Source organism: Anser cygnoides, chromosome 3 (genome assembly GCF_040182565.1).
Source record: "Anser cygnoides isolate HZ-2024a breed goose chromosome 3, Taihu_goose_T2T_genome, whole genome shotgun sequence".
Classification (NCBI taxonomy): Eukaryota; Metazoa; Chordata; class Aves; order Anseriformes; family Anatidae; genus Anser; species Anser cygnoides.
Window position 1 is genome coordinate 97,731,187 of NC_089875.1, and position 71,101 is coordinate 97,802,287.

The 71,101-nt window shown below is 44.0% G+C and overlaps 1 protein-coding gene across 2 annotated transcripts; it reads left to right on the top strand.

Moving 5' to 3' along the window:
* The first annotated feature begins 20,269 nt into the window (after positions 1-20,269).
* On the top strand, positions 20,270-56,301 carry ELOVL5 (ELOVL fatty acid elongase 5). Of its 2 annotated transcripts, none has more exons than XM_066994799.1 (8): positions 20,270-20,355; positions 39,657-39,725; positions 41,629-41,816; positions 48,409-48,486; positions 49,133-49,304; positions 50,781-50,905; positions 52,794-52,928; positions 54,380-56,301. In XM_066994799.1, the coding sequence occupies exons 2-8, from the start codon at positions 39,668-39,670 to the stop codon at positions 54,509-54,511; spliced, it is 888 nt and encodes a 295-aa protein (XP_066850900.1). In that variant the 5' UTR covers positions 20,270-20,355; positions 39,657-39,667; the 3' UTR covers positions 54,512-56,301. The 2 variants fall into 2 exon arrangements, with proteins under 2 accessions (XP_066850900.1, XP_066850901.1); XM_066994800.1 differs by having other exon boundaries at positions 20,274-20,355; positions 39,660-39,725.
* The last annotated feature ends 14,800 nt before the right edge of the window (positions 56,302-71,101 follow it).

Here is a 71,101-nt window from a genome sequence, read left to right on the forward strand (position 1 = left end):
GGCCAGTCTTAACAGTAGAGACCAAGGTGAAGAAGGCTTTGAGTACATCAGCTTTTTCAGTCTGTCACCACATCCTTTGCCCCACTCAAAAGCAGGACCAAATAGTCTTCACATAGTCTTCCTTTTGCTGTTTGACTTGTTACCATTCTTGATGTTACCCATATTCAAATCCCGTGCAGTTCCTCTATATTCTTCCTGGGTCACCTGTCCTTGCTTCTACCTCTTCTACATTTTTTATTTATTTTTTTTAATGTTAGAACCTGTTTCTGAGCGTACTCAGGACCTATGCAAAAACCCAGAACCTTTGGAAAACTGCAGGTCTGTGAGCAGTTCATGCCTTTTGCCTCCAGGACCAACCTGAGGCCAGAGGCTGGCAGCAGAAAAACAGATCTTTATTCCTCTGAAGGCCTGAGATGGAAAGAATGGTGGAAAGGATGAACAAAGAGAGAGGGAGGAGTGCAGAAGGGAGGAGAAAAGACAGAAGATAAAGTGTCATTTTAATGGGAGTTCCTATATTTCCTCAAATTCAACATGCCTGACTGTATCTATGAATGCTTTGCAGGGCCTTTACCTGTGTCAGATGACACACAGGTAGTCACATCAGCAATTTGGTTTTAACTGCTTCAGAACAGATCATATCTCCTCATTTGTCCATCTCATGATGAATGATGTCCTCATATCATTCCTCCTGAATATTCCCACCGATGCTTGCTTTCCTCTTCCAACTCAGTGCCCGTTCTCTAGACCATTTGCTGTACCTGGAGAAACCTTCCTGCTCTTTCAAACACAAATGCCCATCCACATTTCCTTCAGGCTTTTATTGTTCATACAGATTTCCAGTGCAAGGCACGTTTCTAATGCCAAAGTTTCACCCCTCAACTTCTACCAGCTGCATGGCATTTATCTAAAAAAGATAGCACCTGAAAGCAGCTCATCTGTGAGGACCGTGCAGAGCCATGCAGATCTTTGATTCGTTGCCTGATGGTAACTGATGTCCAGAGCATTTTGTACCAAATGAGGCAGGCAGCCAAATTCCGATTCTCTCACCTGTGTTGCTATAAAAGCAGGGTTAGAGCTCCGAGGTTACCTCAGCGTTATGCCTACGCTAAGTGACAGCAGAATGTCATCCAGCAGGAGGGTTCTGCAATTGAAAGGGGTAAGCAGATTATCTTCTGTTGATCTTATCTGCTTACCCATTCATTGGCACTGTTATGTAAGCTACGCATGCAGTCAGGGTTTGTGTAAACATATAAAGGCAATGTCCTTAAAGTCCCTTGCAAATACACCGTATTTATCTCAGGGAAAATGTTGTTTAAGATTTTTACAAGGGGAAGGCAGACCAGGAGTACGGCACACTTGTCTGCTGCCACGTCCTTTCCACTACAGCAGATATTAGCACCAAATGGGTAGAGAGATAAAGCTGTTTCTAAGGAACATTTTCCCCTCTTGAATGTTCAGTATTGTGCAGAACCGTACACATGAATTGTGCGTTTTACAGGAACAGGGAAAGTAAAAGACTTTTTTGACAAAAGTCAAAAAGCTCAGTTTTGATAAAAGCTTGATCCTTCACAAAATTCAGAAGGTATGATATTTGACTTTGCTGAATTTAGACCTTGTCCTTAATTTCCCTTTCACAGCAGATGTAAGAAAATGCCATACAATTTCAAATCACTGCAACACAAGACAGTGGTTATTGCCCTACTGACACATGTGCTTACACACATCTTTCTGGCAAGGTAAAATAGCCTGCAGTGTATCTACATTTTAAAGCTTTTTCTCGCTGCCAGAGGACACAAAAGCATAATTAGGTCACAAAATGCTCCAAGTGGTTTCCCTTAAATTATTGTCATCTTTTGGTAGTTAAGATTAGCGAACAATTTAAGATTTTTAAGGTGAAAACTATTCATTTGTGCTGTTTTCATAGCAAACCCAAAATTACCTCTTGCTGCAAGCTAAATTTCTCATGGATCCTGGAAGAAAGAGTAAGAAATCAAGAAAAAGGAGTGTGCATACATTATAGTTTATTGTTCTGCCTTCAGGAAAACCCTCCGTGGACCACAAAAACACATTTGTAACTATCATATGTCTGGCTCCTTGCAGTTGCTGCCCGGCAAAAAAAATATTGAGCTGGCATATCCTTTGTAGTATTATAAAAATTTTGCCACAAGGTCAGCTTAGGAATATCTCTGTGTTAACAATACCTTGAGCTCACCTAACAGGCTTGCTCGGTGACCTCAGAGCAAACACTGAACTTGACAGCTGGAAGTGGAGAGGGGGAACACGGCTTTCTTTCGGGAGAAATACAAGGGTATTCAGGCAGCGCAGCCCAGGGGCCTGTCTGTTTGCCAAGGCTGAGGAACGTTTCATTGACAAAGACAGGAAGTGCTGATGCATTTTCCCCAAACAAGGCATTAAAACTGTTTTTCCCTGCTATCGACGCCACCATTTTCAAAAATACATTGAAAACAAAGGGCATTTGTTCTTACGGGTTTGAAAAAAAGAAAAAGGAAAAAAAAAAGAGTTTGTTTTGTATATAGCAGGAATAAATATTTTTTATACTTTTTTTCTTTGTCAGAAGTCATTCTTTTGGGGCTTACAGCTTGTCAGGTTCAAAACCCCATTGTTTCCCGTTGCATTCTCAGAGGTTTTTTTAGTAGCTGTTCCTCCCTAGCTAGACAGCAGCAGAAGTAAATGTGTTTCCATGTGTTTAGAAACCAAGGAACAATGAAACATTCAGCCAAGCTTGCCTGAACAGATTTATTTATTTATTTATTTTTAATTTCAGAGCAATTGGGAACAGGAGAACTGCCTGAGAACCTGGAGGATTCATGAGGAGGAGCTCCGTGTAGCAACTGGGACTGCTGGGAGATTAAGGGTCAGATACTCCTCTCGCTAAGCTCCCAAAAGTAGTGCAATTATCCAAAACGAGCCGAGAGAATTTGATCCCTTTTCTTGCAATGGTATTCTGAGGGTAAATTACCATGATTAATGAGTTAATGTTTGTCAACCGGAGCGCAGTAACTGGGTGTGCGACAGCCGGCTCAAGGCTTCTCAGCAGCGTGAGCAAAATTCAAGCTTGCAGCAGTGGCAGAGCAGATTTTGCTCGTGGGTCTGGGGAGGTGGAGGCGCGAGGTGTGATCAGGGTGGGCGGCAGGTGCCTGCCATTTGGAAGTGAGCGCAGCCTGCGGCTCCCAGCAGCTTGTTCCTGCAGGCAGCTTCCTGCTCCGCGTACAGCACCGGCGAGCTCTGCCTTGTCTTCTCAGCCCGTGGCAGTTGTGAAATAAGGCTCGGTTAGTTGAATCCCTGCAGCTAACAGGTTTTACATCATAATCCCGTGGGCTGACAGCAAACAGGTAGTGGAGGCCAACTGTCATCTGGGAACCTGCCTGATTGCCTGCGTGCACACTTCCTTAAGTACTAGATGGCACTTACAGCCTTCAAAGAAGGCATTTGCACTGGAAGACATCAGCCCTTAATAAGGCTGGGGCTGCATTTTGTACTTTGAGAGCAATTTCCAGCCATGTGGAAACCACCGCAAAAATATTAACCAACTTGCTTTACTAACACACGGGAAAAAAAAAAAAAAAGAAAAAAAAAAAACAACAGATAGAGGTACGAGGGCATTTCCTACCATCGAAGCACAACCGTCCCATGGGTCAGGAGTCTTGTCTGCCATCTGCCACGCAGCACAAGCACTTCCACCTAGCAGTTCAGGCTGGGAAATGAAAAAGATGTCAAATTCAGTTTAAACTGCTGAAAGTAATTTCAGCAGGCAGAATGTAATCACGCAGGCTGGAAAATAGCCAAGGTGCTGATTAGCACCCTACAAAAAGCCACAGGGGATCGCTAATGATCAGGGCTATTTGATTTGCTGCTGCTGTGTTCTGCATGCAGAGCACTGTGTTCTCCATCGTGCTCGGTGGCTCTCCTGGTGCTTACCCTCGTGTGCCCTCTCCGTGGCATGCAGAGGGCTTTGAGGCATGTTAATACACCCTCTGTTTCCCAGGAAAGTAAAGCACTGCTGGTGCATAAAGGATTGCCCTTTGTACCATGGCCTGGCCTGAGTGCTGGCTGGAAGCAGTTACGGTCCTTGGTATTTTTTGTTTCTTCTCTTCTGTCTTTCTTTGGGAGCAGTGAAGTCTGAACTCATTGCCTTCAGTAGGCTATGTTGCTAGCGCAAGGGAGTATTTGCAAGAAAGCTGAGCTTATAGCTTCTATTGCTGGTTCAAAGTAAGATATTTGTGGTCTTATTTTTCACTGCTGGTATTTCAAAAAGAGAATATTAAAACAGATTTTATATGATTGCCTGTATCCTTATTGGTATTACAGTTCAGCCTGTTCAAAATTTCGTCCTCTTCTTCAGCCAGCATTTCCTTGTTACAATTTCTTCAAACCTTATCTAATTTCTTTCTGCTGCACAGCTACTGTTCTTCAGGTGTCTTTCCTTTGTTTTCTTCACTGTTTTCCCTTTCCAGCATTCTGCATCATTTCCTTAGGTTTTCAATTTTGCTTTCAGAGCTTCTTTTTTGATCCTTTTTTTCCCAGCTAACTAAAATGAACTGCCAACACCATAAATACGTGTGATTGTGGTGTTACTTTATAACGTAAAAAGAATGGAGGCACAGGAAGGAAGAACATATTTTAGAAGAAAAAAAGGATGCTCTGAAAGTACCTGCAGAGAGAGGCTAACAATGGGGGTGCTGGAAGAATTGTGTGTGCAATTGATGCTTTTATGACTTGGATTTATCTGAGGGATGAATTCTGGCCTGATGGAGGAACTTATCTCCTGGCCCCAGGGATCAGTCTGTTCTTCAGTTAAGACGACAACATGACCACACAGTTTTAGTGTGAAGGAAGAGAAGTCTGTGTTGCTCTGGCGAACTAGTCCCACAGATCCCAATGCTGGGCTGTAAGGCTGCAGTCAACAGCCTTGGTCAGAAGAGCATGGACTCAACCTGGAAGACACATTAGTCAGTAGGACAGTCTGCAGGGGCAGAAAAACCCAAGCAGCTGCTCATGTTACTAACAAAAAATTGCCCTGCAAATGGGTGAGACCAACAGAATAGATATTAGAGAAGGACGGAGGACTTCGCCCCTCCTGTTCACTGCAATAAATATGCGCTCGTCCTGCTTCCACCTCGCACCTCAGGGAAACAGTTGGTATCACCTGCCCCGAGGCAGGGCAGGGCATGCTTGCACCTCAGGTAAGGCCAAAGCAGTGCAAAGAAGACAGGGCAGAAGCAATTAGTCCCTACAAATCTGCTGTAACATCTTGGTCCCCGCCGCGGATGTTATCGGCAGCTTGCGGTGCCCTTGGGCGCCTCAGAGCTGGGGAGAGGAGGCAAGCTTGAACCAGGCCGAACGGCTGCTTGTCTGTGGGTTTAACCCAAATCCCTCAGCCTCCCCAGGAAAACATGCCTCGCAGTACCTCAGGGAGCGGCCTGCCACTGCACATCCCGAGGCAGGAGGCCAAGAGGCAGCCCTGACTCACGGCCGGGAAAACAACCACGCGCTTCCTGGCCAGGGCCGGCCCGGCCCGCACCACAGGCACACCATCCCTGAGTGGAAACTGCAATGGAAACCCCACTCGTTTCATTCGTCTCCGGTGCCGTGCAAAGCCCGCCTGCCCTGGCAGGGGCTGCTTGCTTCAACGTTTCCTTCACACCCTCGGAAAAGGGGTATCACGTCCAGTCTCTTGGCGCGGAGCTCTGTGCAAACGGGAAGCGCTTCGGCTGGCACCAGTGGAGCAGTTTGCTCTTTATGTGTTTCTTCAAGTCCAGAAAGCAAAACAAAAATACCCAGGATTTCTCAGGGTAGGCAGCAGGGGACATTGTGACAACACTGAGCGTGCAGGGCACCAGAAACGGCGGTGGTCTGCTGAGATCTTCCCTTTGAGCCTCCGAGAAAAATACCCTAGGTCCAACACCTGGGACAAGATGGCTGCAGGGTAGCAAGGCCCCAAACCACCCTAAATCACCACATTAAGGGGAATTTAATGGCTCTCCTTCCTTTCCCAAGGGATAATGCACTTGAATAAGCCTGCCGCCTCAAGCTCAGAGTTTATATACCGCCAACCACCAAGTAGCTTTTGCAAGGGAAGAGCCACGTGTCTTTATCATGCTCAGGGGCAGGAACTTGACAAGTGTCTTTCACAGTATTAAAGGTCTGTTTAAATTTTGTTGTCGAAACTGTCAGTTTAGTAACAAGACAGCTAAGAAACAAAAATGCTTGATTTAGAGGAGAGTGGTAAGGCAGTAATGGAAAGCAAAGGAAAGGGCAGCTGGGAAAGCCTAGATCTGAACCTAGGTGAGGCTATGAATATATCCAAAAAGGCATCAAAACGTATCCCCTGGCTTTAGTGGAATTTCTCTAGATTTAAAGCAGTCTGAACAAAATCAGAAGGACTGGTGGGTTGGCACCTGGTGTTTTACAACAGGGATTGCAAACAGCTAGGTGACTAGAGTTTGGCAAGTCACCATTTGTCATCTGAATTTAAAGAAGTGCCTGAGGCAACGTTCCCAGCCTTGTCTTTGAAGGAGTTTTAAAATGATGTGTTTTATTTGCACATTGGCATGTTCTGTGATTCAGCTGGTGAGCGCTGACTTCTTATAAAGGCAGGCTGACTGCTCTCCGATCATCGTCCGTGGTATCTGTAATTTCACTTCTCTATTTCTGTACAGAATGCAGAATTATTGTCCAGTAATTACAACTGAACTGAAGAACGAATTTGTGTTTTTGTTTTGTTTTTCTCCTTCATGAGAGATTATTTCAGATAAAATGGTATTTAAAAGAGGAACATACATAGCTTTTACCCAAAGTGATACAATTTGTCATGATCTAAGAAGAGTTTGCCAGATGAAATCTAATTTTTAGTTTTGTCTAAATCAATGTGAGGCTCATGCCTTCTGTTGTTAAAATCAATGGCAATTTAAGAAGAAGTTGGGACCTGTTTCTGTGAAAACCTAAACCACATCATTCTCTCTTAGGTCTGTTCTTTTTTAAAAAAGAAAGTCAGCAAATCTACACCACGTTAAGTTTCACTCTGTTCGAAATAAAAGTTTCTAAAGATAATTCCAAAAACATTTTGCTCTTTTGACTCAAATATTTCCTTTATATCATATTACCCATATAGCTGGATCTGTGGATTTTCAACAATTCTATGTGAATTTTCCAAAGTACACAGGACTGGACAGCTTTAGGGTACGTGACTGTTTTTTGTAGCTGTGTGACTTTGGGGGTCTTACCCTGCACATCCTAACAAGCTTCAGAGACATTCCTGAGACCCTGCAAAGCACAGCCATTGCTCCTACCACCTGCGGACATGCTGCGATTCTCTGAGGCTAGTCACAGCATTCATTTGCTCTAAGGCTTCCCTGACAAATAGAAAACCTGATTGAACTGAGAGAGGTCCAGTCAATACACGCTATTTAGAGCTGCTTTCTTTCAGCTCTTGTTGTATGAGATCTGACAGCACGGTTTTCTTCCTCCTTGCAATTTCAGGCAATGAAAGAGGAGCTAGTGCAGGGGAATAAACCTTTCTGGGGAAGAAAAACAATAACAACAACAAAACATACTGAAGAACAAAATTAGAAAACGTATTAAGTGCCCGTTTTTGAGAGGCTGCAAGCAATTAAAGCAGAAAAAGAAGTCAATACCTGCATAAGTCTGCTTGAAACAAGAAGTGGAGATGAGAGGTCTAATCTTAGATACCTTCTAGAAAAGGAGACCACCATCAGGAGCACGGTGCAGTAAGCACCACAGCACCCACATCTGTCTGCAGTGACAACTGACGCTGTAGTTCCTTGGTCTGTTAGTTCTGAATAAGTGCTCACTGGAGCAGGAAGGGGTGCTTATGCCCTGCTCCCAGCTCTCATTCCCATCCTCTCCCTTGCACTCATATCAGTGTTCATGAAGCCTGCCAGAGCCCATTACTCTCTGAACACGTTCTTTTTAAACATTCCACATGAGCAGGGTGTCGTGTTTTAATATCAAAGTTACTTATTTGAAGATACTTGACATTACACGGGATTTTGAGTTACCAGAGTGATGCACCAATATACTGAACTCACAAGTACAATACAGCAATTGCAATATACAGTTGAATCACTATACAAACATGACTGCCAATACTGGTATCTACATGTACACAATCATGATGCCTTGCATTCCCAGTCGCCATGAAGGAAGAGGCGCATTGAAGCCAGCTGAAGTCTGTTCTCTTCAAAGCTCGTTTTGATGGTTATTCATTTTTTATAGCCCATGTTGTACTGAGCTACATATGCACTTCCCCCATGCTGGCCTGGCTGGCTCACGAAGATGATACTTTCTGTTGACCATTTTAGGGAATTTAGGCCATTTACATAACCAGTTGATCCACCCAACTGATAGAGCTGATTATCTGCAACAATGATCATCTTCCAGTCCACTTGGGTTGAGATAAGTTCGTTTTCCTTTACAGTTGTTGTGGTCACTTTCTACATTCCTTCCTGAGCTTCATAAGAACATCATCCTTGCCTACTTCCTCTGAGCCTTCCTTTGTCGTAGGAGTTCGCTGATCAGTCACACGGCCACATTAAGGACTACGCCTATTCATTTAATTAAGCTGTGCCAGAAACGGTAACCAGGCACAGGAGCTTGAGCATCTCTGCTTAAATAATAAAAGCGATGACTTCTGGCCATCTCCCAGACGAGTTCCTGGGCATGATCTGGAGTTTAGCACAAGGAGACACCACTCGCACCAGACGGGTTGCGTGTGGACACCCTGCTGTGGGTGGTGACCAGACGGTAGGTCTGACAGCATGGACATGGGCAGCCACCCGTTGGCTGGCCTCGGTGTCTGAGAACAACGCAGGAGGACGAGCTTAGCTCCCTAATTCTGGTGTAGCCTTTCTGCAACTCTTCCTTGCTTGCGCTAGGTTAGACTCCAGCTTGAGGTCAGCCCGAGATCAGGTGAATGGCAATGAGTCGTTTATTACAGCCTTTCTGTAGTCTTTCAGCTATCAGGATGTCTACACAAGTTGTTAGTTTTCAAGGGAAGGGACCTGTCCTACTGATCTGGGGCCTGCTTGATGTGTTCTGGAGTTTAAAAGGAACGAAAACTCCACACATACAGCCCACAAGGCAAAAAAAAAAGGGTTTAAATAGCTAGGTTTCATTTTCCCAGAAACTTTTATTCCATGTTTAAACTAAAACAGGTTCAGCACAACAGATGAACGCCTTGACTGAGTGCTGCCCAGCAGGTTGCTGGCACAGTTCTGCACGAGTGCTATCAGGTATGGGATGTTGTACTGCAAGAATGAACTGGGGATGCATACTTTACAAAGTTATGTTGTGTACATGAATTCATTTTGGGACCATATGTTTCCCCTGCTGATTCAAAATCCACACTGCACATAGAGTGTATTGGCGTATCGAGAAACACTGAGTAAAGTAAGCATTAAACACAGGAACTAAGCTGTGGTGCTAACGTACAGGCAGAGGACAAAGGCTTTCAGAGCCCGTGTGGCCCATCGTGTTGTCCCTGGGGACAGACGTCCTCCGAAGTGCTGGCGGTGGGAACGCTAAGCCTCCCTGTCAGAACCATCACCCCAGGTGGGAGCAAGTGACTGCGACTTTACAGTCGGTCAGACAGAGATTAGGGCTGAGGAAAGGGCAGAGGAAAGGCGAGTGCAGTATCTTGAAATAAATGCAAGATCTGAGTATAACAAAGCTATCTGCTGGAAGCAGCTGGGCGGTGAACAGCCCTGCCCTCAGGCCGTGGCCCAGGGGAGCTCCCCAGAGAGGGAGCAAGGCCTCAATCACTGCACCAAGCACGTTACAAACACAGCTGAAGAAGAGCCCTCTAACTCAGTGCTCAGGCACTCACAGGGCCACACACACTACTGCTCAAATGTCTGAAGCCAGCCCTACTATTATTAAACCAAAATGCACTTCCCTACTTTCCTTAAAGAAGACAAACCTCCATTATCAAAAGGGGTAGTTACGCTCAGTTAGCTTGTAATTCTGATCTTAATGGGTTTCGTGCTGTTGCCATTATTAGACAAGCCTTCACCATGTGGGCGGAAGCCGAAAACCTGCCAAGAGCTAAGAGACAAATAAGAAACTATTTGAGGAATGGGGATTTCTGATGTGAGCCCTTGATGATGAATTCACTGCAGTCATGAAAACTGGGCCAGAAGCTGAAACGCCGAGCTGCCTTTCCTGTAGGGTTGGTGCTCCAACAACAGAGCTGGAGCAAAAATGTGATGTTTATAGAGAGAGACACGATCAATGATCCATACAAGGGATGTAACAAGGCAGCTACCTTGTCAAGATGATACGAGGAGAAGCAGTTTATAGCAAAAAGCAAATAGGCTTTGGTGATGCTTTTTTTTTTTTTTCTCATAAAAGTAGGTTGAAGAAAGCAAGATATATTGAAGCTGACAGTGTATTGAACTTGCCAGCAGTTCAAAGCTAGAACCTCTTGTTCATGCTGTGCAGAACATGCACCTGCTATGTGCAAGAGGTAAAGGATGAGGAGCACAGAGTCCTCGCACAGAATAAAGGGATGAACTGATTATTCCTCCCATGTTTCAGAGGATGCTCTATGCAGTGCCCAGCACAGAAGATAAACATATTCAGTGAGAGTGTGCGTGTGAAACTGCTGCAATAATATAATAAAATCCTGACACTTAGGGCTGGTAGGTGCCTATACATAAAAGAATATATTTTTTTAAATACGCTCCATTGAGCTTGTAATGCTTCTCCTGGTATATAACAAAAAGATGACAAGAGCTGTTTACAGTGACCATTCATGCAGGTTAAGTCTGAACAAAAAGCTCCATTCAAGTGAAAGGTGACGAGGGTGTGAGGATACCATACCGCCTATGCTAAGCTAAAGCTTCAGAGTGGTTTTTCTCAGCAACAACTGCATCTGGAATTTAGCACACTTCACCAATACGTAGGAGTTCAGGCAATTTTTAACTTGTCTAATTATAGCATGTCGGTAGTGATACTATAATTACAAGTATGGAGGCACTCTCATATATATGCCTAGAGGAGCTTCTGGTGCCAAGAAGAGCTGTTAGCAACCATAAGTGTCCTTGGTATACACAGTGCTAATTTACTTGTAGTTCAAATGTATGTAAGTGCTCAGACACCTAATTGAGTCCCGGCAGCTGAGCAAGTTCCTGTGCACAAGCAGTAGCTAAAAGCTTGCGCCACAGCAAGAGCAATGCATGCCAGCTTCAACCTGTGGAGATTTATGCTATATACTTTATTTCTCATTTCCAACAGGAAGTGAGAGTACAAACAATTTATTTCCGTGGTTGAAGTGACGCCTGGTAACTCATTAAATGTCAGTAACATGGAGTTTCTGAGTTCCAGCTGTTTCCCTCTGACACAGAGAAGCCCTCCTGGAGATGAAGGAGTCTGGGGACATCCCAGAGCAGCAATTCCCATCCACACTGCAGTTGGAGCCACAGCGACTGCTCAGAAATGTTTGGTCCTTACCATGTTTTAATAAGTTAAATCAAGGCTGACTTAAGGCTGACAAGAGCTGAGGTCTCATAAAGTCCGGGATTGCAGAGCTGAAGAGAAGTAGACACAAAGATACTTACTTTCTTTCTTATTTTAATAAACAAAATGAAACTTGAGAAAAATAAACTCCAGCAAGCCTACAACCTTGTTATTCTGCAGGAGTTACTTACACTTAATACAAGTTATTTTCCTTGCACTACTGCTAAATTCAAATAGACCGCTGATTTCAATATATCTGGGCTTCTCTGGTCAATTTTTCAGAGCACTGAAAGCAACTTCTTGTTTCTGTTTCAAAACACAAACATAATCTGAGGTTGGATATATATCACTACAGCTTTCAATTTTAGAAAAAAAACAGTGCATAAAATTACTCCAATAATAATAATAAAAACAGATTAATAGAACAAACGTATTGAATCTCTTCCTTTTGAATGAGAAAAAGACAGTTACAGAAAAAAAGAATTGCTATTTAAAGTTAGCAAATAATAACAATACAGCTATTAGACATTGATAAAGGCAAACCAGAAAACGAGATCAAATTTAGAAACAGAATCTTTTACCACAGAAATCGCTGGAAACATTAGTGTCAAATGTAAGAGACAAAACTGTCTCAAAAAGAGGAACTTGACTCATTTAAATTGAAGTTATGCAAGAGAAATAAAGACAGACAAGAAAAAAAGATGGAAAGAAGGAAAGAAAGAAAACACAACAAGAACTGGGTCTCATAATCCCAATATTTTCTTAAAGCGGCTGCTCATATGTGTAGATCTACTAACCTTCCACTCTTGGAAGTGGTCAACAAAACCTACAGAATACACTCAGCACACTGGAGCTTGGTAGGACAGATATTGATGTTACAGGCTAGTACATAGTGTCTGATAATAGTGCAATCATGTCATTCCCCTACAGTTCTGCTCCTGCTGCCCTTTAAAAATATATATATATATGTCAAGAAACCCTAATAATTATGAGATTTGTGTCAAAGGACTGGAAATAAAATTTGAAGCAGACAAATAAACAGGTGTCAGCAGACAGCATCTTGGAAATTTTATAAATGCAAAAAAAAAAAAAAATGTAAGCAGGAAATGGGAATTAAGATTATAGGCTAAATTCTGCACCTGAGGCCCAATTCCCCCTAGAACAACAGCCTCTTTTTGAAGGGAAAACTTCTTCTTTCTGAGGACCCCACCATCACCTCGTGTTGACTTTAGCACAGGCAGGGCCTTGGCTGGCAGTCTCAGTCTCAACCTGTAAACCTGGGACGTGCTAACATCTGTGACGAGGGACGTTCATTTTGGCTGCTAACCTGGCACAGCAGGAATAGTTTAGTGTCTTCTGCTGTACTCAGGAAAATCTCACTGTGCTTAAGGGTGAGGGAATGGATTAGATCAGCTTGAAGACCTTTGCTTACTTACGACCTTGTGATGAGTCTGTGAGGCCTCTCTGGAGAGCCTCCAGGACTATTCCCTTAATGCTCCTTGGGTCGTTAACCAAATGACTCCAGTGGGGGTGCAACACCTTTATACCTTTCACCTATCTCCTGAAGAATCAGGGTCCTCTCTACGCACACATAGCAGGAGACCATCCCTACCCTGAGGAGTTTAGAGTCTAAAGCAGTCAAACAAGGCAAAGGGTGAGGGAGAAAGAGATGAATATCCACTCTTATTTATCTCAGTGGCTACTTATATCCATTATTGTTCACAGCTGGAAAAAAAAAATGCAGCACTGATTCCTAGGAGAGAAAAGCAAACCACCCTTGCTTCTGCCCCTGCCCATGGCAGGGGGTTTGGACTAGATGACCTTTAAATGTCCTTTACAATCTAAGCTATCATGCTATCACCCACAAGGAAAACCAAACTACGTTTCATTTAACAAGAAGAAAACTTAGGCTAAAGTATCCCCTATACAAAAGCTGACATGGATTTGTGGCCTTATCTCTTACCAAGGATTATTCCCGACTGCTGGTAATTTGCTGTCAGGGAACACACTCAGGGGCCTTCCACAGTTCTCCACTGTTTTGGGTGACTGAGTTTTCAGTGTTTCAGAGTGGACTCTCTGAAGCCCACAATGATCAATGAGAACAAGAAAAAGAAAATGTTATTTCATATGTTTAAGCTCTACCTTGGTGTTTTTTGGTAATTGCCTGTAAAATATATTCTCAGGCTTTCTCCTTCCCAGGCTGTGTGAGCGAAGGTCCCAAGAAGGCTGCAGAGACTGCAGGGCAAAGGCAGGTTCTGCTTCAGAACTGAAGCAATGCTTGGGAGTGGGAAAAGATACCTGAACACTTTATATTGGGGAAAACAGTTATCCTCGCCTTCATACGTAGGCTGAGCAAGCACCAGAGACAGCACATTGGATATGCAGTGAACTCAGCTCCTGGGGAGAAGATATGCAGGGGAGGGCTCAGCTTTGCGTACTGAAGCTTTACTATCCTGCAGGCAGGAAGGGAGGCTTCAAGCTGGGCTGTACAGACAGCGATCCTGGAATAAAGCAGACTATTAAAATCACATGCAGTAGGTTTCATTCGGGACAAACGTCCAGGTATAATGGTTTTCTTGAAAAGATCTTTTGTAAACAGAAAAAAAAAAGGAGAAGAAGGAGAGGAGTTACAGCAGGACCTGAGCGCTCTGTTGGGAAACATCCTCCTCAGTAATATGACTGCAGTGATGACTTCGTAACTACACCGACTGTTCAGGCAAGAGTTGGTGGCACAAAGTGAAGCCACAAGGCAATGTGAATGGATTTAATACTTGCACGATTCCAGCAAGGAGTGACAACCATTCAGATTTATGGACATGTTTTTAGATAAATCAGGGCATTTACAAAAATCCTTTCCCCTGTTGCTTTTGCATTAAGACAGGATGACTTACAGTTAGCTCTAAGCAGTGGGACAGCGCTCTCTCTCAACAACAAAACTATCTCAAAAGGTTTACGCTGGCTGTGATTAAAGAGTAGTAGACAGGGAACATGGCGCATGAAGAGGGATCGCACCTCCCCTGAGGAACAGCCGCCAGCGTTTTTCAGTTGAGGTTACGTGGGAGCACAGTGCTGAGAACCAGCACCACCGCTGACTGCCAGTGCTCTCTGTAAAGACAGTGTTCCAACTATCTTAATTAAATACCCAGTGGTTAAAGAGTGCATGTTTTAAACCTTTGGCAATCTCCCTTTTCCGAGGCAGGAAAAAATAAAATCCCCAGGGCTTGGGGTCAAATAGGTATATTGTCTAGTAAATGTATTGAAATCTGCACTAACTTTATTTCAGCAGTGAGGACAGCCTGGTTCTCCTCCTTGTTCTCTTATTTATTCTCTGTCCTTCACTCTTTCATTCCTTTATTCCTTATACAAAGCTACCTTAGCCTACAGCCATCTATAAGAAAACCTAACAAAAAGTTGCATTCACATTTTTTTCCCCCAAAACAAATGCTGCCTTTAACTGCTTTCCCAAACCAGAATATCTAATAGTCTTAATGGAAATACAGTGGTGTGCTCCTACCAGCTCTGCTCTACTGAGTGATGTAACAGCTCCAAATGCCATTCTGACTACTTTTGAGTTGGGACAGTAATAAAAGATAAAGCAGAAAATTGGTGACAGGCTGCAGTGGACAAGGATATGTCTATGATGTTGTTTTGGAAGAACGAATGTTGTCTGGAAGGATTAGATGTTGCAATCCCTACAGTAAGTCAACAAAAATGCACCATAAAAGGAATAGTCAGGGAGCAGGCATCCAATTACTAATGCAAAATAATGCAGTTTATACTTTGATTCCAGTTCTAATTACCCTGCTATGATTACCATTAGCTCTTGTAACATCACTCCTTGGCAGCTTTCTAGATGAAGTCACAATACACTTTCTCCCTTGAAGACCTTCTAATCTTAACCGCTGGTGTGCACAAATCGTGAGGGGAATACCCAGAAGAAGGCAGGACAGCAGGGCCAGGCTGCCAGGGCTTTCTGGGGCCAGACCGAAGCCAGCGGGACAGAGTACAGAGAGGTCCGGCCACGGCCCCTGCCTCGGGGCTGAAATGATCCTTACAGCCCGCTCCCTGCCTCAACCAGCCCCTTATGGGCTGAGCTAAGTGGCTGAGAGACTGGGTTTGCCCCAGAAAGAGGTACAGTCTGAGCAGGGTGTTGAAAATTAGATGCCCCTGACGGTCATTTGTAACACAGATGCTGACAAGGAGGAGCGATCAGTGCGGGACACGTGGGCACTACCTACCTGGGCTAGCTGTGTACCCCCTGGTTAAGTGAGTATTTTTCCCTCATCCCCCTTTTGAAACTACCTGCTCCGTTACTACTTGCTCACCAGAAACACCTTTTAATTCCCCCCGTGCGCCTCCTATTAGCAGCCCCGGCAGCTGCCGGAGCCAGCTATCTCGCAGTGCCACGGGGGCCAACCAGCTGGTGTACAGTGGCAAGATTCCCAGGGCTTGTTATTGTCGAAGCTCAGGGCAATCAAAGCTCAGCAGCCAATTAACGGCACCAAATGAAAACGAGCATAGCCCAAGCACCAAAGATAAGCTGCATTGACAGGGGTGGGTTTTCATCAAGTTTTCTCTCTGAGACGACAAGCGGCATCGTGGGATAGAAAAACACGCTAGCAACAACGGCAGAGAAAAGTTTGCAAGTATTTGACCTGTGTTCTATTTGGTTAGAAATAAAACATTTTGCTACCGCGGGACACCATCTGTTCTGCCTCTGGGGTAAACCTGGCTCTTCAAATACTCTGCAAGTTTGGTGAGTTGATGCGGTCTTAGAAAAAAAGTCATTTGCCTGCAGCACTGCACGCTGGAGGCAGATGTAAGGAGAGGAAGAGGAAATGCAGGAACGTAACTGTTGTTAATGGGAAACGTGTGAAATTGGATTACCAACACTGGGGCAAAATCCTGCCTCCAGTCCAGCGTGTGAGAGTTTTACCCGTGATGGCAGATAGCAGAAGTTCTCAGAAGTTAACGACAGTTTGCAACAGGATCATCCTCAGAATAGCGAGTGTGTTCACGACAGTTTTGTGCTGAAATATGAAAACAACAGCTTCACCCAGCCACTTGTTAACAATACCTGCCAAGTACGAAATTATCAAGAAAACCTTGGCCACAAGCCTTTTTCACAAGGACCATGTAATTAAAAGAGTTAGACAAAGTTTTACAAACAGCATAAAGCATTTGTGCTTCACACAGAAGAAGAAAATGCCATATTCTAAACAGAGAGATACTGAAATTTCAGGCCTGATACTTTAGTCCAGTGTTTGATTTAAAGGGAACAATAATCATATCCCACTTATCTCACTGATAAAGAACATGGGACTGCCACAGTCAGCCTGGACAGAAGCCAAGGCAAACCCAAGCAGAGTTGAGGATTTGCGTTGAGATGACTGCGTCGCAAACGATGGTTGTTTATACAAATCAATTTGTTCATTTCTAGAAAAACTGGATTAATTTGTTTCTAATCAAAGCAAAGAACTATTCATTACAGTGCGGATGACGAAGCACTACTAAATAGGCATAGCCAGGATTTCTAATTGATTTTTTTTAAAAAGAAAAGGTCAAGTTAATCACCTGCCCCTCCAAATAATGAAATTTAGGCTCATTTCCCTGCAATGCACACTTCCATCACTTTATCCATGCTAATTTCAAACATCACACCGATGGACCTTCTACTCCAAACTCTTTCTCCTGCGCCATAGCCCCCAATGACTCTCAATTCTACTTTCAGTTGTTCCAGCTCTTGTCCTCCTATCTGTACTCCCGAACACTAGCAGCTATTTAACCAGTTCCCTTTGCTAACCATTGCGTAAGGAGAAGTTGATTTAGTGAGGACAACCGTGTCTCCTGAGGCCTCGTCATCTCTGCTGCTGCTACCTAGGCTAGGCCACTCGTGCTCAGCACTCTGCCTCTTCTCTTCTCCCTCTTAAAAAGCAGGATTACGATAGTCATGAGACGCATGTAAATCCACTAGTCGGAGACCTCTGGAGGAATAATGTTATCAAAATGCAAGGCACAATTTATTTTAAACTTGTCCTGGCAATCTTTGGGTCTAAATCCCTGATAATGTTTAATTGGCCCCGTTGTGAACTCCAGCTTCATCGACCCCACTCTGATAGCGAGGTCTCTGAAGCCCATCCTGAGCAAACATTTCATGACAGCATTTCATCGGCACTCGGTGGTGAGGCCAACAGCAACGCTCGCTTGTGAAAAACTTGCAGATGCTCCAACAAAACACTTGGAACACCAAGACTCGGTAGATCTGCAGCCCAGAATGACATTGGCCTGCCCCTGCCCCTCATCAGGTGCCAAATGCTTGGTGCCAAAACTATTCAGCAAATTTTTAACTCTTTAAACAAGCATGAACAAACAACCCCTTTGTTTACTCAGAGTTCTCCTGACTGGGTAATTCTGAAACAAGATTTCCCATGGCGTGACCTCGCTCTCATTTTCTGACTGATAAGAACACGAGCACTTCAGAGAGGTCAGGAGAGGAAAAGAAACAGCAGCTCGGGGAGCCGGTACCGTGCCGGTAAAGCCAAAACTCCCCGGCGTTCCTCTCCCCCGGTCTGTAACTCTCTCTTCTCCAGTGCCCGCTGCTCGACTGAAGGAAAGCACCCGGGCTCCGCAGGTATACAGAGCACGTTGTAAGTCCAAGGGACAAGAGCACGCTCTGAGTCAGAGGGAGACGAAGCTGCCATGTGCCCTGCTGCTTGTCACCACACAGGCAGAAGCAGGTCACGTCGCAGGCACGAGGGAGGCAGCCAGCAGCACGTCCCTCTCCTGCGCGGGGAACCGCTCGCCTTCCAGCCGCTACCAGCCCTACACCCTGTTCCCTACACTCTGCTCCATCCCTTCTCGCATCTGAAGTTGCAGGGGCTGTTAGTTTTTATTTTTAAGCTACCCGATTGAGTCTTAATTATTTAGGCATCTTCCAGATTTAGAAAGCTGTTTTGGCTGTGAACGTAACAGCCGGTGCAATCATATCTCATCAATAAACCATGGGGAAAAAATGGGTACGCCTGTCAGGAAGCAACTTTATTTAAAGCACATTTCAAAGTCAAGTTCAGATTTATAGATGCGAAAAGACCTAACGTTGGTCACGTTTCAACAAGTGCATGATATTTTAGCTCGCTGATGTGAAAGTGAGAAAAAAGGGGATTTGTACTTTATTCCATTACCTTTGCTGCCAGCAAGATAGGAGGGATCACAGGATCTCCCCTCAAAGCAGAAGGAATGCTTCTGTAGCATCCAAAATACAGACTCGGGCAAGGGGTCTCTAGAAGGGTGTACTCATTTGAGAGTTACGTTAGCTTTCATGTTTTTTTCCAAAAGTGTTAAAACTTGTGACTGCTCACACCTTACTGAAAACCGCTACAGAGTCTCAAATCACACACAAAATAATCATACGGGGGGGCTGTTCCTTCAAAGAGCAAGGGAAATGGGAAACTTTTGGCTTTTAAAACCAAAATACATTCCTATTAACATCCTACTGTGGTCAAGAAGTAAGGTAACACTGTGGTGTGGCCCTGACGACCAATATGGAGAAAGATACTTGAAGAAAGATTTTTTTTTTCTTGTTCCAATATTAAAGAAAGGTTTTTATTTGTTTGGTTTTTGTTCGTTTTTCTGATCGCACAGGGCAAACAAGCTGTTACGACGTTGCCTGTTTACAACAGAGCATCACCCTTAGGAACTCTTGGTACTCTGAACTCAAACCAGGTCAGGTTGCAACACTCTGCTTAGGCCAGCTGGCCACGGACACAGGAACAGCGAATTATTACAGGATGAAAGGGATATTGTAGGATATCGGGCTGGCAAGGTTAGCCTCGGTGGCTTCACCTGCACGGCCTCGTTGTACACCCAGAGGAAAAGTTCAGCACCTCCTTGCTCCTGCAGCTTTCTAAAACTGCTAACCGTGCAGTTTGTTGCTGCCCGTTGAGCATGGACACTTGGACTACAGCTCGGGCAAATTGCTGCTCTGCTCCTCTCCTTCGTGGAGCAGGGCTGCTTTTTATTTCACAGCATGGCCGAGGTTGGCAGGGACCTCTGGAGACCACCCGGTCCAACCCCCTGCCGAGCAGGATCCCCTAGAGCACGTTACATAGGATGGCATCCAGGCGGGTTTGGGACACCTCCAGAGAAGGAGACTCCACAGCCTCTCTGGGCAGCCTGTCCCAGTGCTGTGTCACCTCACAGCTAAGAAGCACTCCCTCAGATTCAGACAGAAAACTCAGACAACATTTTCATTTATTTAGCAAAGAGACGGAACAAAGTCTTTAAAAGCTCGTCTTCTGGCACGAGGTGTGAGGGCCAGCCTGAGAGGGGCAGACGTGGGGGGCGAGGGCAAGAGGGGGGCTGCGGGCTCCATTTTGTCCCCGCAGCCCCCGGGGCCGCCCTCCCCGCCGCCACACGCGGGGGGCGCTTCGGGTCCGTTCGGGTCTGTTCGGATGGGTTCGGGTCGCTTCGGGTCACTTCGGGTCGGTTCGGGTCCGTCCGGGTCACTTCGGGTCCGTTCGGGTCGGTTCGGGTCGGTTCGGGTCCGTTCGGGTCCGTTCGGGTCCGTCCGTCTCGGCCCGGTCCGGCGCCAACCGCCGGGGGCGTGGCCGCGAGGTTCCCAAACCTCTCCCGAACCTTCCACCGCCGCCGGATTGGCCCCCGCCGCCCATGACGTCATAGCGCGCCCCCCTCCCGCCCCGCCCGCCCCCTCGCATCCCTCTCCCCACCCGCACCACCGTGACGTCACAGTCAGCCCACGGGCGGCCCGGGGGCGGGGCCTCCCCGCGCAAGCCCCGCCCCCGGCCCCGCCCCCCGGCCCCGCAGCGCGCCCAGTGCCGGCCGGTGCCGCCCGCGCCCCAGGTACGGCCCGGGGGGGGGGGGGGGGGGGGGGGGGGCAGCGGGGTTTGGGGGGATTTGGGGGGGTTTGGGGTGCGGGACGGGGATGGGGCGCGGGGGGGACAGCCGGGGGGGTCCCCCCATAGACAGCTTGGGGAGCATGATGCAATCCCGCATCGCCATGGCTACCGCATCTCCCAACTTGGGGCTGCGCCTTGCCCGGGCACGGGAAGTCCTTGGGGGGGGGGCATGAAAAAAAGGGGAAAATTTAAAAAAAAAAAAAAATTTAAAAAGAGACGCGCACGGGAAGGGGGGGGGGGGAGTTCCCCTTGTCCCCGTAACCCCGCCGCGCGTGTCTTCCCACGGGCCGGCCCGTGGGAAGGACACGGACAGACACACGGACACGGACAGACACACGGACACGGATGGACACATGGACAGACACACGGACACACACGGACACACGGACATGGACGGACGCACGGCCTCCAAGCTCCCCGTGTGGCTTGAGCGTGGCGGCTCCGAGCATCCCGTGCCGTGGGGAGCGGGGGAAGATCGCGAGTGGGGTGCTGGTGCTGGTGCTGGTGGTGGTGCTGGTGCTGGGGGGCAGGGGGCTAGGAAATGGTGGGGAAGGGAAGGAGCCCCCCAAAGCAGCGGGTGCAGCTGCATGGAGGATGCTTCCGGACAGGAAGCCTCGGCGAAGGGCGCTGTGCGGATGGCAGCACGCCCTGCGGCTGCAGACGGAGCGGGGTGAGCGCGCGGGGCTCCTCCTGCCAGGGCTCGGTGGCCAAGTTTGGGGTTGGGTCGCTCCCAGGGTGAGGGGGACGTGGTGGTGGTGGTGGTGGTGGTGGTGGTGGTGGTGGTGGTGCTCGCCGGGGCTCGTGCTCAGCACGCTGCTGGCTGCTGGCTGGGGACGGCCCCAGCGTGGTTCTGGCTGTTGGGGCGTTCGTGTTGGCGTGCACAGAGCGAGGATTTCCCTTCAAAACCTCCGGTGCCTGTAGCTGGCGGGGATCAGCTCGGTGGGAGTCCCCTTCCAGCTCCCCAGGAGCCGAGGGAGGTGCAAAAGAGACCGCCGAGGTCAGCGATGGGCTCGTCCTTGGTGACACCCACCGACGGGGCTCGTGGCCCCAAACCGGCGCCAGAATTGTGGGTTCCGGGCTGGGTGTCTTACAAACAGCACCAGCGATGCCTGCTGGAAGCGCATGTTCTTTGTAAAAAGCAATTGCACTTTGCGTAGTTTGGGGTATTTTACGTAGCAGCTGTAGATGAAGTATCTCGATGTATGTGTGTTTGTAGCCTAAACGCAGCATCCGTAGGGTTTTTTAGCTGGTGTGCTCTCTGACCGCCCTTTGGGTATGCTCAGCGCAGTATTTTTAGTAAGTTGTTGTTGCCTTCACGTCTCTCAGCAAGAATTCCTCCTGCTGCATTCCTCGCCCTTAGTGCAGTGGGAGCTGAAATAAAATATTTTGAATTCTCTCCTCTTATCTCTTCTTTTCCTGCTGACCTTCCTTTTGTGTTGCTTGCAAGAGGAATTAGCTTAGAGAAGGTGCCCTCAGCAGGACAACAAAACGTGTAAATGTGTCAGGTGGAAATAACAGGCTGCTGGGCGCTAACTTAAATTGCTCATTTTGCAGCTCGCTGGGAGCAGAGCTTGGGAAATGTGTTTGAAAAATCTTGATTTTTTTGGCTGCAGAACCGAACGTTTCAGGTTTCCAGACTGCTTGTGGTGTTCCCGTTCGGGTGGTGACAGGTGGGAAGCCCAGTGCTGAGGGTGAATCAGAGCTGCCCGGGTAGGAGCATGATCTTTGTAAGTTTTGTTCAGTTGATAGCTGGTTAAATGCTTTCACACAACAAGCAGACCCCGTTCCTTTACCTTCCTCATTTCTGGGCCGCAGGCATTGCAACACGAAACACTTGCGTTGCTGCAGAGCTCAAAAACCCACCCGTGTAGAGGCAGCGCTCGAGTAGAGGAGCTCTCGCCAGGTTAAAGCACTCGCTGCCTTTGCCTTCCCCTGCCTGGTGGTCTCCGTGGAGCCCCCCGATTAATGCCGTCCGTGCATCGCCTAAGGGAAATGTTTTGTGAGAGAAGACCTGAAAAGCCTTTAGGAGCAGACAGGGTCCTGGTGGGTTCCTTATTGCCCGCGGTGAGGGTTTGTCGCAGAGGCCGGGTGCTGCCTCGCTGCTGAGGAGCCAAGGCCACCCGGCTCCAGCCCCCTGCCGTGGCAGGGACACCTCCCACCAGGCCTGGTTGCCCAAAGCCCCATCCAGCCTGGCCTTGAGCACCTCCAGGGAAATACTTCTGCATCTCGTTTCTTGCTTATTTTGAGGCCGTGCACGAGCTGACCCTGTGCCTATTCTGAGGAACCCAAGTTCCTCTTGAGGTTTGCCAGCTCTTTGCGGAGGTCATGAAGGCGCGTATTTATTCCGGTGCTTTTTGCCATAACCTCTCCCCCGAGCAGCCAAACAACTTGCTTGTTTTGTCCTCTTAATCTTCGTCCTCTTTCATTGCAGTATCTGAAATCAGTCTCACAGCGAGATCCTTAAAGCTGTTTAAACATGCGAGTGCTTTGAGGCTGCTGGCCTAAACTTCGCAGCAGCATCCTCCTGTCTTTAAAGTGCGAGATTATATCCTTCCGGGATGCAACACGTGCTTTTAAGCTGTTCGACTTCGGAAATCGATGCTTACTGTATGCCTTTCAGGCTCCAAAACGCTGCGCAAAACTGACAACAAGCCTTGTAACCTGTAGCTGTCTTGTCATCTGCAGCGTACTCCCTGATTTGTGCTGTGATTCCCAAACGCGCTGTTCCCGCAGTCCACGGGGCTTCTGCATGCTAGCGTCAGAAACGCTTTTCCCCTTAAAGATCACACGCGTTCGTCCACGTGCAGGCAAATGAAGAGAATAATTAAGGAATTACGTCGAAGCCAGTCTGTTTGGAAACTGGCTTCCAGCTCAGCTGCTTCGCCGAGTGCTGCTCAGGTGCCACGCTCAGATCGCTGCCGCCGTCGTTTTTGCTACCAAGACGCCTCTCGGAGTTGCAGTGGACTCCGTGTGCAGTGACTCTGCTTAAATCAGTTTTACTTCCTAAAGTTCACTGCCTTGGTTTCTCTATTTGTGTGCTGGTGTTTAGGACACATTATCTGACGGGGTAAATAAGAGCACAAGAACAAACTTGTCCAAAGTATGCGCTTTGTGCACGCTTTCCCAGCGCGGTCTGTGCGGTGAAGAGTTATTTAATTTCCTCGATCAAATGGTTGACTCACGCCAAGCACAAAGCGTCGAGCGTTTGGAAAGCACAATGGCAGTCTAATAAATTCCCTCACCAGGTGTACAGTTTTTACGGATGCAGGCTGCTGGATGTAGTTGTCACTTCTCCAGGAACAAATGAATCACCCTGCTTCTGCTGAACTCACTAATGTAAACTGGGATCGGGTCTCAGCATCATCCCGTTGCATCTGATGTTTTGCCTGCCCTTATTAAAGCTTTGTTAGCTATATAGGTTGTGCTTCGGTAATGATAGCTTCATTAACGACCAATGGCATATCGAGGAGGTAGAAATACAAAAACCTTTCACGAACTTGTATTTAAACTACAGCTGTCTGGATTTAATTGACCTCTGTGTTAAGGCTCCGTGCTGAACGTTTGTCTGCCAAGCGGGATGTTTTCTGGGCGATGACTAAACGCGCTAAGTTGTAGTAATATTTTCGGGAAACAAGACTTGCTTGTGAAAAGCAATAGCAGACATGGAATAAACTTCTCTTTCCTGCAGTTTCAAGTTCTGCCGTGCTCTGTGATTCCTACACAATCGCATCCTTGAGGATCTGCGGTCAGTCGTTTAAACAAAGTGACTATTCCTCTTCTGCTATCGCTTCAAAGTGCTCCTCTCTCTCTCTCCTTCTCGTGACCTTGAGAAAACTGTTATTCTTCTTGCCAGCTGTATTTGCTGTGACTGGAGGATAAGGGCTTTCTTCCCATGCACAGGCTGAGGGCTCTGCTGTAAAGCGGAGATGGGCTTGAGTTCAAGTAACACGCAAGTTTTTGAGGAATGTGTGTGCTGATAGATGTTTGTGTTGGTGTCACAATTCTTAGGGATGCTACCCACAATAGGTCAAAACTAGCAGGTACGAAATTGCAGAATATTGCCTTAAGGCTTATTAGACCAAGTACACATTAGAGAATCCTGTAAGTTTAACTTAGTAATTCATAAACACGCGTATTTGCATTGCTGCCTGTTTTGCTCATAGGCTTTGTGGTTGTTTTTTTTTTGTTGTTGTTGTTGTTAATACTGTTACAAACCTGCTGGGGAGCACGGAAGATGAGGGCAGTCTTTGCCCCTCTGCCGAAGGGGTCCCTGGCTCGGGCTGGTGACGGGGAGATGCTGACATCCCTTGGGTGCCCTACAGACACCGGTGCGGGTTTGGCAGGCTTGGAGTAGACCACGGCGTGGTGGAAGAGCCCCTGCACCAACTCTGAGGCTATTCCAGCAAGAATAGCCTGCCACCAGATTGCGAAATAAACTTAAACCATGGAATTCCTACTTAGGTAGGGAGAAATTAGGCTTTGAAGCTCTTAGAAATGGGCAAAAATATCTGCTTGTAGGTTCGTGGCTACTTTGTCAACTGTCAGTAGACTTATCCGAGCGTAGGGGTGTGGGTCATGTGTTGGTCCTGTGTCCTCAGCTTTCGTTTCAGTCAAGATCTGGGAAACTGTAAATCTTTGTGCCTTGATCTTTGTAGGCTTCCCCTTAGGCATGCTATTTCCATGCACGCAATTTAATCAGAAAGCTTCTCTTAGCCTTTTCCTGAAGGATTATTTCTTGTTCCCAGCTGGCTTTTAGAAGTGCTGATCATCTCCATCTCCTCGCCAAACAGTAGGGAGAACCTCTGACTTAAATAACAATAATTAAACCATTAACCAGTTCGCAGGGTGACATTCTGCGATGCTTAACCCTGCCCTTTAGAAAAAGAAACTTGAGAAACCTTCCTGCCTGCTGAAGTTTAACTCGCGTGGCAGTTTTTGTGTGGCTCTTGCACTTAGCTAAATGCACGTACGTTCAGTTTATTCATTACATGGCAGTTGTAGGACAACTGCGGGTAGAGGGACGTGAAGCTGGATTTGGCTTTGGAGGCCACAACGTGAGTTACGCTTGCGTTTTTATGTACATGCTTACAATGCTGTGCCAGTTGCAGGGTAGTTGATGTTTATGATGAAATTCTGGGCAAGCATCCCCATCGCCTTCTTAAAAGGTAGCGTAAGGGCTATGGGAGACATAACCGTAAGGGAGCACTAGCGATATATGGGGTGGCAGACCCAGTACCTGGTGATGGAGGGAAAAGACACCAGGCAAGTCAGTAAGGACTTACTCCTACTCCTACTGCCTTTGGGAAGCCCTGCCTGTTGTCTTTCCAAACAGGGAGGGAAAAAAGGGAAAAAAAAATACAGTTGTCCCAGAAGGGTCACCGCGTTTCAGTCTAGATTATTGCCCTGGTAATGCAATAGCTGCTTATATGTAAAAATGTGGCAGAGAAATAAGCCATTTTTAGAGCCGATGGTGGTGTCGTACCCCTTGTTGTGAGACTTTACATGGCTCTAGCTCTGTCTTCTGGTTTTGCAACCTTTATCAAGTTCCCGAGTAGTCCCGAAACCTCCAGGGGTCTTTGAGGCAGTACTCAGTGCTTCGCTTCTACCTGGCGGGTTCCCGAAACCCTTAACTTCGTTATCCTTTCTTCTGCCCTTTCAAAGCCATCATCAGCTGCCTTTGAAGCAAGCAAAGGCAAGCTGTGAGCCTGACAATGCCTTGCAGAACAAAAATAACACGCTTTGATACTTTTTTATCTTTTATATTGATTTCTTGCTCCATCACCGCTGCTAAGTGGTTGTATTAAGATACAGGAAGGGATCACTAATGTCATTTCCAAAGGTTTTTCTATCATTTTTTTGAAGTCGACCACCTAATTGACTTGTTTCCTCTGCCTTCAGTGCAGAGCTCATTTAGATAACGTATTCAGGTATAAGCCCTAGTTGAGTAACTGCAAAGCTATCACGAATTTTCAGTTGTGCAGGCTAAATGCTTCTTGGTTTTACAAAACACACGTCAGGCTCAAATGATGCACAAACCTAGGCGTCAGTTGGATGTAGTACAGGTCAGGTCTCTACGTGTTTGTGTGGACTGGCTTTGCCTGTTAAAATAGATATTTAAGAAGCTGTTAAGATATAGATTTGAGTCCTCAGGGACACACTTGGTGAGAACATGGGGATTTCACCAGGCTTTAGCCACCACTTAGAGCGTGAAAAATGATCATTTTGGAGCAATGTGTATGCTTTGGTGCTGTGCTTCCTTTGAAGGAGACAGCTGTACCTGAACCTACAGTGCTGGGGACTGTAAGTGAATTGCCAGGCGTGTGCATGCAGCAGATCATCAGTAAAGTTAAGGGGGTTTCTACCCTGCTTCCCCTTTCATTTTTCCTTGCTGTGCCTTTTCTCTCTTCTCTATTTTTCTCTTTATCTATTTTTCCAGCGTTGCCTTGTAAAAGCTGATTCAGCAGGTGCTCGGGGAGGTTGCTCTGCAAAACAAACAAGCAGGGCTGGGGTCTGTGCTGAGCTGTTGGAGGAGTCCTGGGCTGGGATCGGCGGGTGAAAGACGTGGTTCCTCTCTGCCAAGAGCCTAACCAAATCCCCACCTTAAGCTATTCTCATTGTGAACATGTGAACAGGATGTTAAACAATTTTTTTTTTCTTTCTCTGTTCCTCCACCACGTAACAGTTGCTGTGTGAGGCTGTGAACTCGAGCATTTAGCTTCCCTCGTCTGGAATAGCAGGCCTACCTAAATGAAGAGTCCCTTTTCTGTCTTTTATTTTAGAGATGGCACACCTGTTTGTAGGACTTGTGTTTCGCGGTGATAAAAACATTGTGGAACAACAGCCTCCAGCCACCAGCATCGTCTTTTAATGTTTAAAAATTTGCTTCATGGAAGAGGTTATTTTGGACAAAAGCATGTTTTGCTTTTAATGTACATGAAAAATAGAGTCATGGTGGTGGCGAGAGATTGGTGGGGAACTTTCACAGAGCTGCCAACATTATTAATAAGCAGTTTTATTGTCTGAAACATTCAGTATCCTATACAGTCTGTACGAAACATATACAAAATAGGTGCACCGCAGAATGCAAAGGTTTGGTGTTGCTTCCTGAGCAACTTTTAATATATTACTATTCATGTCATAGGTGTGCACAAAGTTCTGCTATGGAGGCTAAAGAGCTTATCTTTCTCCTAGAGTTTGAAGAGTTGCTTTACAAGAGTGGCTAATGAAGCACAACTTAATTCTTGCCCATCTTCCACTCTTGGCAAAATATTAGTGCTTATAACATGTAGCGTAGGTTAGATTTTCACTTTGCTGTTAGCAGAAAGGAGAAAGCTTCATTTTCCCTTATAAATCACTTCCTAATTATCTAGCAATGTGTTTTTCTATATAATGAATTTAATTATAAGCTCTGGGCATGGAGTTAAACTGTTTGGAATTATCAGAAATGAAAGTCATTGAAATTCAGTCTTGGGCTGCTGTACTCAAGGCTTGTCTCAAATCGCTACTAAGGACTTAGATTATTCTTTCTTACAGTATAATGCGATTTAACACTGAGAGTTAGGATACTGATGAGTATCCCCTCTGTCTTCTAACGTCTTTAGTTGCAGACTGACTGTTGTGTAGTAGTTTTCGGTCACACTTACCCAAAGCCCTGTGTTTAGCTTTTTTATAATTTTCTGTTTATTTCTTTTCACTGTCTCTGTTTCTGTCAGAATATTTTTGCAGATAAAATGAAGCATTTAAGTAGCCTCGTCATAGAATCACAGAATGGTTTGGGTTGGAAGGGACCTTTAATGTCCTATGGTTCCACCCCCCCTGCCATGGGCAAGGACACCTCCCACCAGACCAGGTTGCCCAAAGCCCCATCCAGCCTGGCCTTGAGCACCTCCAGGGATGGGGCATCCACAGCTTCTCTGGGCAACCTGTGCCAGTGCCTCACCACCCGCTAAGTGAAGAGTTTCCTCCTTGTATCTAATCTAAATCTCCCCTCTTTTAGTTTAAAGCCATCATTCCTTGTCCTATCGCTACACCCCCTGACAAAGAGTCCCTCCCCAGCTTTCTGTAGGCCCCCTTTAGGTACTGGAGGCCGCTGTAAGGCCTCCCCAGAGCCTTCTCTTCTCCAGGCTGAACAACCCCAACTCCCTCAGCCTTTCCTTCGCAGGAGGGGCGCTCCAGCCACTTGATCGTCTTCATGGCCCTACCCTGGACTTATTCTAATACATCCATATCCTTCTTGTGCTGTGGGCCCCAGGTCTAAATGCACTATTCCTGGTGTGGTCTGAGGGGAGCAGAGCAGAGGGGGACAGTCACCTCCCTCACCCTGCTGGCCACGCTTCTTTTGATACAGCCCAGGGTATGGTTGGCTTTCTGGGCTGCAAATGCACATTGCTGGTTCATGTCGAGCTTCTTGTCAACTAACACCCACTAAAGAAGTCTATCTTTAGTCCCCAGCTGTGCATTCTCTTGATGGTTCACTTTGTCCTCCTTCACCTTAAGCCCTGCACTCTCACAGCTGGCTTGGATTGAGTCCATCCCCGGGCCCGCATTTTTCAAGACGGAAAGATAGTGATGCATCTTAAATTCTACTTCATTTTGTATTTTGAACATCTTATCTCTTTTTTGTTGCTGCTCTTTCAGTGCAATAATCTGTCAGTTCATGCTATAATAATTATATTTAAGGCATCTCTACAAGCTAGCTCTGCGTGACATGAGCATATTTGGTATGACCTTTTGTTATTTAAGTTTCGTTTTTCTTTTGCCTGCAGTTCTTGCACTTTCCCCCAGAACCTTTCTCACATGTAAAATGCAGTGTGTACAATGCATTTCATTTTGGCCTTATTTGAATAGTGTTCTATAATTTGGCTTTAAAAATAGGGGCATCCTTCTCTTTATAGGAAAGAAAATCACTGTGCTGGAATTCCCTGCTGGATTCTGCAGGTGCCTGAATTTTTTGTATTGTGGACTTGCAGAGAATGGCTTGGCAGCCGTTGGTGTTGCGGACAGTGTTTTTCCTTTGAGTAATCTTTGTAAAGTTCTTAGAAGGAATCAGTGATAAGATCACAGCAAGCTTTACCGTGACTGTCTTTCCCCTTGGTTGGCCTTTCTCACCCAAAAGCAAACAAGAAGACACGAGGGATTGCATCCTGGAGCAGGGTCTTCTGATGAAGCAGTGCTTATGAAAAGTGCTGCCAGCATCAAAGGAAATCTACAGGTAGAATTGCTTTCTTCCCTAGTTAATCCAGGATTCAGTCATCCTTCCAGCAGCCCTTGTTAGGCTGTTGACTTGGTGCCCCGTATCAAATGCTGGTTCTTGGCAGCAGAGCACAAAGCCAGTGTAGGGTCACGCACCAGGTACATCCTAAAGCTCTTCAGGCCCCCCCTGGCTCTCGGCTTCTGTAACAGAAATGCTGCCAGCTGGCTGCCCGCTGGGCTTATTAGCAAATCTGTAAATGAAGTGCTGCCAGGTGCTCGTGTTGTACAGGAAGGGAAAGGAGGGAGTGATGAGAATGAGGCGTCTGTAAGAAATCTCCTGCCCCCTCTTCCTCTGCTCCTCTACTAGGACATGTCATCTTCGCTTCTGACACTGCTTGTCATTGCTGGGCAGGAAAAAAAATCCATCTTGTCTTCCACCGATGAGTTTTAACTCCTTTGTCCCGTGGAAAAGACAGTAAGATCTGAATGCTTCAAAGGCAGTTGCTTTTCTGAGTGATGAGCACCATATTTTTGAGGGCAGGGGGGTTTAACAGGACTTAAGTCTGTGTTTCATGAGTCAATCATTTCATCAAGGAAATTTAAAAATTCTTCAACGCAGAGACCGCGCCAGGAAAGCATTTGCAGAATTTGTTAGCTGCAGGGTTTTGTTCTGAGTGGCACGCTGCCATTGCCTAACAGTGGTACCCTAAATATTTTTCCTTCTTCTCTTCTCCATGTTACTTTTCCCACCATTCTGAGAACTTCTTTGGCACCTTCTTCTATTTAAAGCCAGCAGTCATTCACGCTTGCCTGACTCTTTTTGATAGCACAACTGTGTGTAGCGAATGGTGCTGCTGGGCAGGATACTTAGCATCGTAAAGTGAAGGCACCAACTATCCGTGCAGCTGCAACCGTGATGATTAACTCGTGTCTTCCAGGGGTACAGCAGGAGAATGCAAAAGTTTCGGGAGTGACTTCTCATAGCGTGACTGGCTGTGTGAAGAAACGGCAGCAAGATAAGCTGTGGGCTGGGTTTACAGTGTCAATGTGCATCTTTTCTTCCTTTGGGTTAAAGTATAGAAACTCTTTTTGAGGACTGTAGCTAATGCAGTGTATTGCATGTATTTTTCTGCATCTTATATTCCACTGGGGAATTTCCCATCTCCCCTGGCAATCCATGCTCAGTGGAAACCAGAGAAGCACTCAAACAACGTGCAGTAACTTGCCTAACGCTGACTTGGTTGTGTAGGTGTTCTTTCAGTGGGATTTGGTTTCCCGAGCACAAGTGGTCCTCCAAAAGGTATTGTTTACCCATCTGAACATGGGTTGTGGCTACACAGCTTAGCAGGGCATCCTGGTTTTGGTTTTGTGTGCTCTGTTATGCCAGTACTCATCAGTATGGCATGGTGTAGTGTTATCTTGGTGACCATCACCCTCACTTTCACGATCTTCCCCAAGTTTCTCAGCTTTTAATTGGATTACTGCATCTAGTCACCGTGTGGACTCCAGATAACCTCTTTATAGCTAGCCCTGTTTACTGGATAACTGTGCATGGTGCTCTCTTGCTTAGCACGGTGTTTCAGGTCTTTATGGGGCAGATTGCAAGCTTTTGTACATCAAGCTAATAAATGCAAAGAAAATAATTAAGAGTTTGAGGCGTCCTCTACTTTCTGTTTCGCTCTTGAGATGTCCGCCAGGCTCAGAAGGAGTCAGTGACACTGCTGTGGGGTGCTGGAGGAAATGAAGGTTCGCCTGGCTCCACTTGCAACTCTTTTTATTGCTATTTTAATGCTTTTTTATGTTTATATATGCAATTACGTGATGGGGGTATTTAAAAAAAAGGCTGAAGCTCACTCTGCTGAAGCCGTGCAGTACCCTTGAACTCTGCCGCTGGTGCTGGGTGCTCATCGTGGTCATGCAAGACTGGGCTTCTCTGTCCTTTGGACTTTGTTGGCTCTGCTACTAGAAAATAACTTCCCTGTGTATTGCTGATAGAGCTCAGTGCCAGTGCATGTGAGTGGTGGGGCTGTGATGTTTTCGTCAAGAAGGCTCATTACAAACGGCTTCAGGGACCAGGCCTTTATCTTCTCCTGTGGGTGTAAAATGTTGGCTCGAGTGATAAGCACAGTCTGAAGTTAGAGAAGTTACTTTATTAACAGAGGAGTTTTGCAGTCCTTGCTGCAGGTGGCACTTGAATGGGAGGAAGGAGACCCAAAATGAAAGCTGTGGTCCTTATGGCCCTTTGGGCTTAGCTCGTGGCTCCTCCTTTCTGTCAGCTCTCTCTTTAGCTTCCCAGGCTGCTTGTTGCTGCCTTGCAACAAATAAACTACAGCTAGCAATATTTTTGCAATTGCATTAACAGCAAAGCTTTTGAAAAAGAGAGAATTTCCCATTAAACAGTAGCTGTTTACCAAGTACTTTCATACTGCTGGGTGAGGAGGGGTTTGGAGCAAAGCTCTATAGGAAATGCTGTGTGTCAGCTTCACTTCCAAAACAGTCAGCCTGCAACTCATCCGCTGTGTGCGTATATTTCCACCCAATGCAGTTTGCTACAGTTTTATCCTCTCTTCTGCCTGATTTCTTTCCCATTTAAAAAAAAAAAAAAAGTCAGTTCTGAACAGCCCAGAGGGAGTTGCTGGTGTCCTTGCACGTTTTGTAGTTCTGTGCTACTCCAAACAGGGCAGTTGAATAAACCTGCGTGCTTTGCCTTTTTTTTTTTTTTCCTCCTCCTTTGATTTCTGTAAATACTTTTGCAACGTGCACTTTACGACTCCAACACCACAACGTTATAAGCTGGCAGCTGTGATGAGCAGCCCTGTGGTTACTGGATAATAGGCGCAGCGGCCGGGCAAAGGATACCGCGTCGAACGCTCGATTCCTGGAAAATGCATGCTGCTGCAAAAAGCATTTTATCGTACCGCTGATGGGCACTAGCTTTTCTGCTGCTAATGGGGACTTTGCAGTACAGGGAGACTATTATTTCTAGCTGGATGCATCCTTCTGGGATTGAGAGGTGATGGCGTACCCCTTTTCCACCTATTCTCAGCACTTGCGTGCGTTTATTTGAGTGTTTCCAGTTTGTTTTTCCCACTTGGCCATCGTCCTCAGTGCTCTCCCTTAGGCTAAAGTTGTCCCGCAGCACAGCACAAACTGTTGACCACAAAGGGATGAAATGCATGTGAATGTCCTAATCTTAGGACGTTCGGATCCTAATTTGAGCTTGTTTAGATCTGCTGAAAATGTGAATTGTATTGCAAGGATCTATGATTTGTCTTTATCGTCTGTGTGATGATTAGATTCTAGTTTAATGAGGTATGAGTATCGAGCACAATTAATTCCATTTTGCAGAATTCTGAATTCTTTCTTGTATTTGTTCCTGTTCCGTAAAATGCTTCAATTACCACAGTTGTGCTTCAGCATGAAGGCAGTCACAGCTGAAGGATTTGGCAAGGAGTGGGAGGGATGACAGGAAAAGGTAGTGGCATGAAATCACACCCTAATTAACTGGGCAAAGCTTTCCCTTACTCCCTTTGTTTTCAAAGTTTTTGAAATACCATTGAGGTTAAACTGCTTGAGACTGGCTTCTCCCCTTTGTCCTGCCTTTTTTTTTTCCCCCACACTTCCCTGAGTTTTGTACACATAATTTATTTCTAAGCTTCTTTACGCTTGTGCTGATGGTGAGCATGAAAGCTCAGCACTGTTGAGTCCTGGTGAGTCAGCAGCAGCCGGGATGATTTGCCACTGCTGCAAGGTGGGCTGAAAATCTGCATTGCTTTGCTAGGGATACAGTTGCAAAATGAAGTTTAAAATTAGTTTATTTCATTTCACACACAAAAAAAAATGTATAAACTGCAAAATCTACAGCACTCGTACTTCATATGGTTTCAGATAAAATAAATGTACTTGCACTTTCAGGTCAGTATGGACCGTGGCTTCTTCTAAAATTCCTTTCACTGCTGACATCAAGCATGCTCGAGTCCTGTTCATAAAAGGCAGAAAAAGGAATCTGGGGCTGGTGGCAAGCTGGAAGACAAAATATGTGTGAAAGTGAAAGATCTGGGAATGTGAAGGAGAATCTGGATGGCTTTGGTAAAGGAGACAGTAATAGCTGGCAAGTCTGCTTCCTAGTGCTGCCTTCCCAGTGTCAAGCAGCTGAGCATTTGCAAACAGCGGTGTGATGGTGGTGTTTTTGGATGAGGGGCTGGTTGGACTTTCGGAGGAGGGAAAAGAGGAGTCACCTCCGCAGCGGTAAGGATTGGGAAACACCAGTTTAACTAGAAAATATCATTCACCATTTTCAAAATCAAGTACCTAAAATTAGGCTTCTAAGTCCTAATTTAAGAACTGAGAAAGTGGCTGATTTCCAAGAATGCCGAGCAACCAGGCCTGACTACGCGTTGCGCTCAGAAGTCAGGACAATTATTTAGTTGCCTATTTGGGGATTTTTTTGGAACTCGACTTCAGGCACTTACATTTGATAAATGGGATCTGTTATTTTGGGGAATTCTGGAGCAGCAGGATGAAAGCTGAAGCCTCTTGCTTAAAGGGAGCAGGCCCCTAACGTGTTGAGCATTCAGCCCAAAATGTTTTGTTGCTGCTGCTCGGTTTGTTTAAAAAAGGGTGGTGTGAGGCAGGGGGTGAAAACCTTCAGGCTTCCGTGACTGGTCTTTGGACCTGGAAACTGAAGTTACTCCAAGGAAAAAGTCAACATGAAGATGGACCAAGAATTCTTAGATCAGTTTTTGGCATAAACCTACCAGAATGTGTTTTCTGTTGAAAGCATAGGAGAGAATTTCCTTTGAAGGGCAGAAGCTGGTAAAATACTGCAGTATTCAGTAGCTTTTCAGTCAGGGAGTCGCGATGTGCGTAAAAGAGCAGATTCTCAGTATTTTTAAGCTGTACAAAAAACATTGATAAACAAATAAAATTAAACAAGAAAAATACAGCTGAGCGTAGCCTTTGGCCTGTATTTTCAGCTGCCAAGGGTCACTCATGTTCAGACTGAGCAGCTCAATATCATTCAGATTTTCCGCCTATTGAGGATATGCATGGACACGCTAGAAGGAGACTGCGCATGCAAAACATTCTGTAGATGTCCAAAACCCCTACTTAGATAAGTCCAGAGGATTTTAAAAAAAGATTGTATTTTTATGAGAGGCCTCAATCTGGTTGGAGCAAGATGAAACTTTGGCCTTTGTTGTGTTTGTGTTGGAGAATTGCAAGTCCAGTAATTAAAAGGACATGGGAATAGTTTTATGAAAGTCAGAGTTGCCTAGAGATGCCTAATAGCTTTAAAAATATGGAGAAGGTCAAAGATGTGATCTCTCAATGTGTTTGTTGCTTCTTTGGAACAGTACTTGGTACTACTTGATGCAAAGGCCAAGTTAGAGTCATCTCTGTTCTGCATTTCATGTTCATATCGACAGTCCTCCTAGGAACAGCTTTGTACTCCACCTCCTGTTCCAATTAAAAAAATGTAGGATTATTTTTCTCGTGAACTGTGTCAGCTGAGTAACTTGAATGTGTCCATGCTCCACGCCACCTAGTCAGCGTGAATTTTCCCTCATCGATACGATGAAGCATCAAACCTCAGGAGGTCAGGGACAAAGCAAACTGCTGGGAAAAAAAATATATATATATATAAATTTTTAGTATCTTCTGTCCAAACCTTTCTTCCCCCCAGAAGCTCCGCTTTGACATGCTCGACCCAGGCCTGTTGGTGCTGAATGCAGCTTGCCTCAGCTGTGGCGGGGGATGCCGTGCAGCTAGCTGCAGCAGCCGAGACCACAGCCTCTTGTCAGCCAGCTTTAAACTTCATCTCGTTTTGAGAAATCAGTGGTTGTCTGGGCTTCTGATAGCTTTATGAAGTATTCTTGTAATATATCATCTGTAACGGGTGCTTTACAGCCTAACAATACCGCATCTCTGCCTACAGCATGCACGTCATAGAAGAAGTTGTATATATACCAAGGAAACTGAGACTTGGTACTTTAAAATATCAACCTGAAGTAATGACACGTCTCTTCCTAGTGTGAACAAATTAGCAGTGTATGTGTTTTTTCTCTGGGTGTGGAAAGGTGTTTATTATTTTGACTGGGAGGGACTTTTTTCCTTCATCTTAGAACCACGCAGCTGCTTTCTTCAGGCTGATGAGGCCTTCACCCTTCCTTCTCTGCCAGCTTGTTCGTTAGCAGCTCCCTTTTTGGATTTCTGCCGGATTTTTGTGGCAAAACGCAAAGTGACGTCTCACAGCCTTCACATGTTCTAGCTGGTGGCTTCCATCCGATGCTTTTAACCTCAATTCAGGTTCCAAGCGATGAGGAGAAATAGCCTGAAATTGCACCAGGGGAGGTTTAGGTTGGATATTAGGAGAAATTTCTTTACTGAAAGGGTTGTGTGGCATTGGAACGGGCTGCCCAGGGAAGTGGCTGACTCACCATCCCTGGAGGTCTTCAAGAAACGTGTAGATGTAGAGCTTAGTGACATGGTTTACTGGTGGACTTGTCAGTACTAGGTTAAAGGTTGGACTTGATATCTTAGAGGTCTTTTCCAACCTGAATGATTCTGTGATTCTGTTTTCACAGTCCCCTGAACTATGACTTTTGGTGGGTTGGGTGGTCACCTGTGAATGGGTAGATGTCTGAGCCCCGAATTCTGACCAGTCCTTTGGTAATTTTACTTTTGACATTTAGTATATTTTAATACTTCTGAAGATTTTCATAGTAACTTCAAATTTCCTGTAGTACTATCCTGCAGGTTGGACTAAAGAAAAATGTTCACACATTTGGCTCGACTTCAGCACAGGAGCGGAGAGCAGAGATGCTGAGGGCGTTTGTGTTCTACACCTGAGCAGAAATGGATCTGGGCACATCACAGACTTCTTTTTCCTAGTAGCCTTAATGGGTTTTTTGATGAATTTTGAACTGCTCGCTTACAGTCATAAAAATGATAGGGCAAGAGAAAATAGGAGCTGGTTTCGTGCTACTGAACATAACTGATAAAGTCAGGTAATAAGGATGGAACCTTTCTTATCTTCATTTAGGATGACCTCGATGGGGCTTATTTAGGTGCACTACCATGGTCTTGGTGTGTACCAGGAGAGCATTAAAAGCGCAATGCATTCAGAGTGTAGTGGAGTGTCTGGGAGCAGAGAGGATGGTTCATTTCCTGGCCACTGTAGGTTAGGAAAAATAATGTATATAAAGGTACCTGCTTTAAAAAGCAATGTAACATAATTGGTTGTGTTTTTCTTCCTTTTTCTAACTTTAGGTACCAAATTGTGTGCCTTGCTGTGGGATGATTTCTGGATAAAGGAGCATTGCTAGTTGTCTGTTGGTGTATGTGACAAGCTGCAGGATTTGTTTATTTTCAGTGTTAGGAAATGTGCCGGTTACAGTGTTTCAAATAGCAACTGGTTCAATTTTTCTGGAAGTTGATGTTCCTCTGAATTGGGAAACTATTCCAGTTAAAAAAAAGAGCCCTTGTAGTTGCTGCAGTTGAAGCAGTGTTTAATGTTGTGCAGTTATTGGCAGGAGACTTGATGCATTTTCGCATGACCCCCTCTGGAACAAAAGCAGATTGTTTCACTCTGTTTGTGCATTATACAAATGAGTTCCTTTTGAAATAAATTCTTTTTCTGCAAATTCTGGAAATTGACACCAGGAGTAGTTCTTCCTTCGCTGCTCCTTTTACAATCCGCTGTATGCTAACAGCGCAGCAGAACGCTTCTTGGGGTAGCAGCTCTCCGAGGTGAGACCCCTGCAGAAAGCCTCCTGTTGGGGAATGAATGTTCCTTCCAGTTTTTTGAAAAAGGATGGCCATGGAGTTTCGCTTCTTGCCTTCTTTGCTATAGCGAGGTGTGCTTTGTTTCTGCTTTCTTAGTTGTTTCATTTTCATATCTGAATTTTTATACGGTCCAGCAAACAAGAATAAATAGCACGCCAGTAATGAACCGAGCTGAGTTTGTATAACAAATTGTTGTTTTTCAATCAAACTCTACCATCTGAAGTCTGTGTCTTCAAAGCTGAAGTTAGAAACAGGTTATGTTTTATTGGATGAATAAATATGTAAGTAAATTGTTACTGGATCAAAGGAACAAGTGACAAATTGAGTAAGTGAGGATTTCAAACAATAAAATAATTTATCAGCTGAGGAGTACTTTTCCTGGGGATATTTAATAGCTAACAGATTAAAAAAAAAAAAAAAAGAGAGAGAGAGAGAAAAAGAAAGAAACATGCTCTGGATAATTTTCTTTCTTTTCCTTGGAATTTAGATATTTACTTCTAAAAGTCTTCCTGATATTTGTGTTTGTGCTAGCATAGAATAGCCTTCTTAAACGCCACTATTCCTAGGATACCAGCATGCCAGGGGCATTCATAATTCATGTCATAATTGGTGCTGTAAGGCAATCCAAAAAATGTACATTCTTGTGAAGTGTGTAGTTATTTGGACCGGACTTCTTCAGGATTCTTAGTTGGAAAATACAGCTGCTATGAATCAGGATTACAAGAGTCTTTTAAGGCTTCTGATTATTTTAATCGAGCTCTTTTTTTTTTCTTTTTTTTTCTTTTTTTTTTCTTTTTTTTTTTCTTCTTTTTTTTTTCTTCTTTTTTTTTTCTGGTGACAAAATTTCAGGGAAGTTTCTGTGTGCTTGTGTAGTCCAAACCAGTAAAAAATACTTTGTGCACACAGATTAGAAAATCCTCTTCTGTGCGTGTCCCTGAGACTGCAGTGGGGAGAGATGGGCTTGGGTTGCAGCCAGAAATCCTCTAGGAGCATGGGAGCCTTGTGGTTGCAATGGGGTAGGAGGGACATGAGGCTTATATAGAACAACAAGTGAAGTAAATGCATCTTTTACCACCCCCCTCCCCCCCCCCCCCAAAAAAAAAAAAAAAAGATGAACTTCTTTGTTGTTGGCAGCAAGGCATAAACTTGCATAATCATTTCAGGTTTCACTGTGGGTATGCTGACAGCTTATGTGTTTCTTACGTTATTTCCATGTAACTAAAAATTGCTGTTAATATGAGTACTTAAGGGAAGAGAAACACCAAGAAGTGAAAATTATCCTAGTGAAAATGGGCAAAATTCTTTTAGTGAAAGCTCAGTGCATCTGTAATAATTAGAAGAAATCGGAAGGAATTCGGGATGGAAAAGAGGAAATTGGAAAGAGTTTTTTAATTTATTTTTTTAAATCAAAAATAAATTTTCTTCCCACTCTCACAAGAACAAGTTCGGAACAATTTCATGTATTTCTTTCCTGCTTTAACCGTAGGAAGGCACGGCAGACCTGCATACTGCAGTGTAGCAGGTTCTCCAGATAAATATTGGCCATGTAAGGAGATGACAGATGACTCAATCACTTTTCTGTACTGATATTTGATGAGTTTTATTTCACAATGTTTTGCCAGTAAGGAAGTTGTGGAACTGGAGATGTTCGTGCTGTGAATTGCAATATTTTCCTCCCTCGCCTCTGCAACCCTCTATGTCATTCATTCCAGAGTTGTTCATCTGTTAGTTTTATGGGCTGTTAATCATAGCTGTAATCAGTCACCTATTCATAAAAGTGATAGTAGAGCCAGTTTTTACATTTTTCTTTCCCTTCTTTCTCCTCAGCTAGTGTTGCCAGCTATTTGGGATTCTTTGTTAAAATAGCTTCATAGTATTTATATGGGAATTTCAGTGTTGCTGCTTTTTTAAGATCCAAGCCTCATCCTCCTCTTTGCAGAGGGATCTTGCAAGATGTCATCCTGTATTTGCACTCTTAAATAGAGAACTAGAGGGAACTTTGGGTTAATCTGAACTTAATGTTTTAAACCATTTTTTATTCTATATCCATAATTAAATAATTCAGCAGAAAATGCGGCTTTTTACACCAGTGGTTCTCTGACACTAGAGTAAGCTTTCCGCACTTGATACATGCTAGTAATGTCCAGTACCTGTCTGCACTTTTTGTATGTTAGTATTTTCTCTGTTGACCATAGCAGTTGGTACTCAGACAATTAAAGTGTTTCCATGAGCTGAAGAACTAACTTTCTCTGCATCTTTTCATTTCAGCAGATTATAGAATGGAACGTCTGGATAAAACAATCAATAGCTACCTTGACGTTTGGCTTGGACCCAGAGGTAAGCTTTTTCAAAAATAAAACAGTAAGACTGATATGAAAGCGTAGACACTAGAGCATAAGAAAGCACATTTCTAGCATCCTGACTTTGAAAGGTGACCACTTTTCTTAGTATTGGCAGAACATCAAAATGCGTGATCCTATAATAAATGGAAAATGTCTTCTCAATGCTGGCAATTTTCTGACCTGAAGAGCTGCTAGTTGTTCAGCAATGCTGTTCTTTTTATTACCAGTTAAGTGCCAATGTTGTTACCCTTTGTGACCTACTTATCTCACTCAGATCTTTGCACTTTTTTTCTTAGAAGTTAATAATAGATTGTGTTGGGGGAAAAAAATAAATCTTTTTTGAATTTGAATTTTGAAATAAAAATACTCTTGCCCTTATAATTAAAGCTGCTCACCAAGTTTTCACTTACAGAAAAAAAAAAAACTGTGATTTTTAGAAACCTGTGCTTCTTTGAAAACCTCTTTAAACAAACTGTGGGTTTGGTGGGTTTTTCACTTGGAAGAGGTTCACAGGTGGAGAGCAGAAATCCTGGTCAGTGTGAAGAAGGGAGAGGCAGTGGGACCAGAGCAGGCAATGCCCTTGTGGTGGGGACTTCCATCCAGGATTCAGATGATCCTGTAGGCGGTGTGCACAGCTGACCCCTGCAATGTTCCTCAGTGGCTTGTGCTTTCTTCTTCTGGCTGTTTCAGTAGCATCTTTCCTACTGCTTCTTACCCTCTTTCTCTGTCCAAGTGAAACTCCTGCAATGATGCCTCTTCCTTGGGGGCCGAAATCCACCAGGGAATTCCTGTTCTGCTGTGGAACAAGCCTCCGATCCTTCAAAGTGTGTCTTCTGTTTGCTTTGAGTTGCTCTGTGCCCTCTTTGCACTCATCTTCATGCTGAACCTGTTCAAATGATGCGATAAAACTTACAGTCTGTGCTTGCATGTGGTCTGTATTTGCCATGTCTTGAAACTGAAAGCAGCAAATGCAAACAATTCCCAGGCTTTCTTAACTATTTCCCAACCTACATTTTAAGGCCTCATTTCTTACAGTCAAGATCCACATTTGACTCCTTTAAAATGAAGATGTTGTTGGCTTATGGTTTGGTAAGCACGGTTTCTGTCCTTTGGGCAGGAATCAGGTGAAGGGAGTGAAATGCCGTGCTGTTACTGGGCTTGGACCATGCGCTTGTAGGTCAACAGTGACCGTGTAGAAAAGTGTCACGTGCTTGCCTCAAGCGTTCCTCTGGAGTGCACTTGTTCTGAGCAGCTTCCGTGCTTTTTCTGAAGAGTCGACATTTTGCCAGCTGGTCTGGTTGGTCAAACTGGACTGACTGTTCTGTGTTTCATTGCTAACACGAGGACTCCAAAATTTAAGTATCCTGAGCAGCACATATAGATATCTGTTGGGGTTAGTATTGGTACAACGTAGACTAGAAAGAAATGATCCGCTGATACCTGTAAAGGTGTGCACTTCACTCCTAGCTTTGCTTGTTCTGAGGAAATAAGAAGGGTACTGTTTGGAAAGGTTAATTTGAGAGAATAAGGGGAAAAAGGTCACTGAAGCCTTTTTTTTTTTATCATTTAAATTCATCTTTGGTATTCAGGATGAATGACATTTTGGAACAGTAGTATTTCACTCATAATAATTAGGTAATAATTTAGGAATATCTTTGTTTCGGGAAGAGGATTATTTCTGTTTTCTTTAACAACTGTATAACTAAAATCTTCTTGTTTGTGTAAGTTTTTCATAATTAGCAACCTGGCCCTTAATAGAAAGGACTTGCTGTTCTCCCTTCATCTTTCTCTGGTAATTCTGGCACTAGAAGCATTCTTGGGTAGAGCTTTTTCTGGACACATTAAATTCTTCCACTTGCAAAAATCTAAGTTTTTGTAATTTTGTTTGTTTGTTTCAGACCCCAGAGTAAAAGGATGGCTTCTTCTGGAGAATTATACACCTACCTTTATCTTCTCAGTCTTGTACTTACTAATCGTATGGCTAGGACCAAAGTACATGCGGAACAAACAACCATTTTCATGCAGGGGTATTCTAGTGGTCTACAACCTCGGACTCACGCTGCTTTCTCTGTATATGTTTTATGAGGTAGGAGAAAGGGTTTGGGCTGGGGTTATTTTGCATTGTCTGGCTTAATTATATTGGCATGTGTTGAAAATGATCTATGGGGATATTCCTCATAAATCCGGGGAAACATCTGAAAAATGTTGTTACTGTTCTTCAATGTCCCTTCTCAGAGGAGAAAACTACTGCTTGCCTAAAAGACAGGCTTAGCTTGATTGCTTTGGTGGATTGTGCAAAGTACTCGGTAGCAAAACTGTGTCTTGTTTTGGAGTACAAAACGTGTTTTATTTGAATGTGTTTAATCATGCACGCACTCTTTGCATCTATTTCTGTAAGCTTGGAATAGCTTCTCTTGTGTCATTTTTTGTTGAAACAATTACATCTGGGCAATTGTGATTCATCTGGTTTTGAAAGTTGAAATCTGAACACACAAATGTATTTCAAACTGAATTGGACTTTCTGTGGACTTAATTTCTTTCTTAACAGAGATTTAGGCGCTGTAAAGTTTTCCGCTTTCATAGAGCAGTTTAGCTGCTTTTGATCAGCATTGCATGTTTTTGATTAACGCAAAACCAAAAACCTATGGCAATGTAAATAAGAATGTAGTCAGTAGACGTTGGAGCATGTGGTTTTAATGTACGGAATACTCTGGCTCGCTTTTAACCAAAAGCGTTTCTCCTTTCTGCAAGGAGGCATTTTGTTTCCAACATGAGATTACAAACAAGAACTAAAACTACTAATTTCTTTTTGTGGAGGAGGGGGACATTTGCTTAGAAGTACATGAAAGCTATAATTCTTGAAGTTTGTAGTTTATAGTGTTTTACAAAGTGAGTTTAGATAGGAAGTGATTTAAATTTCAAGTTCTTTCTCTTGTGTAGTGAAGTGTTTATTCAGAAATCACTGTGTTCAGTTGGATTATTGAGAATTTTGACACTTGATTCTTTAGGATGAGCATTTTGGGATTCAGTAGGTACTTAGAACAACTTGAATTCTTGATTTGCTTACATTTCTAATCTTCCCGTCAGGATATTCTAAATACAAGTGTGTGAGGAGTGCATCCAGAATTTGCATATTGATCTCTTTAATTTGTTAAAATGTAGCGCTGCTGTGCACTTATATACTACATCTGCATTATTATTTTTATGATGAGATTATTTATAATTACACAATAACTTGAGATTAAAATAATACAAATTATTATATTGGAGGTTTACAAGTGCAAACTTTTCTTCAGTTGTACTAAGTACGGATAAAATTCTCATATTAGCCGATCTTTTTTTCTTGAATACTTGGAATAATACTCATAGTTTCCAAGTGGAAGTTATTGTAATATTCTGCTCTGTTAAAAAAAATGATAAATTTAAACAATAGAAAATATTTGAACTGACTTTTCTTGCTAACAGTGAATAAGTTACCAAGAAAAGATTGATTATTGTGTTAGAGAAGTCCTCATACTTCTAACCAGCTGAATAGCCTTTATATTACCTCATTCCTTCACAATTAAAATACAGTGAAATATTAAGGTTTCTGCTTTCTATAAAGTGAAACACTTTATATGAAAGTGAATGTTGCTCTTAACGTAATATTACGGGATTGTTCGTTGGTATTACTGGAAATATACTTTATAAATGGGAACACACGAAACTGCAGTGTTATGAAGACTATTAAACTCATGATAGTCACAACGAAAATGCTTTTGAGAACATCTTACAAGCAAGTTTGCTCTTCTGTAGCCGACGTTGTCTTAGAAGACCACTGGATGTCCTCTGCTGTACACATGCCGTGCTGCATCTCTGCTGATGCAGCAATATTGTGCTGGACTTGAGGGCAAGCAATGGTCTGCAGCAAGGCCTGATCCCATGAAAATGCTGCCGAGCAGACAGCCTTACTGACATAACACCGTGCAGCTTGATGTTGCAGGGTGAGAGCCGAAGGGCCAGGTGATAGGGAAAAAATCAGCTTCCTGAACCTCCAGGTATGTTTTCTAGCTGCAGTGCCGCTGTAATTACCCGTGTCAGTGCAAAGCAGGTGGTAGCCTCGCTCAGATCACATCAGGCACTGAAATTTCCCTTTGAAGGATTAGTGATTCATCAGTAGCAGCACTTCATGGTACATGCGCTCTCTTTCAAGCTAAAATGCTGAAGCATTCAAAAAGAGATGAGGGTGAGATAATACCTTACAGTGCTTATGTTACTCCCTGCTCCCTTCCTTGTCACTTTGTATTTCAATTGAATTAAACTGTTTTCAGTCCTAGTTTGAGGAAATACTGCATAAAACAACACCACGTATGAACTTGTTCAGTATCCTGTCCGAAAATAAGCTGTTTTAATAGCTTGTGTACAATATACCTCAAATCCTGCTTGGGAGTTTTTCCTGAGTTGCAGCTGTCAGGGTGTCAGCTCGTGAATCATAGCATCACAGCTCGGTTTAAATACTTTATGAACAAAGCATGGTGTTAAAGTGAGGCATGCTCCCAGCTAGGATGAGAAAGATGACCTACTTGGTTTTCTGACCTTTATGTCTGAATGTTTGTATGCAGTAACGTAGAAAAGAAACTGTGGGATTTGCATAATTCCAGCTACTGTGTTCTTGCCCCACGTGGTCTGCTGATGTAGTGTGGTATAATCTCATTTTAAAGTCACTAAAAGTCTTATACCTCTTATTTGGGATATCTAGGTAGTATTTCACGTACATCATTATTGTAAATTATTTGTTCAGGCATTTAATAACTAGACAAAGGTGGGGCGTGTTCTGGTACAAGTAAAAGAGAGTAGTGGGCTGCTTGTCCCAGATCATTTAAAAGGCAAGACAGGTCTGAGGGAGTGGGAGAGGTTCCCCTCGGCTGACCTGCCAGCGTAGCAGAGGGCAGCATCGTCATTCTGTACTGTAGGGGGAGGGCATGCTCATTAGGGGGAAATAACAGGGTATTTCATGTAAATTTACAGTGCCTAGTGATTGAGAGAGGCCATGTGGACTCATGTTAGTCCTCATTAACTGATATAACGTCAAGTTTGTAATCTGAGGCAGTCATTAACAGGTGCGTTGCTCGAACACCAAGGGTGAGAGCACAAAGGGTAAGGGGAGCAGGGGAGCCCGGGCCGTGCACGCCAAGGGACGCTGGCCCTGCACCCACCTCCATGGAGGGTGCTTGTGAGCTGTGCGTGCCCAAAGGACCCACAGGTGTGCCGTATGCCCCTGGCAGGGTCAGGCTGAGGTAGGGCTGGCTTTGGACTTCGGTGGGAGCAGCATTCCTCCCGTGGGCAGGGGCGGCGAGGGCTGGTGCCCTGTGAGGCAGCGAAGGTGAGGGGCAGGGCGTGGGCTCGCAGGAGAGGCCGCAGGTGGCTCGCAGCGGGTAATCACCGGGGCAGTTTTGCGTCTTGGCAAGCTTTTCCTTTCTTTGATCGGACACGTGAACCTCTGCTCCGATCTAGGTCTGTTCGGAAGCCCGTAAAGTAACTCGTCACGCTCTGACAGCGTGCTGCAGTGCTGGGTCCCTCGCCTGGCCCTCTGCAGCAAGTCTCAGACCTTGGCTGGTATCATGAGAACACCAAGCCCGTCCCAGTCAGCCCGCTGTGGCAGCCACTTCACACTGGTGTGAGCGTGCTGGTCTGTTTCGGTAGCAGATGTGATAAAAAGCGCATGCCGCAGCATTTTAAAGAATCCAGCAACAGAATTACAAAATGAAAGTAATACGAAAATGAAAGGCCGGAGAGAGGGAAGAGGCTCTGCTCAAGCAGAAAAGCAACCTTGAACTGCAGGGTTTGCCCTGCAACCGAAGAACTTTGCATTGAATTTGAGTACCATTTCAACTGGATTATGAGGGAGCTGTCTCTTTTGTGTGCCATTTAAAAATCGTGGACTCTGGTGAAAATGATTACAGTCAGCCTTTTCTGGACAGGCTAATTCCTCAAGAGGAGATGTGCCTGTGGTCAGGCATCAGTGGTGCCATTAGCAAGCCTGGGCTGCTGCCAACCTGAAGATGAAGGTACACAGCAGAGCCATTTGGGAACTGCTGTTGGTCAGGTATCAGAGTGACCAATTGTTTTTTTTTTTTCTTTTCTGAAGCCTTCCAGCACGTGCTGAAAGTATTGTGGACATAACAAATAGCGGCGCAGGGCAAAGGGGCAGCTGGCTCCCTCTGGAAAAGCACTGCCGATGTGTGTTGTGTGGTGCACAAAGCAAGGTCTGTGGGCAGTGGCACCAGCTCGTGGCAGTGGCAGCAGGTTTTGACCACTGAGTTTATTCTGGAAAGGGAGGGTTTAAATTATTTTTGCAACTATACTATTTATATGTTAAAAGTTACTGCCATTTACTGCAAATGTTGCTTTGCTTATATCATTTAAAACTCTCTGGCTGTGAGATACTACTACTGCTCCTAGGATGTTACAATATGCTCTTCTGGAAGCAAAGGTTTAGCTGAAGCTGCCTGTTATTCACACTGATGCTTTTACCCTTTTACCCTTCAAAGGGCTGGAATCAATCCAGACACCTGATGTCAAGCTGTAGGTGGGGAACTTATTTCCCTTACCGGGAAAGGTGTTTGGGGTTTCGCTGTTCTAGCCTTTGCTTTGGAGAAGTTCATGGAGCACAGGGATGCTACAGGACACTGAGCCTGGCTGTTTGGAGTAATCACAGGGTAAACGTGATTATTCCTCTATTTCTCACACTTCCTCAAGCTGTGAGAACTGTATGAAACCATCTGTAGGCTCTTAGCAACACTATTACAGCACAATGTGGGCTTCTGTCTGATATTCCAGCGGGCACCCAAGGAGCCGTACGGGCTTTCCCTCGATGCCGTCAGAGCAGCTTGGTGCAAGGCCTGCTCTGAGATGTAGCTGGTGCATCGCTTTAAAACTGGTGCCTTTAAACAGCAGTGGAAGGGAGAGGTCTCCATGGCTGCCTTCCCTTTGCGGCTTGGATAGAGGAATTGCTTGGGTCTGCTGCTGATACGCAAGGCTGCCCTGATGTCACTGTGGCGTGGCAATGTTGATTTTTGTCCATTACGTGAGGTAATTCCAGGTCTATCTGTTATGGTATAACTAGATGTCTTTTTTCTTCTTTTTTTTCCCCCTAAATAGCAGTGGTAATTCCATCTCAGAAGGTCAGAAATAATGACCTAGGCTGACTGGGTATTTTAAAAGCTAATTTAAGGAGAAAATGAGCCATGAAAGAACATTAGGAAAAGGTAGACCGTTTAAGTGATTATCTTTATTGTACCTTTTAGAATTAGTTTCCCACTCGCAGTTCTGAGCAGCGTTTAATAGCACCAGTTATTGTAGTCTTCTCATCAACTGATCATTTTAAATGGCTTATGGTACAGAGTTTTTCACTGTGGCTTTGCAAAGCTTTTCTTTTTTATTCTGCACGAGTGTAGATAAGGCCAAAAATGGACAAGTCTCTTGTGCAGGATATCTGCCTCTGCTTTTAAAATGTATTTTGGATACCTAAAGAAATAATTTTTCACTTGGGAGTAGTCTAAATTTGTTACTCCTCTTCTAATGCTATTCCCAAGAGGAAAAAAACATCTTTATAAACATCAAGCAAGCCCTTCCGTCTTGATTATTAATTTAATAGAAGCACTGATGGCAGCTTCAGAAAAGCCAGAGGCCAGAACCACTGAGGCATCATCCTTGGTTTTAAAAATAAATAAATTAAATAGCAAGCGGTGCCCTGGCCAAGGCACACTTGTTCTCATCTGCTCCTGTCTCCATAACTGTCCTTCTCCAGTCCCACCCTCAGCATCTCCTCCTCTGGGTGCTCCTCCATCTTCCCCCCTCCTCCAGCCTCCTTCAGAGCCCATTTCAGCCTCTCCTTTTGCAGTCTGCCTCCGCCCCACGGCCCCGTCGTATGCAGAGCTCGGGCACAGCAGCATGCTTCATCAGCCCTGGGAAAAAGGGTGGGACATGGGCACCCTCCTTGGCAGCTTGATCCAGATTTCATCTTGCTTCCCCAGAGGTTTCAGCCAGCTCCTAGGCAAAGGGTTCCCTGTCATCCTCTCGTGGCTAATAGCTGGTCATTGCTCTTAAAAGTAATTTTGTGGTGTTTGATGTGCCAGGAAGTCAGGCAGGCAACGGCAGATACTGTGGAGGAAATCACTTGGGCAATGAAGGATGTAATGTGCTTGGGATTAGTGAATTATTTAAAAAGATCCTGAAGAATCAAAATATGGCAGAGCATCAGTTGTTAGCTGTTAAGGGTAGCAAAGCTGAAGGGTTTGCTCTGTTACACAGCTGAAAAAATTGTAGTCAGATCCCTGTGTATAAAATTTATAATCGGAGGAGAAATATGTTTACTGTTTCTTTGGTTGTTCACTTTTCCATCAGTGACATCATCGGCTAAAAAGGAGAGATCTTTCTTAAAAATCTGTGTAGATTATGTCCATGCAAAACGCACGCCATGTGGGATAAGCCGGGATAAGATGTTGCCTCCTATTTTTATTCTGGTGTGCTGCAATTGGAAGAATTTGTGTTACTTCACCCTCCATTATGATTCAATAAGTGCCCGGAGCCTCGTGTCACAAAGAGAATGCCTTGGCACCAGGCGTCCCAACAAAGCTGTCAAGGTGCGAGGCGCGGTGTTGTCACCAAAATGACACTTCGTTCTTTTATCTTCCCAGCTGGTGACAGGAGTATGGGAAGGAGGATACAATTTCTTCTGTCAGGATACACACAGTGGAGGTGAAGCTGATATGAAGGTAATGTAATCGAGACTTAGAGCTAATTACATTTCAGATTGTCTCCCTGAGTCTAAGTAGAGAGCAGAAAGGCATTGATGATGTAGTTTTTGTTCAAATTATGTGTTCTTTTTTTCTCCTTCTGCAATAGGGAAGGGGAATGTGTAGTTAAACATAATAATTAATCCACAATATACTTGGTATTTACAGTTTCAGAGAGTAGCTGTATTTAAATTTTCACGCTTTCCCAGCTCAAAAAACAGGGAGTTGGTCTTCGGTCTGTATCCAGCCACTGTGTCATGACCCCCTTCACTGTCTGAGGGAAAACATAGTGATCATTTCTTCTGGTCCCCATTCAGGCGGTGCATTTACAGAGGGCACTACAGGAGCACCAGTGGTTAAGTGTTGTCTTGTTTCTGCCAGGACACCACAATGCACAGCAATAACCTCGTAAAACTCTCTGTCATCCTGTTTTCACCTGTAGTTATGGGTTTGCACCTGGGTCTCATATGGAAGAACTCAGTGCCAAGGTGTTACAGAAGATCTCAGCGGAGAGTCTTCAGTCCAGCTAGTGCAAGACGGAGTTTGAATTTTACCTACTTGGCAAAAGAGTTAAATAAGCCCCCACAACACGCAATACTTCTAAAACTTGTTTCCTCCTTTCTAGATCATACGTGTCCTCTGGTGGTACTATTTCTCCAAACTCATTGAGTTCATGGATACCTTCTTTTTCATTTTGCGGAAAAATAATCATCAGATCACCGTTCTGCATGTCTATCACCATGCAACGATGCTGAATATTTGGTGGTTTGTTATGAACTGGGTGCCTTGTGGTCACTGTAAGTACTGGGTTATGGTGGGGAATGTTTGCAGCAGAGGCCTTGTGTTGGTATTCTTTTGGTCAAATCCAACTTCTCTGGTACCTTCAGCTGCAGGATTTGTTCCTTCCGATACTAACCTGCTTTGCTGAATTGCAGCTACTGCTTGCAGATGTTAAGATGCCTGCAGAGCATATAGAAAATACATGGCTATGTGGTTTGAAGATTTTGTTTGGCAGTGTGATGTTTATCTGCTGCAGTAGTCCAGGTCTGACACTTGTCAACCTTGCTTTCTCATTTTTCTGGTGGTTGGAGACCCTCAGATGAAACAATACTTATTTTCCAAGTTAGGACCAGAAGTTTGTTTCAGCTACAAGATGTCTAATAGTGACCCTTGCCCTCGACTCTGTCAAGTTCACTTGAGATGTTACTTTCTTAAATTAATTTCATTATACCAGTAGCTATAAATTATTATTTCAATTAAAATCTTGTCCCCTGAGCACTAATGAACGTGATCAAATGCTTCCTAAATGGAAGATATCCATGTCTCTCTTCTCTAAATCTTGCTTTGATTCTTTAATGCATGAGAGTGGCTTAGTTGTGGTTCAGATGTGCAGCTTACGGGTACTGGCTTTGTCGAACACTCCTCCAAGAGAAACCTTTGCAAATCCATTGGATGTGAACTAGCAGCAGTGCAGACCAAGAAGCTGGATTGCTCAGGAGTCTGCTTTCCGAGCCAAACAACATAGAAACTCTTGCTTGTTTTGTGTTGTTAGCACAACAGTGAATACTGTTGAACCTATGAAAAATGTGGATGTGGAAACACATTTTCCTCTAAAGAAGTTGATCCCTGTTTATAGAACAGTCAAAAGTGCAAGTACTTAGCGTCTATCTTGAGTTTCTGTGGTCTTGAAAATACTTCTGTGCTATTTCTGGTGATTGTTTTTTTTTTTTCTTCTTCCTTTCCAAGCTCTATGTTGGGCTCAGTCATCTAGTACTACACAGTTTGGTGCTGAGCTAAAACAGAAATTTCTTTAATGACTAAAGATGCTGTAAACAAGGGCAAATAAAATGGTTAACTTGCACTACTTGCGCTTTCAGAAGATGCCTGTTGCTTTTGATTATAAGTGACAAAAAGGGCTCCCACCTAGAAGGAAGTGAAATCAGCCTAAAATTAGATCAGAGAAGCTATTGATTGCTGGGCATGTTTACTTGTCTCCTTTTTATCAGCTTCCTCAATACCCTTGAGAAACTAGAATGTAGAAAAATAATAAATAGAACAATTGGAAGGCTGATATAAAGTGTGCAGTTACAAAGCTTTTCAACCACTCGGTTGGGTCAACAGAAAAAGTTTAAGGGGAGTGGAGTTTTTCGCCTTTGTTCTAAGGGAAATCATATTTTAAATAGTAACATTTTGAACTCGTTATCTTTGTGGGCTCCCAGAAACACCATTTTCATGGTAACACAGTGTACTTTCTTTCTCATTTGCTCTTTTAGCTTACTTTGGTGCCACACTGAACAGCTTTATCCACGTCCTCATGTACTCCTACTATGGGTTGTCTGCTGTTCCAGCAATGCGTCCTTATCTGTGGTGGAAGAAGTACATCACTCAGGGGCAGCTGGTGAGTGACGAGCTCTTCAGTGCTTCAGCAGGTTCTTGTATTTCCAGTGGGAACTTCTTGTCTTTACTGAGTTAGAGAGTTTTGGCAGGATGTGAAAGGGGAAATGAAGGCTAATACCTTCTGTATCTTCAAGTTCCTAAATCACCTTAGAAATCCAGCTTCTGCACCTCTGTTTGTACTGCTTTCAGGGCAAAAGGGAGGCAGGGACTGATGGTGTACACAAATCAGTGCTGAGCAGCTTAGAAGGATCTTTCTCCACCTCCCCATGTTTTGTGGCGAGATGTATTTGGGAATCATGCTGCTGGGTTTTCAGGGACTCAGGAGCCAGAGAGGAGGAAGAAGCTTTTCTTCCAAGCCCACTTTGAGTCGTGTGCTCTTCTGGGTGCTTGTTGCTCAGGCTGATGTTGAGATGACAGACCAGAAATGGAGTGCAACACAGTCCGCAGCTAACAAGGCCCTTCATTCTACTCCTGCAGGACAATGGATTTTCTGTCCCGTTTTTGCATGCAGTTGCAAATGGTTTATTAAAAACTGTTCAATATTTCTGGTCTCCTTATGCACTTTAAATGGGCAGATTTTTTTCACTTGTAATTCTGTGTTGGACTCCTTGCATCCATTTGTATTGTTTCCTGTGTGTACAGTGATGAAGCCTGAATGCTGTGTACTGGAGATGAAAAGAGCCCTGAAATTAAGCAACGTGGCACATGCTGTAGTGATACTACGTGTTTCGATGTGTGTAACACGTCTGAACATCACAAGGAAATGTGCATGGGTCTTTCTTCTTCCTCATTTTATAGACAGGGAAGCTAAAGCCTAGAGATGATTTTTATCATCTTTTATCATCATTTTTTATGATTTTTTTATTATTTTTTTCTCCCCACTTAGGAAGTCCCTTCTCAGACCTGTGAATAGGTTTAATAACATTTGCTGGTGACGACCAGCAATTCAGAGTTTTGATTCTCAAAATCTGCTTTTCTTAGCCATCCTTCAGGAAGGAACAGTGCTAAGTAGTGGAGTTCTTTGTGGTTTTGCAGGTTGTTTTGTTTTGTTTCGTTTCCAGACTTAGGCCCTGTTCTTCATCCGTGTTGTCTGAGTGCTGCAGAGTGCAAGTGTCTCAGTGGTTTATCTGCTCCCCTGGCTATTGTCACAGCCACTTCCACTTCCCTGCCTGCTCTGCGTGCATAACTGTTAGGGCAGCAAAATAGCAGAACAGAGCTGTCTTATTTTAAATAAACATTCCCTAATGTGGTAGCCTTCATGTAAGGGTGAATTTTTGCCTAAGGGCCTGTGCAGTACTTAAGCCCAAACTTTTTTTTTTTTTTTTTCCCAAAAGAGAACACTGCAGATAGTTAAACAGGTCTAATGAACCTCAGTCCTTCTCCCTGACCACCCCCAGCTTCCCTGCTTCATATGTGCAGCTTTCAACCCCAAAACGTCTCCACTGGAGCCACATGTAGGGTAGTCCCAGTCTCTAGGAGAGGGTGGCAGGATCGAAATGTGAACCCAGATCTTCGCAACTGAAGCAGTGAGATGCAGAGTTACTCTGTTAGGCTGGTAGAGTCAAACCCTGGTGAGCTCTCACGAGGGAGGCGGTGGTCTTTGTTCCTCAGTATACGTATGTCAACTCTATGTGAGTTACACTAGTGCTCTAAAATGGAGCAATATTAAATAAAAGCACTTAATCAACAGAACACTGCCACCTGAAAGTCTTCCTAACTCACGTTTACTTTTAGAAAGGCAGAGAAGATAAATTTATCAAACACCCAGGATTACATATTTTGACTTGCTTTGTGTATAACTAATTAGGTTTTGGTCAGTAATGGCTATTTTCCATCTTGCATTAGCGTGCTCTGTTTTCTCTTGTTTATTTATTTTTTTCTTTCCCCAGACTCAGTTTGTCCTGACAATCTTCCAGACCAGCTGTGGTGTTGTTTGGCCATGTGCATTTCCTCAGGGGTGGCTGTATTTCCAGATTTCATATATGATTTCTTTGATTATCCTCTTCACAAATTTCTACATTCAGGTAAAAGTAATATTCATCAATTCTGTGTATCATTCTGCTGGTTTTATCTCTTTGAAAAACAGCTTTCCGGTGATATGCTTCAAGTATTCTTTTTCTATCTTCCTGTAATATGCATACATTCTTAGAGTACTGTACTTGCTGGTGTGCCCTCAAATTTGAGAGCTTCAGGTGTGTTCTCTGCATAATTCAGAATGATCAGAAATCACAATACAAAAACAAATTTTACTAATGCAATTTTAACTGCAGATGAGGGAGAGGAGGAGCTTTATGTAAGAAACGGCTTTTCATTCTGAAATAAAACAGCAGCCTGTGAACCTCTGAAGCAAACAAAGGAATTGTTCCCTACTGTTCTTACAAGGGTAAATGCTTATTCTATTTCCAGGGAAACTTCCCAAACTATCAACGTACAAAAATCTGGTTTTGATTCACCTTTATAAGCATTGGCTTGTATTTCTGTATGGAAAATTATCATTTGGAATCGTGTTTCTGTGAAACTTGTTTCATGTCTGAACAGATTTGGACTTTGATCTATGTTGTTCAGAGTAGGTAATAATCAGGCTCTGTGCAGAGATGTCCCCATCTTCAAAAAATCAAACCTGTGCAAGCTCCAGCCCCCGAACAACCAATTCTGAGACATATTTTAAATGTCTCTTGAAAGAGTCAAATATTTCAGGTCCAGAATATAGCAGGAAAACATAGCAGGCTTCACCTTTATGATCTGGTACTTCTTAAAATAAGTTCTGTGGTTCATATAAATTGCTTCTTAGGAACATGCAAATTAAACTTGATTGTATATTCCAAACATTGCTTTAATTTCTTCATCAGCTTTACTCAAATTTTAACTTTCCTTCACACACACACATGCTTTGGGCAATGCATTCTTACCAGGCAAGGTCTCTTAATCTTTCAAAAAGATTGTCACTTATATTCTTTCCACTGCCTGTAATTTTTGGTGCCCTGAATCTCCTGAGAGCTGTTAGTCTTCTTTCCTACTTCACGCGTCAGCTGCTGCAAATTTGTTTTGCATTTCTGTCTCTGAAACGTCCCTAACTGTTCTTGTTTATCCACTTCTTCTGGCATTGCTGGAGATAGTCACCTGTGTTGCATCAAACTCTTTCCTCACTTGTCATTTTGGGTATATTCTTAGGCTCTAGTCTGCTCATGAAATTGCTTCCCTGCTTCTAAGTGACTGTTAACGTAGTACTGCCAATGCTACCATCATACTACAATTCTTGTTCTTTCCCAGTGAACTAATTCTCTTATTGTGATGAATGAAACACATAGTATAGCCTTACACACAAAAAATGGTAAAGCTTATTAGACTCTGCCACCAGCACAAGGTCTTTAAAAATGATGGATGCAAGTTTGCTTTTGTGTGTCTTGATCTACTGTGAGGAAGTGGTCGTTTATACCTGTTTAAGCAAAACCATGTGCTTTTCCGTATATTCTAGACTTACAACAAGAAGGCATCCTCGAGGAGGAAAGAGTATCAGAATGGCTCTACAGCCACTGTGAACGGGTACACAAACAGCTTTTCTTCCCTTGAGAACAATGTGAAACAAAGAAAACAAAGGAAGGATTGAAGACCAAACTGAAAAACCATTTTGATAACCCCAACAACAAAATCATCTGATTGTAAGCACAATAAGAGTTGTGCACTAATACTCTAATGGCTACTGTAACTATTCCTGCCTAGAATAGTGTGATTTATGTAGGACTTAACCAGTGCAAACACCCTAGAAACTGTATACAGAACATAAAAGTAGGTTAAAGTTTAAAAATAATTCTGGGCTGTCACTGACCCCGCTATAGACTGTGGAAGGGAGTATTATTGTAGTATACGACACTGCTGTTGCCTTACTAGTCAATATGATAGGTGCTGAATTATGATTCACAATTTGAAAACACTGTAATCTAAACTCCATTTTTTTACTGTAGATCGTGCATGTGATTGTAGAGGTAATTTGTACGATGCTGGTTTCAGTAGATAAACACACATGCCTTAAATTAAAAAGCAGGGCCCAAAGCTTATTACTGGTTTAAAAATTAGGGTATGTTTCAACTTTTCAGTTGATTGACTTTTTATTAAAAAGTCATTTAGAAGAATCCATTGATCATTTTACTGTTCTGTATGTGATACACAGCGTTAAGTATCTCTTACATGATACAGTGAAATTGGAAATGGCACGTTTAGTTTTGTATATTTGGCTTTAACTGACTAAACAGTCACAAACCAGATGGAAAAGTTATTTTACCTTTTTAATAGATCTTATTTTTTTATTTGAAGTATGTCACTAATGTAAAATTAATTGGCGCTTACACAGTCCAGGAAGACTTAATTATTGTCTCTGAGGTTTAGGGTATATACAGGGTGGACCCATCTTTTATTTTCTCTTTCTTTTTCTTATTTCTGGGAATTCTTAAATGTTAAATGAAGAGTGGTTTTTAATATGGAAACTGGCAGAATTTCAAGTGTTGTTACCATAGCCATATCCACGCTTTAGAAGCTACTGTTTAAGCCTGTGACACATCCAAAAGCGTATTTAAAAACGAAGACAGAAAGATGCTTTTCTGACGGAATTGTCTGTATTTAAGTTGGTATCTGTACTGTTCTTCATGTAGCATATGTTCATTTTTAAAATGTGCCTAACAAACATTTTTTTCCCCAAACAAGCAAAATGAAACGGTCTAAGTCATATGTAATGTTTTTTAAATGTTACTGAAATGTGCTGGAGATGCCTGTTTCTGTAATGTGAGTTGTGTATATCACCAGTAATGTTTTGGCTTGCTATCTGAGGATTTGTTTAGAGTGCTTGTTAAAGTTGCTCCTTCCTGTAAAATCTTGCCTTGCACGTATGAGGAGCTAATTGCAAAGCCAATATCTATTGCTGGGATGTTATTCTGGTGTCTGCAGTGGTGGAGTTTGGCTTATGAATATCTTATTCATTAAGCTCTGAAAAATGAAATTGTGCAAGACGTTCAGTTGGTCATTGCTCAAGTTTAGCTATCTGTTTTTGATATTTATGTAAATGCCAGTTTTAACATGTTTAATTTTTCTTTTTTTTTTTTAAATTAAATTTTTTAAAAATTTTTGCACATCTTTTAGGGAATTAATAAGTTCTCCTGCTAACCTTGTGGGTTTTCATTCCTTGTTTTGAAGGAGACAGTGTCTGTTATGTTTACATTATCGAAGCTTGAGTGTGTGTCTTCATTTCTAGGTACTGGTTTGCAGAGTCTTTACATAGCTCAGTACAGCAGCTACAGTGTTCAAAATAGGCTGTCTAAATGTGCTAGAAATAAACCCTTGGCTCATCTGAATATACCTACATTGTTAATGTTTGACATAGTTTAATCATTAAAACACTTTTGATGATCTCTGCCTGAATTCTATAGTGGGTTTGTACAGATCTAACACATTGCTGCTTCCTGCGCAAGGCCAAGAAGGAATTGTCTTGGCCGAATGACAGCTGCAGATACTCAGAGAAATTTAGCGTACCAGAGATTTGGTATCAAATTCAATACAGAAACCTTTGGCTGTTACTGAACATGGCTCCATTGCCCGGCTGTAGAAATTATTATCTGTGTGATGGATTAAACCTCCCAGTGGAAATAGTGACTCGCTGAAAGCAGAGCGTCCCAAATGGCTCTGAGGCTGAGCGCCGGCAGAAAACTTAACAGGGGCCGAGAGGGACTTTCTGCCTCCTATACACTGTCTGTAAACTGGAAACGATACTTCTGTCCAGAATGTGAGCATTAAAGAACACTTTTGCAATTTCTCTACAATCTTTTGCCCTTGAGTGATCACTTCTGAGCTCTGTCTGATGTGAGTGCACTGCAACAAGCTCAGATGGCTTGGTGATGGACTTAGCAAAAGCAGAACTACTTACATAGCTGTCTGTCTTCGAGTTTGCAGGCTCTTAATACAAGAAACGTAGACCAAGGAAATGCATTTTGCATTTTGTTTGAAAGTCTCAGAGGTTTTGTGTTATTCTGGTCTCTCCTGGAAGGGAGCTCCAGATGCTTCAGATGATTGCTAAGATAGTTCCACAGTCGAATTTGCAAGTACACAAGAAAGAAACTGAGTTTTTTTCTGAACAGGGCTCAGGAGGGTTACCAAGAGCAATGCAGTTCTTCGGATGCTGAGCCAAATCGGCAGGTTGTACCTGCAAGGCAGAAGCCACAGCACCGACCTGGCCTTGCTCAGGGAGCCAGGGGAGACCGGGCAGCTGCGCTCCAAGCTCAGCCATGGACAGAAAGAGGTACAGCATCAGTAACGTGCACAGCTGCAGGCCAGAAGATTGTGGCTCCTTGGCACTCTTCTACAGTTACCTGACCTGGGGCCTTTGGGTTGCCTCAGCTTCCTGACTGCCTGCTCTTCTCTTAATAGATACAGCTGTGGTTGGGTGCTCGGGATTGTCAGAGTCCTCTGAACAGACCGTTCATGTTGTAAAGGCTGGAGAGGTAAAAAAGGGCCAACTGCTGCCAATGGCCTGGAGAAAAAGCAGGCTGGGGAGAACAAAACACTTCAGTAGCTATTTGCAAAGGGAGTGGCCAAGCTTCAGGCTGTTCATCAAGAGCTGACCGAGCTTCCAGTACTTGGACCCTACAGCTCCTCATGATGGAGAGGGAGGCAAATGCTTTTGTTGAACTGTGCTTGGGGTAGGTAACCTTGGATGTCCATCACGTAGCCTTTCCTAGAGCTGTTCTGATGCAAGTACCTTGAGTGCTGTGTTGCTGCAGTGTGAGCCACCTCTAGGGCTGGGGTCACCGGGTGCTGGGGTTGCTGGTGCTTGCAGAGGGTAGTGGAAAGCAGAGAACACCTCTGGAAATCTAGGAAGTCTTTTTCATTGTTAGTTTTACTTAACACAAAGCAGATATTAAACAAGTGCTGGAGCTTCTGATAGGACTTTTACAACCAAAATTGGGGCAGAGGCCCCTAAAGCCCTATGGAGAGTCTTCTAGGGGTTGCCTCTACCTCTGATGTTTGGTTGCTGTGATGAGGAACAAGCAGATACAAATGTGTGTGTTGTGTGTGACCGAAATGTTGTTACAAGGCATGCATTATTCAAAAAACAGATGTAGAAATAAGCTGGATGCTGAAGGAAAACGTAAATAAATCATAGGCCAAATTACTTTGACAGTGTGGGTTCTGCTGGGAATCTGCTGGAAACCGAGCAGGAGGTGATTAAATTATGGATAGAGATATCTCTCTCTTGCTAGATAAATGCTGCTGAGAATTGTGTTGGTACAGGAGATTAACTTTGTATTGTCACTGTCACCCTCCAGCCAAGAATTGTTTAGCCAACAAAGGTGAATAGTTGTAATTACCAAGGTATTGCAAGAACAGGGCTAAAAAAACCCATGAAACTACTTGAATCCAATTTTAAACTTTCAAACCATTTAATATAAGTTGAAGGATATACAAAACAGGGTCTGTGTGTGTCTTGATTTCAGTAGAATAAATCTGGATAAGCAGGAGAAGCTGAGTGCCCAGGGGCTTCAAAGACATGGCAATAGAAGAGGCATTATATCTTAAGTCGAAGGTGCTAAAATCATCTCAAAATGGGGAAAAAATAGTAACAAATGTCTAGTCTAAAAAAATTATTACTGCGTCAAGCTGGGATGGGGAGAAGGATAAAAAAAATACACGTCTTGTGTTTCAAGGATATATAATGTAGATGCTATATTTTCTGTAGGGAAAAAGTAAGTAGTGGTACCCATTAACTGGTAGGCTTCATAGCCTGATTTCAGTACGATGCAAGGCTTCAGAATAAATGGAGGGAGTGGTTGAGTCCATAGAGGTAAACAGAAAATGGGAAAAATGGTTTTCTGGAAGTGATTCGCGCATAACTTACCGATATTATTTAACAAAAATAATTGTCTAAAAGGAAATACGTATTTCATCCATCGGGAATAGGTAAAAATTTCGATCTCAGACCTGATTATCTAACTAAAGGGTAAGGTGACCCAGCAACAGGCTCTACACACCAGCCAGGGTCAAGCTGATGGGAAAATGGGTTGTCTTGATGATGCTTTCAGCCTGAAGGGAGCCTATCAATAATGTTTTTAGTAATGACTACACCAAGTAGGAATATTTGCAGCGTTGTTTGCAGATGGCAATGTTAGGAAGCAGCGCTGGTGCCAAGGGGGATTACATACAACAACAGATGTCCTCGGTGGCTGCAGTAAGAGAGATGGGATTAGTGTAAGTGTTAAGTCACACCCTCAGGGACCAGTACCAGAATTTCAACTGCTTCCCTGGGAGTTTTAGTTGGAAATGACTGAAGAGGAGAGAAAGAAAAAAAATTCAATAATCTTCTGCTCAACAACTTGCAGCTGCTGCTACAAAAAGAGAAGGAAAAACATCTCATTTGCTAACCAGTCTGTATTTAGTAGGAACAGGAATGTGCTACAGCAGAAGGGTGAGGCTCTGGTAGCTTTCCTTCTGAAGAATACACTTTCCCCAACCCTGACTGTGGCCACCCATTTTCAAGAAAACTGCATCTAAAAGATCAGCCGTACAGAAGAGCTGCTGGGATGGTATGAGGAACGGAGTCTTGCAAAGTGAGAGTGGAGCAAAACAAAGGCTGTGAAGGAATGCCATCGGCGCCTACACACACACCATGACAGCAGGCCGCATGAAGGAAGAAGAGCTATTTTAATTGTGTTGACACAACACAAATGGATATGAGCTTGCCAAGAGTAAACTTTGGCTCGAAATCGGAAGAATATTTTTGTTAGTGGAATACGGCTCTGGAGCAGTTTTCCAGTCAGAGTAGTGTGGAGGCCTAGGGGATTGCTTGAAGATGGGGCACTGGTCACATTTAACGTCGGTATCCGTCAGTTTCTGGATGGGGCTCTAACCACAGCTCGGTTTGTAGGACCAGGGGATGGGACTCCACGGCGTCCCCCACGCGTTTCGGCAAAAAGGAGATGGTGATGCCTCTGTGGAAGCATGTTCAAGGAGGAGCCAATCGCTGCCAAGCAGAAAGAGGAGTGTGGACGAAAGTGAGAGAAGCAGCCCTGCAGACACCAAGGTGAGAGGAGGAGGGGAAGGAGGTGCTCCAGGCGCTGGAGCAGAGATTTCCCCTGCAGCCCCCAGAAGACCACAGGGGAGCAGATCTCCACTCTGCAGCCCATGGTAGACCACCTAGGAGCAGATGGACAAGCTCTGAAGGAGCTGCGGCCCATGGAGAGCCCCCGTTGGAGCAGGTTTATCCCAAAGGAGCTGCGGCCCATGCCAGGGCAGGTGAGAAGCATGAGGAGGAAGGAGTGGCAGAGGAGCTGTCACGGACTGACCACAGCCCTCATTCCCCATCCCTCCTGCACTGCTCGAGGAGGAAGGAGGTAGGAGAGTCAGAACAAGGCAGTGAAACTGAGCCTGAGAAGAAGAGGGGTGGGGAGAAGGTGTTCTAGGTTTTGCCTTCGTTTCTCACCATCCAAATCTATTGTAATTGCTAATAAATTAAATATTTTTTCCCCAAGTTGAGTCTGTTTCGTCCATGAGGTTAAGAGGTAAGTGATCTCCCTGGCTTTATCTCAACCCACAAGCTTTTCATCTGATTTTCTCCCCTGCCCTGTTGAGGGAGTGAGAGAGTGGAGGCCTAAAGAGCATCATCAAGCACCACGGTACAGCTGGAGCTCTTGTAATTTGGGAAACTGTGCTCTCTGGAGTGAAGCAACTGGTTTTTGTTTTTTTTTTTTTTTTTACCTTGTTTCTTCCAAGTCTAATTCATGACAAGGCAACTTCTATTCCAGGAATCTGGCCTATAATTTTTGGAAAATTTTTAAAGGCAATGGTTGCACTTCCTGTTTGCTGAGGGCAGGTACCAAAGGGCACCATGTGCGGAGGAAGCCCATGGCCTGCAGAAACCTCCTAATTTCCCCAAGATAGGAATTGCCTCACACTGAGAAGAGGCAGCTGGAGCCCTGATTTTCAAACGGGCTGGGCAGCAGTGGGAAAGGAGAATCAGTCTCATTGCGTTTTGTTTGGGAACAGGTAAAGCTTGATGAGAAATGAATCTGTTCACATGAAAGTGCAATCCTGTATGAGGTGTATCCATCTGTGCATTTGCTTCTCCTGATTTGGTGTAAAGGGGAATGTACAGACGTTATTGCACAATTTTACTATTTCTGCCTTATTCGCAACTTTCTCTCTGGGATTAGCCAGCACAGAGTTAATGCTATGTGATGACAAATTGCATGGTCAAGGTGTTTAAAGTGAAAGCAAGTGAAATGTCTTCCATGCATACTGAAGCAAGGTTATCGCAGTATTTATGTAGCTGGTTAGACATACGGTGTCACATCCCACTGAGCAAGCAGGAAACTTGTCTTCGTGAGCTACTCTATCTGCCACTAGAAGCCAAATGTTTACTAAATGCTATTAGTTCTGTTTTCCAGCTGCTTTGGGAAATCGGCATCTCAGATCATATAGCATAAAAAGGAGCTTTTTGAAATAAATAAATTTTAAAAAGCTTTAGCCTGTGTACTTATTTAAGTATCTTGCTTCCATTAAAACCAATGGGACCTGAGTCCCATTGGCACTTCTAGGGCTGAGCTCCCAACGTGTTTGTGTACCTTTGGATAGGATTCCCTCTTTGAAAGATCACTTTATCGGTTTCCTTTGCTTCCCACAGCACTTGGCGTTGGGAGCAAGAGTGTGAGCTGCTCTTGGTGCACTGAGCTATTACAGGCTTCAGACATCTGATGCAAATGAGCTCCTGCTCACCAGAATAGTGATGAGTTTGCAGAACAGACCAGGGCATACTTGCTGTGCATACAGATGGCGTAACTATTACCGGCTTTGTTTCCTTTTTCATTTTTTTTTAAAGATTTTGGAAAGTCATCATGAAAAAGGCCCCTCTATCCTCAGAAGTTTAAATAAAGAGCTAAGAAGTCTTTTTAACATCTCACTCTGGTTTCTACAGTAAGTACAGCTCAGCAGGAAACGTTGGGGAAAACTGCTGCCCATTCCCCCTGTTACAAAGCCGTACAGGAAGATTTTGAAAGGAGTGGGAACTCCTGGAGCCAGACCGGGCAATTTGGTGATGAGTGGTCTGCCTGGTTCGTCAACATTTTTTCAATATGCAATATTTCATTTAAGTTCCTTTGTAACACAGGAAAATCAGAATTGGCTAACACCCATTTAGTTGGGTCGGAAAGGAAGCGAGGTTACAAGGTTTTCAGAAACCTCCAAAAGAAGTGCTGAGCCAACTGCCTGGCTCCAGCCAGCAAGAGCACTTAGAAAAAGTGATAGCCAACGTGAGATTTTATTTTATGATTTTATTTTAAAGGTAAAGAAAAAAAAAAAAAAAGCAAACACCTCTCGCAGCCAAAAATCCACCCTTTAACACCCCCTTTAAGGCGTAACCTCCTTTAACACCCTGCTGCCTGCTCGAGAAGGAGAAGCAGAGCAGGTCCTTGCGAAACCTGGTAAATTGGGTGAGCATCACGGTAAGTGGGTATAAAAAAGTGGTGTTAACTCGGTCTTTCTGAGATTTACTATAAAATGATGCCCTCTCCTGGCAGCACGTGTGAGGAGACAGGTGGGGACAGGCTGGTGCCTGCCTGCACGGTAGGACCAGGATTTAACAAAAACTGCAGCTGGCACAAGGGACAAATGTACCGGCATTTGGTACAAGCGAGAATGGCGTATAAATATGTACACTGTAACACAGACTTCACAGTCTTCCATCAGAGACTTTTTCCTGGCAATTGCGCTGTGCTATGTTCTTCCAAGGCCATGTCTAGACCCTTTTTAAAAGGAGGACTGAACAGAAAGGGAAGTTTTAGGTAAACGGGTCTCCTGTCCAATACTTGGAACACCCACACGGGAGTTCCTAGCAGTAAGAAAGATCAGAGTGTGGTTTTGCATAACGGAGACAAGAATAAAATGACATTGCCCTTTACTTCACTGCTGCAAAGTCTTTGCAATCAAGAGCTATTGCTTTTCCTTGTGTGAAAACAGGGGTTGTAAAGGAAGAGGAGGTTAAAAGCGAGCATATCTTAATGGCTTTTGTGCTGCGTCTGACTTGATTACACAAGTAAGCTCAGTAGTGGTGATTTGGGGAGAAACACGGGCACTGTTTTGATTAAAATGGTTAGACTGCAGATCTGTTTGTTCTGGTACCCAGGACAATTTCAAAGCATTTTACAAGTAGAGGTGAGGGAATATGTTCAGGCAGGGAAGAAAAAAAGAAAGAACTCATTAAACTCAGCCTAAATCTCAAATCAAACACATCTAAATGTTAATCTGCAATGATGATATAATACATCATCATCAATACATACAGATGGCTCGTAATTATTTAATAGCATTCAATATGGTGCTTTGTACTAGATGAAGATGGGTGAGCAAATCCCAAAAAAGTCTGACCTTGGAAGAGCACCAGGAAAGGTGGTGACAGAAGAGCAGCACCACTGTAGTGCAGAAGAAACTGTCCTCCCTGCTCTGGCACCTCAATGTGATCACAAGTTAAAATGTTCACAGATACAGGAGCATAAAAAGTGTGAGCTTCCAAAACAGCTTCACAAGGCATGGAAGGATTGGGATATGTTAATTAGAATCAATGGTAATTAAGATCTTGCAGTTCTCTAGAGATTTCATCTGTGAGGAAAGACCACTGTATGTTCTTTGTGCTGGGCAAAGCAGGAGACTATTTAGGGAAAAAACGAGAGAACATGGTTCAGTGGAAAACATTCAGGGGAAGGAGAAAATGCATAAACTGACAGAGAGAAAAAACAAGGCAGAGGGAGACTCTAGTGGGCAAGGAAGGAGATTGCTCCAGTGACTGTTTTGAGGAGAAGAGGGACAAGGAAAGAAACTGGAGAATATGAGCTGAATTGTTCTCATTTTCAGCAAGGCCAAGGAAGTTCTGCATAGATGGGAACACGACACCAGATCAGCACCCTGATCGGCTGCCTCAGCAGCAGGAGCTTAGAGCACACCCAGTAACAGCCCTGATACCTGCAGAGCAGGCTCCATGCAGGGATGGCTTTCCCTAGGGTAGCAGTAGGATGTGTTCTCCATCCTTTCTTCCTTTACACAGCCACATTCACCATCTGGGCACAGTTTTGCTTCTCGAGGTGTTGTTCTGAGTCCAAGGGCTGCCAGCCAGCCTGCCTCTTGTCCCCTCATCTGTACGGACTGTGGTGGTGGGCCTGGCCCACGTACTCTGATGTCGCTGTGTGCCGTACGGCCTTGTGGCGTAGGTTAGGAATGGAGCTCACTGAAACCTCTTCTGTCACAGGTCTCGATGGTTTTTGCTGAGTAAGGTCATTTAAAATATCAATAGAGAAATAATCAACATTCAGAGCAGCATGAAGAATATCCCAGTACTGATCCTGAAATGGCAGCTGAGGCTCTTGACAGTCACGTTAGCTCATGAAGTGTTTCAGGCCGAGCAGCTCAGATAGCTGGGGGCCGTGCAGGAACGCCTCCCTCCTGGCATCAGGCCTTCGCCCCAGGCCACGCTGCTGTCTCTTTCCTAACGCTCTTCATAGGCTTCACTTCAAAGTTTGCAGAGTTACTTCTCCATGCCTATCATGCCTACTCCTGCTTTCAAGGAAAGAGCAGAGCGGTAGCTACTGTTTTCCACAGTTTGGATTTGGCTAGCTTTCCACAGCCTGGGTTCACTAGGTTCAATTTCTATTTAGCTTTTTGCCCAGATTCAGCTACCTTTGGGTTCTTTATTTTTTTTTACCGCTTGCTATTCAGAAGAAAAGATAGGGATTTCAACTAAGAAATCCCTGAAATTAGGAAGGAAAAATCAGTGGTTTTTGTTTGTTTGTTCATTTGTTTGTTTTAAGTAACTTAAGTTTTTGTCTAAAATCTAACATCCCAGATCTTAGTTCCTACTCAGAGCTGTAGTTATATTACCTTAGCCTAGTTCAGTCTTCCTGGGCTTTCACTTTCCCACCTCCATGACGTTCTTGCATCGAAATACTGCCCCTTCACAGGCAATTACTGCAGTGGTCTGGCAAGTGCCTGAGAACCCTCCCTGAGAGAATGCTGTATCCATTACCACTGAGATCCTAAGCCAATATCTTCTTGCCATTTGTTTTATCTTTTGCTGAAATAAATGTTGTCATTCTTTTGTCCTTATACTTCCATTTCTGTCAAAATGTTTTATGGAGAAACGCAAAATAAAAACACTTTCCTATTAGCAGTACTAAAAGATAAATGGAAAGAGGAACAGTCCCGGGTGTCTGCGAGCCTGCCTGATGTTTGCTATACTAGAGCAACAACCTGTAAGGCAAGTCTTATCCTGTTGGCTGCTGAAAGATCAGATCACTTCAATGCAGCAACTTCCTATCAAAGTAATGATGAATGGATGAGAAGTGTGCTGGAGTTGCAGAACTGTAATAACTTTGCTGGCTGTTGAGATGCCAGCTCTTCCCGAGGGAAAGGTTATACGTTAATCATTCGTGTTATAATGGGAAGAAACCAGGTCACAAGGAGACTGAACACATTCTAAAAATAATGTAATCCAGTTAGGAAATGAAGAGGTCTGCAAGATGCAAACTTAGAGGACGCTCTGTCTTGACTCTTTTGTCCTTTGAAACTGAAGATCTCAGATCCAATCCTACATTAGCAGGGTAAGAATTGAACAAGTGAAGGCAGCATCCCGTGTTAACCTCTAATTGAGTGAGGTTGGATAGCCAGCCCACTAACAACAGGTGGCGGTAACTATTGTCACTGGCTCCACTCGACCTTTAGGCCACGTGAGATAATTTGATGTGGTTTGTTTGCACTTTTTTTAAGTTTAAAGTTTAAGAATGTTGAAGTCTTCCAATCGTCCTCACTTTTTGAGGGTGTCTTGACAAAGCATCTGTGTTTCCAGGTTCTTAGCCGACTAAAGAGGAGCACCAAGATTGCCAGGGAGATGCAGAGTAGAGGGGAGACACCTCTCCGCTGTCCTCAGCCGCCTGGCGGGTGGTACAGAGGAGGAAGAGCCAGGATCTTAGTGGAGGGTCACTGCAAGAGAACAAGGGGTGCAGTGGAAGGACAAAGGTGCAAGTTGCACCAAGAGAAATTCAGACAAGATATAAGGAAAAATTCCCTGTCAGGGAGCGGTCGAAAGTGGCAGAGGCTGCCCAGAGAAACCATGGGATCTCCATCCTTGGAGACATTCATATTCAGCCTTACCTTATTCTCCTCCAGAACCAGGCCTCCTCTTCCTGAATGTTTCATTTGAGGACAGCCCATGAGGGCTAAATTACAATTTTCAAACAACCTGAAACTTAGCTGGATATTTACTAGCCAAAGCAAATGTTCCTCAGTTTCTGGGGTTTCTGTACAGGATCTTTCCCACTGGCTGCAGCATAGCTTTTACCTTTGCTCTGGAGCTCAGGGAAGATGCACTCAAGAACATGTGATGGTCATCTCTCATGTTTGCACCCCTCTGTTTCAAGTCTTTGCAAACTTCTTCTGAGTTTTCTTTATGTCTTTTCTTTGTATCGGGTTCCACCCCTCAAACTTCCCCATTTCTTGCACAATAGATGCTAAACTAACATGCTTTTCTCCTGTCTTTTTAAGCTGTAGCTAAATAAACAAATAAAACTTAACATCTTGGACAAACATCCCCACCTTCATTTTGATGTGTTCCATGTTTGTTAATACTTACTATCAGAAAAATTTACCCTCGCTTCCTAAACCCTTTGCTATTTGTCCTGTCCCTGCTTTGCTACCTTAACATTTTACCAAAAAGTCAGGTTGTACTTGATCTGTTCGCTCCCTTGATGAGCTCTTGCCTTTATTCTGCATTCCGCTTCCTACAGGTAAGGACAAACTTCCCCATCAAAAGCCACTTTACCTCCCAAGAACCTCATCAAAGCTTGCCTGTGCTATAATGCATGGAAGAAAAAGTGTTAATAGCCTGGTTTGTAATCAGTGCTACTGAATTACCCTATTACTAACAGAGTGCTGTTTACTTGCATCTATGTTCTGCAGGGATTAAGTCAAATAGAAACTGAGCTTTAAAGAAAAACAAGCAATAGTGATGAACTAAAGAAAAAAAAGTTGGAGGAGAAATGTCTTGTAGAGTTGGAAGTAAGGAGAGATGTTAATGAGGGCTTGCAGGCAATGTTTTAGGCTAATGTTTCACAAGGGGAACTGCCTACTAACTCCTACCAGGAGGAATAAGGGCATCTGTCAAAGATAACGTTTGTCTGCTTCCTCCATGCCGTTTGTTGGATTGCGGCTCAGAGATGCCGCTGCGCTCTGTGCTGGAGTCACGCCTCCGGGTGCCAACTATTCCTTCTGCTACTGATCACACGGCGTGCCACACCACGTGTGTCACCTGGGCCTAAACCAGTAAGCCTTTCAGCGTCCTGACTGTCAACACTTGCTGTCTCCAAGCCTTGTGGTGTGCAGAAGACAGCTTTGTTCCTGACCCGGGACAGCTTGTCCTTCTGCACTGCCAGGGACCTGTGGGAACACCGCTAACTGCTTAGTGCCTACAAGTGGCAAAGCCAAGGCGGGGAATCTGAATCATGGTTGGTAGGTTTTTGCCTTTTTTTTTTTTTTTTGTCTTTATTCTTATTCTATCCACAGACTAAAAAAAAAAAATACACAGATCTGTATCAGTTTAATGCTCCTAGGAAAGTGAAAAAACACTAAGCAAGACAAAGGAAATAAAGTGCTGGGGGCAGGCTGGGTGGGGTGCATTCTCACCCGTGAAAGCAGGGATTAACGTGACTCACTGATGTATGGACACCGAGGAGCCGGGAGCCTTTCCAACATTTCCAGCTAGCGAGATCATTTATTGTATAAAAATGACTCACTGACCTTAAGAAGCAGCCAGAGGCTCTCTCTGGAGACTGCTGTAAGGGCAGAATAGTCTAATAGATGTGAAACTGCACCGAATAAAGCTCCTCTTGGGCTTGTTACTGATCGCCGAATGCACAACTCTTTTCAACTCTCTGAAAGTATTTGGCAACTTCTCCTTGAGATTTTCAAATAATTTTAAGGTTTGTGCTCAGTTGCCACCAAAAAATGTAAAATATACCTTAGCTGTGTAGTGTTGAACTTTCAATGCAATTTTTGAGATCTTTTGTAGCATAGGTGTCCATTTCTCATTTATTAGGGTTGCCACAGAGCACTTTACCCTAGGAAAAATAAAAAATAAAAAGTAAACAAACAACAACAACAAACACCATTAAGGAAAAACTGGAAAAACAGGCAAAAACTGCACTTGGCTTGGGGCAGAAAGAAGCAGTTCTACGATGCAGTAGGTTTAGGCGACTTTCAAAGTTTGTTATTTCCAGCTTTTATGACTCTGGAACATTTTTTAATTTCATCTTGTTTTGCTGAATATGAAGGTACATCACACGAAAGGGGAGCCAGTAATACTTGGAGCGGGCAGACAGTGTCTTCTCCCCAGGAAAATGTGACCACTTTACAAACTTCCCTTTCAAATCCGCTTCCGCTTCCCATCTGATCCAAATGGGAGTGTGCCCTTTGCAAAGCTCAGCTGCAACGATGATTCCTGAATGTGAAGTTACGGCCGTGCGTCTGCAGCATGGAGGGTCTGTGCTGTGCAATCTCAGAGGAAACTGGTGATTTCTCAAGACCCTGAAAGTCTGGCCACGTCTTCTGCCTGTAGACTACACAGAGCTCCAGTTTGCATAGAAATGAGGAACCACTAAGAAGGGAAAAAAAGGAAGAAAAAAACCCCTAAAACCAGCAGCTGTTCACTGTTTTAAGCAGGGGTACTTACTGGGCCTGCTTAGCAATGGAATGGTCCAAAAATGGTTGGAAGTCATTTTAGCTTATGAGTTTACTACATGCACTGTCAAAAACAGCAGCAGAAAATGGACCAGACCAATGTGTAAGCACTTATCGTGTGTCCTGCACCTGCATGAAGCCTTTTCTCTTGTCCTGTGTTTTTTCTCCGTGTTGCCCAGGATGGTAGGTATGATCTTAATAGTAGATGTTTAGCCCAAAATCCATTCACTCATTGATTGTTTTCTTCAGGAAGATGTTTGTTCTGAACCAGATGACTGTTTTTTTTCCTCTGAAGACTTAACTGAATGTGAATGAAAGAAGACACTTCCCATGAACGAGTAACCACTTAAACTTTGGGTTCCAACTATTTTTGTACTTCTGCTTTTTTTTTTTTTAATGTTAAGTGACTAATAAATGTGGTAGTGGTTTCTATAGCTATGTCTGAAAAGCCCCTTTGCACAAATCATTTACACACAAATAACTGAATTGTATGATTCAGGAAAAAAAAAATGTAATGAGCTCAGCTTTTGCTTGACATCAGCAGCCTCCACCTCTGTGACGATTGCTCATTAAAGGCCTGATAAGCAATTGCAGTGTGCACTTTCCATGTGTGTCCAAGACAGGCTGCAGAACCAGTTCTTAATGCCAGTAGTCAGTGTTGCCCCATTTCTTGATGTTGCTTTTCTCTGTTTTTTTGTGGGTTTTTTTTTTTTTCTGTACAGAAACTTTCAGACTCTTTTCAGTGATTTGACTGCCTCAAGGGAAAGTACATACCAGAAAACTTTCATGTCCCAAATATGTACAGTAGCAGTAGGATTAAAAGACATCACCTCTGGAATTTATAAGAGCATCTCTTGCTTGTACGTATTTAAAATTTAGACTTTTAATGTATTTTGCATTTAACTCAAGAAGGAGGATCAGCAAAATGAAGGGGGCAAACAGCAGCTAGGAATGGCAGGCATCACTTTCAAAAGCAGATGACTAAAGCATAGCCCACCCATATTGAAAGGACGTAGGGTTCACCTGGTGAGGAGGGGGTAGAGGGAATTCGTGTCTGTTTCCAGGAGGTATGAAAACTGCTGCCAGTTTGATGTACTAGGACAAGGCTATTTTAACAGCACTTCTGAAGCTGTAATTCCTCATATGGAGATCAATTTGCCTCTTTTGTCAAGGTGAGCTGGAGGCATGCACGTACTGTGCGAAGAAGAGATGAGAACATCCTGACTTTCTCATTTTGCAAGGACTTTTACTTAGACTTCAAGTTGCATGGGGAAGGGGATGTTAGAAGCAATTTTCACACATGTACCAACAGCAATAAAAAGGCTTTTTGCCACAAAATTAAAGCTATCCCCAAAGAAGCAACTAGCTAAATGCAACTATTAATATATATATATATACATATAAGAAAGCTAGGGAAAAAAAAAAAAAAACCACAGCAGAAAAATAACTTTGGCCTCAGGTCTTTGGTGTGAGGTGAATAACACCACAGGTACATTCCTTCCTTAAGTTTCAGGTGTGTAAATACAAGCACAGAGCCAGCAGGAGTTCCTGCCAGACAGGGGCTACAGGGCTTCACAGGAAGATTTTTCTGTGTCATTTAACAGGCTGACTGAACTGAAGCACAAGTCTTCATGTAATCATAAACCTGGTGAAGGACTTCAGAGACTTAAGAATTCATCATAGAGTAACACTGCCAGTAACAAGGAAGGCCGGAGAAGGTCCCATCTCATTAGTTAATAGGAAAGGGTGATAACATCTCGAGGGGAGGGCTGTGACTTCTCTCACACGAATGTCTGAGACTGATTAAAACCACACCTTCTAGAGTAAGACAGAAAACAGGATGAGCAGTTGAAAAGACGCTGTTGGACACAGACTTATAGAACAATTTGGAGAGAACCTCAGGAGGGCACCTGCCCAGCTCACTGCTCAAAGCCGTACTACCGTCACAGTTAATTCAGGGTGCTCAGGGTCTTGTGCAGTTGAGTTTTGAGTATCTGTCTCCCAAAGACAAAGATCACACAGCCTCTCTGGGCAGTCTGCTCTAAAGTTCAACCACCCTCACGGTGAGGAGTCTTCTCCTAAATGTATGATCTGAGTTATTCCTGCTGCAGTTTGTGACAACTTGTGATGGCTCAGCATAAGCCGCACTGTACCTTTCGTTCCTGGTCTCTGCTTTTCAGTTTCTAATGTCAACAGCAATTCCCCCAGATCCGTGGGGCAGGACTGCGTTGTGCACTGCCCTCGCCCACTGGTGTTACCGAGGCAGTTACAAATCTGGGGGCCTTAATCCAGTGACAGCCTGTCTGAAAAAGCTTCTGGAACTCCTCTTCACGAAGGACAGATGGATAAGTGAAATACAGAGAAAGGAAAAGACAAGCTTGTCCTTCTGTGCTGAGAAGAGCACAAGGTGTAAGAAAAGCCAGTGATCCTTGCTAAACTCCGCTGC

Coding starts and splice junctions, on each gene's coding strand:
- ELOVL5 (XM_066994799.1), top strand. CDS start 39,668: ATGGAACGTCTGGATAAAACAATCAATAGCTACCTTGACGTTTGGCTT. Junction 39,726..41,628: donor CGTTTGGCTTGGACCCAGAG/GTAAGCTTTTTC, acceptor TGTTTGTTTCAG/ACCCCAGAGTAAAAGGATGG. Junction 50,906..52,793: donor ACATCACTCAGGGGCAGCTG/GTGAGTGACGAG, acceptor TTCTTTCCCCAG/ACTCAGTTTGTCCTGACAAT.